At 35.8% G+C, this 72,089-nt stretch overlaps 1 protein-coding gene and 1 pseudogene across 10 annotated transcripts; one reads left to right on the top strand and one right to left on the bottom strand.

Moving 5' to 3' along the window:
- Nucleotides 1–27,914: 27,914 nt before the first annotated feature.
- Nucleotides 27,915–39,873, bottom strand: LOC149264727 (mannan endo-1,4-beta-mannosidase 6-like). Of its 10 annotated transcripts, none has more exons than XR_016259815.1 (5): nucleotides 39,587–39,872; nucleotides 38,742–39,108; nucleotides 38,165–38,342; nucleotides 37,363–38,004; nucleotides 34,560–35,156 (listed from the first exon to the last, which is right to left on the bottom strand). XR_016259815.1 is itself a non-coding variant. In XM_089428819.1 (4 exons), the coding sequence occupies exons 3-4, from the start codon at nucleotides 38,224–38,226 to the stop codon at nucleotides 29,868–29,870; spliced, it is 333 nt and encodes a 110-aa protein (XP_089284945.1). In that variant the 5' UTR covers nucleotides 38,227–38,342; nucleotides 38,742–39,108; nucleotides 39,499–39,873; the 3' UTR covers nucleotides 27,915–29,867. The 10 variants fall into 10 exon arrangements, 1 of the variants encoding a protein (XP_089284945.1); XR_016259821.1 differs by having other exon boundaries at nucleotides 39,624–39,872; XR_016259813.1 differs by lacking the exons at nucleotides 38,742–39,108; nucleotides 39,587–39,872 and having other exon boundaries at nucleotides 37,363–37,459; nucleotides 37,568–37,649; nucleotides 37,883–38,004; nucleotides 38,165–38,529.
- Nucleotides 39,874–40,699: 826 nt separating this feature from the next.
- On the top strand, nucleotides 40,700–46,580 carry LOC149264726 (nucleobase-ascorbate transporter 6-like; annotated as a pseudogene).
- Nucleotides 46,581–72,089: the final 25,509 nt, after the last annotated feature.

Raw genomic sequence — 72,089 nt, 5'->3', positions numbered from 1 at the left:
AATGAAATTTTTACTTATTTAATTTGTGGGAAATAAATTTTAATGGTATGTTATCATCAATTAAATGTTTAGATAGAAATAAGTTATTTCCCATTTTATTGTATTTAAAATTAGAGAAATTTAGTTTTTAGTTAGAGGACCCTAGGATGGAGCCTCACATGTGGTATCAGAGCCAATATTCAAAATCTGGACCCACGACCCACTAGACCCAAATCTCCACTAAAAGAGTTTATAACCCTCATCATTGCTTGTAAGCATTTTTATTATAAAAATTATGTGGAACTAATTTCATTTAAGACTAATTTAATGATTTTTTTTCTCCATTTTACCGGTAATTTAGAACTTCTTTTATCATACCCTGTGTATCCCTTTCAACCATTTATCAATACAAATTCTGTGAAATTCATGATGACAAGGAAGCACCCTGATACGGTCTCCTTCTCCATACTCCATAAGACATATGTAGCATTGTGCAGCTTCCTCGCTTTGAATAATTTCATGTTCTTTATATATCAACACTCTATGGCCATCCAGAATCTCTGAGAGTCGAGATACAGCATGATCAAGCCCAAGGGCCTGTGACTTTAACATCTGCCACTTGCATACTAAATTCTCTACCAATCTAGTGTCCATTTTGGTGCTCCATGATTGAGATTGTCACCTATTGTAGTTGAAAATGGAACTGTATTGGGCAGGTAGATATTCGAGTCTCACAATGGAGAGTACCCCAACAACAACACATGCATAGACAATCTTCACACCAAAGGAACCGATTTTTTTTAAAGTAGAAATAAATATTCCTCTCCCACTGGTCTACTATTTTCACCCCAGCTCTCTGTTGTAGGTTTTGCAAATTCAAAGGCATCTGATAAATTACTTATATCTTCATTACTCATTCTAGGTTGCTTGTAAATGTCACTGTTAGGATAGTCTTTATGAGGCGGGTCTTTGGTCGATTGTGCTTGTGAAGAGATGGTGGGAGCATTGTGTGCTCTTGCTTCTTTCCCACCTCGTTCATTACCCAAAGGGAATACTTTCTTTAGTGTCTGAATGGCACTAGCTTTAACATTATCAAGGGTAGCCCCTGCCCCAGCTCCAATTCTCACAATAGCTGCAGTTGCTGCCAATGGAGAGCCTCTACCCCTTTCCAACCTTTCCAAATAGCTTAAGACACCAGAATCATCATAGTAACCTCTAAGCTTGAATTTCAGACCTCGTGTGTCCTTAAACCATGGGAACATTATCTCTTTCAACCAGCTTTCTAACAACTTACACAATCCTCAGATGTCTCCCATCCCTCTGCACTCTATTGCCATTCATTGATCTAGAGGAGCAGAGAAACAAGCAATTGATGGTATTTCGACTTGACGATGTAAGGACGACCTTGTTAAGGCATAACAAAGCCTTCTCTCATCACGCCAGCTTGACTCTATGTCCATTGCATCTCTCTCCAACATGCCAAGCAAGCGCTCAAGTGAAGTTCCCCTAAATAATCTGTTCTGTAGCTGCCCAACACTCTGAGTTATTCTGAAGCCTGGATTTCCCTGAACATGTTCATTTGTCCCATACTTTCCTTGAATATGTCCTGCTTCTCTAGATGCCAATGTGATGGATGACGAACGCCTTAGAATAGAAACAATCTAACCACTATTGCTCCCTTCATAGGGTTCTTCCTTCATAGGTTTCGGCTCCGGCACATTATGGTCCTTCATAGATTTTGGCTGAGATATAGTCTCCCTCTCAGATTTTGACTGAGATACAATTGAGTTTTTCATCAATTTTGGCCCAACCAATGCTCTGTCGTTACGCACGGATTTTAGATTGAACTGAATGTTGTGTTGTAAAAGACGGACTGCAAGAGGAACAAATAAACAAAAATGAGAAGACCAGCCTTTGCAATATTGTGAAGATCCAAAGCTAGTTTTGAACTTTTAAACTCAACAACAACACTCAATTTGGCCTCTGAACCATGCAAAGAACTGCTTGGAGTACTAGTCGGCAATTTGTAGGCACATACACCTCCCTTCTCCACAATTTCCTCTAGAAAGTCTACCAAAAGTGCTCATTGGGTATAAATGGTATGTCTGAAACCTCAATCGTCCTAATATCAGCCATATTAATGAAACTGGAACATGAACTCAAAACGGAGACAAAATTGAAATCATTAGGTTTGATGCCAGAACTTTGCATGTCACAAAAAAAAATAGGCTTCCTTGACATGCCCTTATTGTGCGTATGATGCAATTATCGCAGTCCATGATACCAGGTCATGCTTGGTCATATCATCAAACACTTGTTGTGCATCCTTCAAACTCCCACACTTGGCATACTTGTGCACAAATCTGTTTTGGAGGAAAACATCGAGCTCACTTCCAGTACTCACCAAGTGGGCATGGACCAGCTTTCCTTCTATTAGCGCTCTCGAATTAGTGCAGAACTGCAAGAAATGAATATGGGTATTACGCTCCACCCAAATACCTTGTGCTAGAATATCCTTCTATCACTTTTGTGTATCAAACGAAATTAAATATGTGCCCATCGTAATGGAGCCATTGTTGCATCCAGCATTCGGATGGTCTAAAAATGAGCGAAAATGGGTTGAATGTAGATTGCAGTAATTAGAAATGCGAGGATGAGTTATACATTCCGGGTGATTAGCAGCGCCCTTCCAATATGGGATATCCTCAGCACCAACTACTCGAGCAAAAGCACCTGATTTTTCATGAAAACACTTTATTGTTGCACCTTTCTTACCAATTAAACTTCCAGACTGTATGCCTGCTAGTAGCAAGCGAGTTATTATTGGTGCACCCCCAGCTTGTTGAGTTCAACCTACTTCATATATACCTTCAATAATTCACTTATGAACTTTAAGGATACCATCCATTGCTGGAGAAATATTTGAATCGGATTCTTCCTTTGCAGACTCCATGACAACACGCTCAGGGGTGCCTGAAAATCCATTGAGAATCTTAATACGAGATCTGGTCTCCTCGCGCATTTTCTTGACAAACTCACCCTTGCGACCTATTATGCCACCAACCTTCTGACTTGGAACAAGCAATCGAAAAACATTCTATCCAGGCCATCCGGGCCACTTTTTATCACCACCTGTTCCAGTTCCCATATCTTCTTCTCTTCCCCTTTTCTGACCAGGATTAGCATTTCTAGGCATTCCAATTATGTCTTTTGTTCCTGCACAGATTCTAGAGGGGTTGCCATTTCCAACTGTTGCATGAATGGTAGTATACAGCAATTTAGACACTCAACTCAACCTTCTAGAAACCTATTCCAATATGGTGAAGGCTTCTGAAATGCACCAATACTCAAGGTACTGAAAATGAATTCTCTGTTAGAAAATTATATATTACGGAGCAATGGAACACATAAAATATTGCAGAAATATAAACACAGAAAATGCACAAAACAAGAGAGACACAGATATACGTGGTTCACCCAGTTTGGGCTACGTCCACCCCGAACAGCCAGTCATTCCTTTCTATTATCCAGCAAAATGAAGAGACACAACCTACAGCAAATCCGTTGTAATATCCTCTGTTTTCTCTCATAGTCTCACCTCTCTGTTTCTCACTCACACAATACACATCTATATCACAGCCTAAAATACAATACCCTCATACAAAGAGAGGGGTTGCCTTCTAGGGAAAAAAACCCTAAACTAAACATAAGTTCTACCGTCAGATCATCCGGTTAATGAACGGCCCAGATTGACTAGAAATTACTATACTTTTACAAGGCAATTTTACAGTTGTTTTTAGCTTCGGGGGCACTGCCCCGAAACCCCCCGCCAGGGGGGGGCTCCCAAAGGTCACAGCTGCCCCCCCCTGGACCCCCCTGCAACGAACATTTTACGGGCGGCGTTTGCCACCCCCATTTCGAACTGGGGTCCTATGTGGCGATACCTTTGAATATAGAAGATAATCAGGCTCCACACCCAACATTTTCAACACCAATTTTTTAAATGAAAACAAGTGAACGTTAAAGAGAATAGGTGCCAAATATGTCAAACCAGTTCTTGAACCCTCAAAAGTTTCCAAACGAGAAAGAAGAATTTCATTAAGCATTCATGGATATCGATTTAATGCATGTGGGTCATGAGATCATGAATTATATAGAATTTTCAAGATACAATGTCAAGTTTGACAAACCCCTAGTCAATAATGAAGCTAAACTATTGAAGCTAAGAAATAAACTTAAAACCACAAGATTGTTTGGTTAATTATAGCATTGATTTAGTCTTCTTAGTCAATCTATTGTTTAGATCGACAAAAGTTTTTTTTGAAGTTAAACCATTATAGATCTAAGAGATATGCAAAAATTTTAAGTGATTCAAGCATGGGAAATGAAATGATTTGCAAATGAAATACTCTTTCTAAACATTAGGTTGGAAGACTTGAAGAACCAATCTAGATTGAGAAATAAAGTCAATTTAAACCCTGTGTTAAAAAAAAAAAAAAAAACAAAAAAAACAAAAACAAAAACAAAAAAACAAAGCTATCGAAATTAAGTCACAAATATTGACCTAAAAGCTTCTCTCAATTCCATTAGTTTCGATGAGTTAAGAAGTTATGAAAATTATATGTTAAATACATTTTGAAATTAAGATTTATGTGTTTTTCAAGTATATAAGTGATATTAATTTTCATTCTCCATTCTATTAATATCACAAAATGGCATTCTTTCATCCCACAATATTTTAGATTTTGTCTATGAAGCTCGTAAGAATTCACATTTATTTTAGCAATGTTATTTTTCTTCTTTAATCTAATTATTGCAAATATATATATATATATGTGTGTGTGTGTGTGGATAATTGCTTAGGAACCTTGCTTCAAGGACACTGCCTCTTCAAGAGGTGAGACCAATTGTTTATATGTCCTATAGGAGATCCCAAGATTCATAAAATGGACATAAATGATTTTAAAACATAATATAAAGGGTGGGAAGGAACAACTAATGGCCATAGAAGGAAGACATGACTAAAAAGGGTATTATTCACATTAGTATTTAACTTAATTATTTGAATATATTAAACCAAGTTATTAATTAGCTTAATATTAAATTATAGCTATGGTACTAAAGAAAACAATTTGTGTTAGAGCGTGACTTACAAGTACATTGCACCAGTACCCTAGCGAGTATCAAGAGAAAATTTGTAAGTTATGTAGAACTCACACATGAGAGGATTTGGTAGATCCTTGGGAATCTTCTCAGTACTAATAATGCTTGTTTACGAGCATAGTAAAAGAAAAACTTATGACTATCGTTATACACATGTATGTGAGTCAGCTAAGAGGGACAAGTCCTAAGATGGATTAATGAGTCTTGCGTATCATACAGATATTTGAACAATTCAAAATGGTGAGGACGCGAAGAAATCAAGGTCAAGGAGGGTCATCACAAGGACCTCCTACAAATAACCCATTACCTTCACCGGAGTTGACTCTCATCTTGCGTTCCCTAGAAACAATTAATGAGACTTTAAAAGGGTGCCAAACAAATGAAGTGGAAGTGGAGAAACCTCCATCAGGGTTAGGAAATATCAAGGGATAAAGAGACTCTGATAGAGGACCTTCAATCAAGGACATTACTAGGGAGCTCCAAAAGATTAAGCTCTTGGAGTTTGCAGGAGGTCGTGCCAGCGAATGTGTAGAAGCCTAGTTAGAAGGAATGAGAAGGTGCTTCGCACTAAGGGATTATAATTCCAATTCAAAAGCTAAAATAGCAATATTCCAACTCAGAGATAGTGCTCTGAATTGGTGGGTATCTTAGAGAGTCAACTACACCTCACTCCTAACACAATTACTTGGGAGTTATTTGAGGAGACATTCAGGAAAAAGTACCTACCAGCATATTATGAAGAACAACAGGTAGGAGCCTTCTATGCCTTGGTACAGGGAAATCGTACAGTAGAAGAATATGAAATTAGATTCATGGAATTGGTCAAGTATGTCTCCTACATAGATACTGACCAGCGCCAAGCGAATCATTTCATTTATGGATTGAACCCTAAGATTAGGGCAATGGTGCGAATGTGGAAACCATCCTCAGTTACAGAAGTTGTGGAATAGGCTCATTATGTTGAAGAACACTTAGACTTAAAGGGTGGAAACAAAACCATTTTTCCATTCCAACCAAGGTTTATGGGGAAGGCCCCTCGTATCTTCCCGAGGGGAGGAATTTTGAGGCCACTGCCATATGGAAACAGAGTTGTACCCAGAGCACTGACAGTGGGGATTTCAATGGTTACTAGTGTAGCTTCAAGGTTGCATGCAAATCAAGGTCATACGCGAGGAGCAACAAGTAGGGGCAGGAGTCCCAAGGGAAGGAACTCTTCCCAAATAACTCCACAACATTCAGTTCAAGGTCTACCACGCATCACTTGTTGGGGATGCAGGGGACCTCATTACCAGCATGACTGTCCTGAGTTACAAACTGGTAACAACTGTAGAGAAGGAAAAACACCAATGGGGGGAGCAAGTTTCCACCATCGAATCTATGCAACAGTAGATAACCAACAAGTTGAACACCAGTCTATCGTGGTAGAAACCTCAGGTATGATAAATAAAGTAAAATTTAAAGTTTTGTTTTATTCAAGTGCTACAGATAGTTTCATTTCACCAGTTGCATTAGAAAAAAGTGGGTTGGCAGCCTATGAGCACGATGACTTTAAGCAAGTTGAGATGGCTTCTTGGATAAAACAAGCAGTAGGACCTAGTGTTGACCAATGTCAAGTAAACCTTGGGGTGTGTATAACTAAGTTGAAGGTGTACGTCACAACTTTGGGGACGTATGATGTAATTATTGGAATAGACTAGCTAGAAGCTCAACGAGATTTGGTCGACTATTTCAAGAAGAAGGTGATTTGTTTAGATGATGAAGGTAGGCCAATTGAGATTTGTGGAATCAAGAGAGGAGTGTCGCTACGATTCATATCCATGGTAAAGGTAAAACATTGTCTCTGACAAGGTTGCAAGCTATATGTGGTCGAGGTTGTAAGTGACCAAAAAGGACCCTCCCTAGATCAACACCAATTTTGTCAGAATTCAAGGATGTTTTTCCTAAGGAATTGCCTGGATTACCTCCTGTAAGGGAGATTGATTTCACAATCGACCTAAAACCTGGTGCAGAACCAATATCTAAGACACCCTATAGGATGACAACTCCATAACTTTGTGAGTTGCAGATGCAGTTAAAAGAGCTCTTAGACTTGGGATTTATCAGACCTAGTATTTCACCTTGGGGTGCACCAGTGATTTTTGTCAAGAAGAAGGATGGTTCCTTAAGTCTATGCATAGATTATAGGGACTTGAATAGAGCCACAATAAAGAATAGGTACCTAATACCTAGAATAGATGACATATTTGACCAAATGAAGGGAGAAACGATTTTCTCAAAGATCGATCTACGATTTGGATACCACCAATTGAGGTCTAAAGAAGGGGACATCTCAAAAACTGCATTTCGAACTCGGTTTGGGCACTATGAGTTCGTAGTTGTTCCATTTGGTTTGACCAATGCACTAGCAGTATTCATGAGCCTCATGAATGGTGTTTTCAGGAAGTATTTGGACCAATTTGTGCAAGTCTTTTTGGAAGACATTCTTGTGTATTCCAAGAATGAAAAGGAGCATGAAAAGCACCTAAGGGTTGTATTGACTTGCTTAAGGGAAAATAAATTGTATGGAAAATTGTCAAAATGTTCCTTCTTTCAGAAGAAATTTCATTACCTTGGGCACATCATTTCAGGAGAAGGGATTTCAGTTGACCCGGAAAAGGCAAAGGCCATAATGGATTGGCCAGTACCGAAAAATGCTCATGAGGTGCATAGTTTTATGGGGCTAGTAGGGTATTATCGCAGGTTTGTGGAAGGGTTTTCGAGGATTGAAAAACCCATCACCACATTATAATGAAAGAGGGTCAGGTATGAATGGGCATATGAATGTGACACTGCATTCACAGAACTAAAGAGGTTACTAACTAGTGCACCAATCCTTCGAGTACCGGACATGGGAAAAGACTTCATTGTCTGCACCGATGCTTCAAAGCAAGGATTGGGAGAAGTATTGATGCAAGAAGGCAGAGTAATAGCTTACGCATCTAGAAAATTGAAGAAACATGAAGAGTTGTGTGCTACCCACGACTTAGAGTTAGCAGCAGTGATGTTAGCTTTGAAACTATGGAGACACTACCTTGTTAGGAGAAGATTTGAGTTAAGAACAGATCATCAAAGCCTAAAGCATCTCTTCTCTCAAAGGGATTTGAATGTTAAACAAAGGTGGTGGAGCGAATTCATGAGTGAGTAAGATTTTGAGATCTCACACATTAAGGAAAAGGAGAATGTGGTGGTCGATGCACTAAGCAGGAGACCACGAACCTTCTCCCTAGTAGCCTTAAAGGTAAATTTGAGGGAATGTGTGTTGGAGAAACTCTTTGAAGATAGTTGGTATCTAAAGGTTATATCAGCACTCCAGAGTGGGAAGCAGATAGAACCAAAGTTTGAGGGATATGTCCTTGAACCAGATGGACTATTGAAATTTCAAGGGAGAATGTACATACCTAAGGAAGGAGGTATAAGAAGGACCATCCTCAAAGAGTCACATAGAGCACTCTATTGTGCACATCCTGGAGTGAAGAAGATGTACGCGGACACGAAGAAACCCTTCTTTTGGGCAAGCATGAAGCATGACATAGTCCAGTTTGTCGCCAAATGTCTTGAATGTCAATGAGCGAAGGATGATCATCGCCATCCAGCAGGACTCCTACAACCACATGACATCCCTATGTCTAAATAGGAGGTAATTTCTATGGATTTTGTTGTGGGTTTGCCACTCACGTCACAAAGGCACAATGCTATATTGGTTATAGTAAATAAATTGACCAAAAGTGCCCATTTCATTCTAGTAAGAGACACTTATGATGTTACTGATGTGGCACGAGTTTTTATAAGTCAAGTTATTCGACTACATGGGTTACCCACAAAGATCATTTCTGATAGAGACTCTCGATTTACATCTAGGTTTCAGAAAAGTTTGCAATCAGCACTAGGGACTCAGTTGAACCTGAACACTACATATCATCCAGAAATAGATGGGCAGACCGAAAGAGTAATCAGGTTATGGAAGGCATGCTTCGAATGTACGTCATGGATAATCACTCAGTGGGAAAGGTACTTACCATTGGTAGAGTTTTCCTATAATAACAGTTACCACAGTTCAATCGGGATGCCTCCTTATCAAGCTCTATATGGAAGGCCATGTAGGACGCCATTGAGTTAGGAAAAGTTGGAGGACCAAGCAATAGTTGGGCCAAAATTAATTCAAGAAATGGAGGAATAGGTAAGACAAATTTGACAAAGGTTAAAGGAAGCACAAGATAGATAGAAGAGTTACGCTGCTTCACATAGGATTGATCACAGTTATGAAGTAGGGGACCAAGTTTTTATTTGAATCTGACCCAACAAAAGCACTATTCGGTTTGGGAAGGGGACGAAGTTGTCACCTCGGTTTGTAGGACCTTTTAGGATCAAGGATAAGATTGGACCAGTTGCCTGTCGTCTTGTACTGCCACCCCATTTGCATAAAACTCATGATGTTTTTCATGTATCTATTTTACGACATTATTTTTTTGATGAATCTCACAAACTGGATTGGAGGGAATTGCGGGTCTTGGACATGGGAACCATAGTGGTTGAACCATTACACATATTGGATCGTAGGGTTCGACAGCTCAGATGTCACATGGTGGACCAGGTTAAGGTCCACTGGGACAAGTATAGCCCAGAATCTGCTACCTGGGAGGATGCAGAGACTATACGTCGTGACTACCCCTCACTTTTCGAGCATCTATGATGCCCATTTTGACTTAGATAGCTACCTATGTTAAGGCTCTATTTTGCAGTTCCATGTTATTTATTTATGAATGCTATGTAATATTGATGCATTTAGTTGGACATGTGAAACTACTTATATAAATCATTAAATGGATTAGGTACTGACGATGGAAATGTTTGATGTATGACCTAATGTATGACTTACTTGGTGATGATTTATCTAGTGCATGACTTATTAGCGTTATTTTTGTTTCATGTATGGCTTAAGTGGATATGATTTATCTAATGAATAACTTAACGAAATTATGATTTATCTAATGTAAGATTTATTTCCAGTATAAACTACAAAATTGACGCGTGGATGCTAGACTTAATAACATGATGTTTAAGATCACTTATCTATATATATTTTGTTGTTATATGTATGCATGAATGAGAACTAACCTGCAGATTGGAAAGAACTATATGATAGCCAAGATCTACTCTTCCATTGGGGAAGGTCGAGACATCTAATGAGGAAAGGTATGATGTACATTGTTCTATTACATTCTGTATCTACTTGATATGCACTCTTATGACATGGGTAAAATGTAAATGGTAGGTGACAAGACTACCTGACTGGATTATTCGATGATAAGTACCCAACCAGTGTTGTAGTGTGGTCCATATTAGGGTGTTGACCCTAGTTGTAAGGAGGGGTGGAGGTATTTCCCACCGTGTAACCTCCAAACCTGGAATCGTGGGAGGGCAGTGATGGACACGCTCCCCCTAGACGTGTGATGATGATTTTCAATTTCCTACTGGGGAAGTTAGGTCGATGTAGTCAACACTTCCGCCATATTGGTTTTATCATTGGTTATATTGGTATAGCCGATGCCATAGTATATAGCAGTAGAGGATGGATAGGGTGGGAACAGAAGTAGCTTAGGAAGGATAGGAGGATATAGATTAGTTGGAGACTCTTGATGGGACATGATGTCATTGTCTGACTTATCAAATTTTACTACTATAACTCTCTCTCTATTTTGTTATGCCTTATTGTCAAACTCCTTCGAACTCCTTGTATCTTTTTCACTCTAACTTCGGGACAAAGTTTTCTGAAGGAGGGGTGTATGTAATGCCCTACTTAATCTTATCATGCAAATTTTATTAGTGTTTAAATTACCTGAAAATATTGACTTATAATTATCAAGAAATATTGGTACATACCTACATTGGTGAAACTGTAAATTTATTACTGATATAAATTTTATTATTGTTATTATTCAATTCCCAAAATGTCCTCTCAAATTTACTTGGGAGAAGATATAGTCCTCTCCAATTAATTACCAAATTATATATCCATATCTTATCCCCAAAATTTCCTCTCAAATTTACTTGGGAGAAGATATGGTCCTCTCCAATTAATTAACAAATTATATATCCATATCTTATCCCCAAAATGTCCTCTCAAATTTACTTAGAAGAAGATATGGTCCTCCCCAATTAATTACCAAATTAAATATCCATATCTTATCCCCAAAATGTCCTCTCAAATTTACTTGGGAGAAGATATGGTCCTCTCCAATTAATTACCAAATTATATATCCATATCTTATCCTCAAAATGTCCTCTCAAATTTACTTGGAAGAAGATATGTTCCTCTCCAATTAATTACCAAATTATATATCCATATCTTATCCCCAAAATGTCCTCTCAAATTTACATAGATAAAAGCGATCTTTGTACCACAGTGAATCATTTTTCCAAATAAATGAATAAGATGCACTAGGATATTGTTGTAACTTTTGAATGAGTGTCCATACCTCATCATCATTCTTCCATTCCTCCCTTGCTTTAGTTATCCAATCAGGTTGGATAATAGAAATGACACAGAGTAATGTTTTCACATCCTCATCCCTTCTTGAGAGTGCATCTGCAACAACATTTTGCTTCACTTTTTTGTAGATGATTTTTTCAAAGTCATAACCCAACATCTTTGTGACCCTCTTTTGCTGCTTTTCTAAAGATAATCTTTGTCCAAGAAGTATTTAAGACTAACATGATATGTTTTTACCTTGAAGTGTATTACAATTAGCTGAGGGCACCATTCCTTTAGTTCATGTAGGATATCCAACATTTCCTTCTCATAAATAGGTTTTTGTAAATACTTTCCCTTGATTGGACGAATTTAAAAATAAAAGGGTCTTCCTTCTTGCATTAAAACAACACCAATCCCATCTGAGGCATCACATTCCACAATAAAGGTTTTTGTGAAGTCTGATGTAGCTAATACCAGAGCTCGAAAAATTGCCCCTTTGAGATGTTCAAAGGTCTTGCTTCCGAAGTCCAAAAAAATGCATCTTTCTTAAATAATGTTGTTATACGTGTTGTTATCTTCCCATAATTCTTAACAAACTTGCACTAATACCCTGTCAACCCGAGAAATCCTCGAAGACACCTTAAGTTTGCGGGGATTTTCCATTCCTTGATGGCTTTAATTTTGCAAGAGTGTTCCTTAACACCCTCATGGGATATAATATGACCCAAATATTCCACTTCTTGTACCCCGAAGAAACATTTGGAGAGTGTTGCATACAATTGTTTATCCTCCAATAGTTTGAGCACCCTGTCAACATGTTGAACATGGTCTTTCCAAGACTTGCTATAGATTAGTATATCATCAAAAAATAGTAACACAAATTTTCTACCAAAGAGTTTGAAAGTGGAATTCGTCAAACCTTGAAATGTGGAAGGTGCATTAGTAATGCCAAAAGGCATCACCAAAAAATAATAATGGCCTTCATGAGTTTTAAATGTTGTTTTCAAAATGTATTCTATCTTCATTTTGATTTTATGATATCCGGAATGAAGATCCATCTCGGTGAAGTAAACTACTCCATGTAGTTCATCCAGGAATTCATCAATGACAGGAATGGGAAAATTATCTTTAATAATGATCTTGTTGAGCTCTCTATGATCTAGACACATACACCATGATTCATCCTTCTTGTGCACCAATACTATTGGAGAAGAAAAATAACTTTAGCTAGGTTGAATTATACCTACCTCTAGCATTTCTACAACCATGTGTTCAATTTCACTCTTCTGAGCATAGGGATATCTATAAGGTCTATAGTTTGGAGGAACACTTATTGGAATCAAGTGAATAGCATGATCATGATCGTGAATAGATGGGAGACCTTTGGGGGTCTCAAATACCTTGGAATGATTGTCAAGGAGTCTTTGGAGATCTGGAGAAATAGATAACTTAGATGTTTGGACATATAGCGACAATAATTGTGCAATTACCCCTCATTGTTCCCTTTTGAAAAAAAATCATGCCATTAGAGCTTGTTATCTTCCAAGTTTTTCCTGTGATACTCATTAATTCAATTTCCTTTCCTTCCAAGAACAATTTCAAGAAAAGTTCTTGAAAATTAAAAATTATCGTCCCCAAAGTTTGTAACCATTGGACTCCTAATACAACATCCGCACCACACATTTGAATGACAAGCATTGGACTATTAAATACATATTCATACATGGTTAGATTGATATTATGGCACTTCCCTAAGCAATTTATATCTCCTCCATTTGCAACCATCACTTGACACTCTGGTGCTAGATATAGAAAGAAATTCAACTCCTTGGCCATCTTACAATGAATAAAATTATGAGTACTACTTGAATCAATCAACGCTATTACCTTTTTCTTCTTGATATATCCTTTTATCTTGAGAGTTTGAGGAGTGGTAATTCTCACCAATGCATTACAAGATATGGTCAGATTCATTTCTTCTTTTTCATCCCTAAGGTTGAATTTTGGTGTATATCTTCTTCTTTCAATGTTTCTTGTTATGTTTCATCCTCCTCTTCACAATATATGTGAAATAATTTCTTCTCAGCACACTCATTACCTTTAGCATATTTGTTATCACAACTGTAACACAACCCTTTTTCTTTTTTTTTCTCCTCCATTTATTGTGGTGTTAACCTTGTAGGTTGTGGGAAGGTAGGAGAAACAATACTTCCATGTTTATAGTTGTGAGTGGTAGACCTCCTTGTTTCCATAAATTTTTCTTTCAACTTTTCTTTCCACCCTGAATGCATTCTCCAATGACTTAGGTTCCCAAAGACGAACCTCTTTTTGGATGTTATCCTTTAAATTCCCTAAGAAGACATCAATCAGATGCCCCTATGGAATATCAGTTACCTTAATATTCAATCTTTGGAAGTCTTCAATGTGCTCCCCAACTGAACTCTTTTGTTTGAGAGTTATCATTCAAGCTAATGGAATAAGAGCAACATCACAAAGCCTATAATGTTGCAGCATCTCTGAAAAATAAGTTGTGAAAGGATATGAGCGAGCTCGGGACCCCCAAGACTCCCCTGCTGAGGTAGTGAAGTTTAAATCTTGTGTTAAGAGGAGAGAGAGGTCTGATAGTAGTCCACTAGATTGGACTTGATCCCAAAAGTTTCTCTTTTCACAATAGGGACATAACAATTTACTAACTTGATCAGAAGAGGGAAACCTCTTATAAACCCTTCTAGGATGATACCAATCGATGAGAAGAAGGCTTGAAACAATGCAAATTTCAGGTTCCATATGGAGAGTAACCCTCTTGACAGGCCAAGAAATTCCACTGTTTAGGAAAAACACCCCGAGCACAAGTACCAAATGGCTTCTCTAGCCTTCGCCCCTAGAACGATTATCTCTTGAAGCGGGATAATATGGTGTTTGTATTTATGCACCCGTCGTTTGAGGGAAATGACTTTGGAGGATCCCCCCACCCCCCTAATAATTAAGAGACAATATAATCATTTTGAAAGAGCCATGGAGGGCTTCTGTTCTCTAAGCACCCTGGTAACAATATATTTGTTTGTCCTTTGTGTTAACAATAAATAGAATATTTCAATGTCCATATTAAATAACATAATTTTATATGAACTAAAAATAAAGTAATAATTTAAAGAGAGAGAAAAAGAAAAGATTTCTTATTTTATTAATAGGTTCTTTCTAATTCAAGATATGAGGAGATTTGTAATTCCTTCAATATTTTATATGGAATTGATATGTAAGGTTCTCAATATATATATATAACGAGTGAAAATAAAAATATTGTTATAGTTTAAACATTTTATTATTGTGTTGCTCAAAACCATTATAAATCTATCTTAACTCTGAATCTACCAAGAGCCAAGATAAATCAAATATCTTGAGGTGAAAATATTTCAGGATTTCACTCAAAAATATGTTTGCAAACTAAGAGATTTGATCCCTCTTGGTGCTTAGTAAATCCAGAGTTAAAATAGATCTATGTTGATTATAATATACCTTGGCTAAGATAAATATAATAAAACTTAAAATATTATAAATTTAGAGAGTTTTCACCTCAAGAGATTTGATATCTCTTAACCCTTGGTAGATTCAGAGTTAATATGGCTCTAGGATGGTAATATATATACACACCATTGGAAAAAACCATGTGTTTTCTAGAGCCGAAAAACCATCAATGATAAATTGACAATTTTACCTCAATTTTATTTTATTTATTTATTTTTTAATGTAATTTGACCAAGCCAAAATATTTACAAGACATGACAGACATTACAACATCTCTTACATACTGGGATGCAGAGAGCCTCTCAATGCAATAAAATACAATCTCTCATCAAAAATATGAAAATCCTCAAAATGTCACATACCAAATTCGAAATGTATACCATTTTTTTTTGTAACCCAGAGGAACCTAGCAGCCCACCTGAAATGTAACTACCATTAAACCTATGGGGGCTATGATATGTCCTCCTCCCCCTAGCTCGGGTCGCAACAGGGGGGATTTGAAACGGGGTCTTTCGAGTTTCAATGATATCACATTTCTCAGATTAACCAATTGAGCTGCCCGGACCGAAATACATACCATTAAACTTGAAACCATTTCTCTTTTATTTTTTTTCAAATCCTTTCATGCATGATGCAAGAGCATCAACCCACCCTAAATCAAATTTGACTTTCCAGACATTCCAAAAGGTAGAGGTGGGAAAGAAAGAAAAAAAATCCTCATATTTGATTAAGTTTGTTAATTGTTTATTCTAATTTATGTGGATTGTGAGTGATTTTAGGGATCAGAGAGATCAAATCTCTTGAGGTGTAAACTCTCTAAATTTATCTCTAAGTGATGGTTGGTTTTGGATGATAATGAATTCAAGTGGAAGCGTGATGATGAGTACAACTGTAATTATGGACAAAAGAGGGAGTTTTCACTCATGTTCCTTATTTATTGTTGAATCCAAGTATTCACATAAATTTGATTGGCCTTGATTTTGTGTTTGTTCTTAGTTTCTTATTAATTGGCTCCATAATTTGGTCGACATGTGGGTCATGTATCATGTTATCTATATATTGGTTGTCTCGGTCCATTTTTATTGGTGTGGGTTGGAACTATGCAAGTGTGTTCCTATATAATGGGTCTAGGAATTCTTGTGGCCCTGTACACCTAGTGGTTGATGGTTCAATGAGACAATATTTTTCTCAGGGGCATGCTCTTAATCAATTTGGAAGAGGAAAGGCACATGAGTGTGCAATTTAGGACCCATGTATAAGGGACTTCTTGAACCATCAACAACAATCAAGTGCAGAAGGGACGAGACCAATGGATTATATTTGGGTAGAAGACATACAATTAAGCACATTTCTTGTTTCTTTGTTCATGTATAAGGTAACTCAGTACATATACTTGGCCTGGCTTCCATTCTAAATTGTGGAGTTTAGCTAGTTTAATTATGAATTTTGTCCCCTTTCTGGTTGTATTGGGTGTCTTGGGGTTTATAGACATTGTGCTCTATGCATGTTACCCCTCTATGTGTGTTACCCCCTATTTTCTCTTATGTTTTGGCAGTCTAGCATGTGCAAGGAGATGCAGACCACTGGACTTATGACTAGCCCGCACTTCATTTGGCAATATGGTTCTCTCCTTGGGGGAGGGACTTTGTGGGTATTGGGGTTTTCTCACCTGTGGTCTGGGAGTTTCCAATTCTCTCAACTTTTGTGGGACTATGGTTCATGGAATTCTAGTGAAATCTTGGGTATTCTACATTTGTTGAGAAGAGTCATGTTTTGGTCGACATGGGAGACTTTGAAGCGAACAAAGTTCCTTCTACAAATTAATTACTCTAAAAGACTTGGAATATCAAGATATCCATGAGAATACAAATATTATATTAAATATATGAATAAGAATGATAATAAGATGAATGATTTACAATGAGAACGAGAGGCTTGCTTATATACCAGGCAAGTGTCTCTTCATGAAGAGTCATGTCTCATTTAGACATGCCTCTTCAACCTAATTACTAATTAACTAATAGTTATTTATGCTTATTATCATTTACATTATTTTACATTATTTATATATATTTTATTCGTTACATTGCCTCCTTCCTCAAAAAGCTTTGTCCTCAAAGCTTGTCGATGAAAAAAGGCTTGATCTCTTTTTCGGCTTCGAACGTCTTTCTGTCTTGGAAAAGTCATCTTCGTCGATACAAGCTTATATGATCTTCTTAGTGACAAACAGAATTGTCGCACTGAGAAGGGATCAGACCATCCCATATTAATCTTCTGTATAGTATTCTGATCACTGGAATTTTGTAACGACTTGTCAGCATAAGACTGGATTGAGGTTACATCACTATTATATGGAACATCAGTTTGTTGTTTCTGGTCTGAATGGTACCGATACGTAGCATGGTTGATTGGTCTACTCTCATGATTCGGATGTCGATATGGAGTTTTTAGATTTTCTTCTGGCGAAGATGTTGTTGAATTGGTTATGGAACATTCACTTGGGATGTCCATTGTCTGAACTGCAACATCTAAGTGTGTCGTTTCTTTAACTGACTTGTCTTCTTGAGTTGTCATATTCACTCGATCGGTATTTGTTGTTTTATCATCAACTTGAATTCCTACATTTGATGCTTCTTTCTCGATAAGTTGTTGTACCTTGTTTTCTAATGACTTCTTATCCTTCTTAAGTTTCTTAATTTGTAACAATAATTTTTCACTATGGTTTTTAAATCGAGAAACTTCTTCATTTTTGTCAACATTGATTTTGTCAATTTCTTTTTGCATATTTTGTAATACCTTTTTACGTTCTTGAGACATTACTTTTGCAATATCTGAGATATCTTCTAGTGTTACTGAATTTGGTTTTAGTGTAAAATCTTGGAGCGTTATTTTCTTCTTCTTGTAAGAAAATGTTAAAAACTTCTTCTTTGTATTTAGAATAAAGGAACCTAGAGTTTCCATCCAAGGTAAACCCAAAACAATGTCACTATCGTTGAAACGTAAGGTTTTCACGGTGAATTGTGATGTGAAAGTATAATCTCCAATATTTAGGTGTAGATTGCTTATATCGTATTGTTTGCCAAAAATATTTTTTTCAACTATATTTGATTCAAAAATCACCAATTGGTTAGCACATTTAGGACTAACATAATTACTTCTTTCAGCAAGACAGATAGAGATTATGATGTCTATTCCTGCAAGTGATCCTTTGATTTTAAATAGTGTGTAAACACATGTATTAAAGGTTTCAGGAAACCTTTCATTACCAGTCTCCATTTTTTCCTTTTCTATATATATATATATATATATATATATATATATATATATATATATATATATATATATATATATATATATATTTCCAAATATTTCCCCCTTTTATATATATATATATATATATTTATATATAACTAACCAGAACTGGTAATAGGCATAAGACCATCCATTTTGGTTCTATATTTTTTCGGAGAAAATGTTTAGCCAATTTCATGCGTCCAACCAGAAAATCCTTTCTTCTTCTAATTTTTTCATCCTCCCATCTGTCCATAGTAGATTCTTGGTTCTCTTCCAATCTATTCCATTTCAATTCCACCAAGTTCTTCCATACCATATGTGAACAATCTATAATCATTTGCAGATCCAGACCCATTAGTTGTTTCCCGATAGCATCTCCCCCAGTAGCTATTTCTCTCTTCCAATACCCCGAGGAAAGAGGTAATAAGGAGGAGCAGAGAGGTAATGAGGAATACCTTTTTATTAAAAAAATACTTATTTATATTGTTGCCCTCTATATATGTATGTATTTCTTTATATTAAGACCCCTTTTCAAAATAACTTTATTATCTTATAATAATAATAATAGTTTCACTTCTTTTCTTCTTTTTTTAATAATAAATTGGTCCCCTTTTTTATATACTTAATTATTCCCTTGATAAATTTTTAATGTTACCCCACTTAATAAATATAAAGGTCACGTCTTTTCATATGAGACGGTCACGATGTTAAAATACCACGGGCTATTACCATGGGTTGTTTTTAAAACCTCCATTAAAATGTTCTCCACGTAAAAAAGTAAAACGTATTCCTTTTGTTTTTTGTTTTCTTTTTTTAACTTTTTAAAATACCATGGGCAATTACCATGGGTTGTTTTTAAAACCATGGGCTTATCCACGTAAAAAGTTTTAAATATACTTGGAAAGATTCCCTTTTATCTTTATTATGCACTTATTTTATTTTATTTTTCTTTTCTTTTTTTGAATTTGATTTTTTTTCTATATTTTTTTAATCTCTTTTTTTTATATGATTTTTTTTAATTAATAATCTTTATTATTATTTTTGTTTTATATATATATATATATATATATATATATATATATATCCAAAGGCCTGGTAGCGAGACGGAGAATCCCCAAATATTTAGCGAAACGCTTGAACTACAACAATAATAAATTTGATGAAGAGTCGATAGCCAAAGACTTGGATCGAAGAACGAGCTCTGTGCACTAATTAAGCAACCTAGAGGACCGAACTGCTCTGATACCAAATGAAGAGAACAAAGTTCCTTCTACAAATTAATTACTCCAAAAGACTTGGAATATCAAGATATCCATGAGAATACAAATATTATATTAAATATATGAATAAGAATGATAATAAGATGAATGATTTACAATGAGAACAAGAGGCTTTCTTATATACCAGGCAAGTGTCTCTTCATGAAGAGTCATGTCTCATTTAGACATGTCTCTTCAACCTAATTACTAATTAACTAATAATTATTTATGCTTATTATCATTTACATTATTTTACATTATTTATATATATTTTATTCGTTACAGACTTTCTCCACATAGTTTGTCAATGACCACTCCAACCCATAGCTTACATGCACCGTAAAGAAATACATTATGCCACATCAGCATGGCAGAGTTCGATAAGGGGTTGGCAAGAGAGGTCAGTCAAGTAGCTACCACCTAGAGGATCTAGCCTAGGGAAAGGAAGTGGCTCCTCATCCAATCCACCCACCTAGCTCCTAGGAGCATGCTCCTAGTTTGGAAAATAATGATTGAAAATATTGAAAACTTAGAATTCTTTTTGAACAACTTACTAAAGACAAACATGACGACGACGACGTGATTATTTCCTTCATGAATGACCTTCAAAGTAACCAATGGCATATGAAGGATAAATTGGCTAGTCTGCAAAGGAGACAATGACATATGCAAGAATATCTGGATCATTTGGAATGTTGTTTGGCCAATATGGAAAAGCATGTAGATTGTGAATTTCAGCCTTTGCCACCCCTGGTGCACTACCAAAGAATCTTGCTCCGGTTACTTCCTTATATTCAGAATGGCTCTTTATTGTATATTGATCTTGATGGTTTTATAGTTTAGTGCTCCTTTCCATTTCTAGATTATCAACTCTTTTGGTAATGTGTAATCATTTTTTATAGCTACCTATTGATCAACCAATCTAATAAAAAATAAAACCCATAATATTTTCCATAAATAAAAAAGCTACACTTACCAAAAAAAAAACAAACAAACAAAAACAAAACACCTCTTATAAAAAAAGCATATATTCTCAATCATTAATCATAATGCGGAATCGAGAATAAATAAACATTTCGAACTTAAAAAACAATTTAGGTGTTACGGAGTGAAAACAAACTATTACAACTTGGCTGGTATGGTTAGGTATTGAAGTGTCCAAAAATTAACAAATTTCACAATAATTTAAAATGGTTATAAATGGTTTAAATTTAAACACTAATCATTTTAAATGGATGAAATGATAAATATAAGTATATAGGTTTTTTAATTCATTTTTATATTAAAGATATTAACATTTACATTAAAAATAAGAATATATTTTTTAAAATATTTAACTTTTATCATAAGTTTGTAGAAATATTGAAAAAAATATTCATTTAATTCAAACTTCAGATAAAACTTATACATTTCTCAAGTTCAAAATTCAAATTTTATTTTTTAAATATTTAACTTTTATCATAAATTTGTAGAAACATTGAAAAAATATTCATTTAATTCAAACTTCACATAAAACTTATTCATTTCCAAGTTCAAAATTCAAATTTTAAGCTAGAGGGTATGGATTAATTTGCATCTTAATTCAAGGTGTATTGATTAGTCCATTGCACTGCATAGTATATGTAGCTAAATGGATGTGAATTAGGCAAATGGATGGTTTCAACAAATATGTTTATAGTTTTATTTAGTTATAGTATTGAATATGTTTATAGTTTTATTTAGTTATAAGATTGAAATTTGACAAGTATAACATAGATTCATTTTTTATTGACTGAGTGTTAAAAGGATCAAATCATTTAGCATAATGCAAATCATTTTTTGAATTTAAAATTTGAGGAAAAGTTTGTACTTCTTCTCAAGATAATGCGAACTATTTTTTAAATGGAAAATTTTAGGGGCTAATATTCTCAATTGGGCTAATCTTCCATGCTTTTTTTAGGAAAAAAAATCTCCAATTTCCATTTTTCTGAAAATTATTTAGCCCAAATTTTATAGTATAAAATTACTTTACCTTAAAAATCCCCTGTATGTTATAGAGACTATATAAAATCATTAGAAATTTGAATATTTTTGCAAAAATATTGTTATAAATTTTATAGTTTTCATATTAGGGACTAGTAAGATTAGAAAAAGTTTCTAAACTTTAAGATAATTTTTCATCCTTAAAATTTTCCTTGAGATAGATATGTATTGATTTTGAGCAACACACTAATAAAACTCTCTCTTTGACATTCAAATATTTTATTTGTGATTCACATTCTCCACATACATTCAAATATTTTATTTGTGATTCACATTCTCCACATTAAAATGTTAAGACATGCCCCTCGTATTGAAAACATATATCCTTTTTAGTTATTAATATTTTCATAATATTACATACCTGTTCTAGTAGCTTGAATTAAATAATTGAAAAAAAAAAGAGGCTATTAATGGAATGATATCTCTATATATAATATTAAAATCTTTTATGAAATATGTATTGAAATATTTGATTTATAACTCACATTAAACTTTTTTCCTTTAATTAATATTTTTTTAAATATTATACACCAACTCCATATTAAGAATGACATAAATTATACATCTTGATATTTAAGAAAAAAAAATCATTTAAAGTAATCTAGTTTTCTCTATATAAAATTATGTCATTTAATCTAGTTTTATTATTAATATCTTTTTGTTTTAAATATTACATGTTAATTGAAAAATAAAATGTATAAGACATCAAGAAATGGAAATACTATTATTTTTGCATCAACTCTATGTTAAGTAGTGAAAGAATAAGTAATATTTTATTTATTTTCAATTATTTTATTTCTTTATATAAATTTGATGTAAAATTAAAATGGAAATTGAAGTATTTTATTTATGGTGACAATTGATTTTTGTTGTTATTATGATTATATGGTGTGTTTATTTTAGAAGAGGATTTCCAAAATTTTAATTTTATTATCAATAAAAAATATTTAATTTGCATAGAATATTCTTGAATATTCATAGTAATATACACAGATTTATCACCAACATAGTTATGCTCTTTTGTAATTAATTAAAAAAAATTCATGACAACAAATATCATATGAAGTGAGTTATAGTTTCTTGGGCATGTGGTATTGATAAGTCATGCTATTGTAACTATATATATATATATATATATATATATATAATTTTTCTAATAGTAATAATAATTATTATTATTTTTATTATTATTATTATTATTTAATAATTATTATTATTATTATTATTTAAAATAAAATTATAATTTAATTAGTTTTATGATTTTTTTAATTTTAGTAATGTGAGATGTTTGTGTAGTAATTGTCTTAATGTTTATCTATGTTAATTTAAAAGGTTGTATCAATATTTTTTTTAAATATAATATCATGGGCAACATCTTCATCATACTACACTGTAAAACTTCTCAAGCAATAATAATTTATCTATTAACTAGAAATTGCCCCCAAAGGTGTAAAGGTACACCCAAGGAATAGCAGATTTGGAAGTGAATTATTTTGAAAAACTCAAAAAAAAAAAAAGACACAACAACAACAACAAAAAACTCTTATTCCTAATAAAATAAATATTATATAAATGGTTGGACAGAGGAAGATGAAATTGAGCCTCTACTATTGGTTGAATCTACCCAGCCAAACCCATCACAAAACACCTTCAGTGTAAAAATAGAGAAAATAAGAAAAAATAACATATAAAGAAAAAGTCTTTAATCAAATAATAAAGAAGAATATTTTTGAGATGCTAATAAGAAACCTAATTTATAAAGTGAATATTTAAAATGGGTAGAAAAATTGAAAATAAAAATTATATTAATTCAATAAGCTAAATTTTTAGTATTTTAAATATTTTGATTGATTTAAAATTTTGAAAAAATATAATTTTAAATGGTAATTGATTTAAAAGTTTGAAAATTTATAATTCTAAATGGTTGAAATTGTATAATTTAATTGTTATAAGATTTTGTAGAAAACTAAAGTTAATTGTATAATTGAATTGTTATAAGATTTTGTAGAAAACTAAATCAATTTTAGTATCAAAATGCAATTTAAATGAAAAAACCTTATAACTAAAAAAACACAACCTTCAAATATTTTAAAAATAAAACATTGCTTCGTCAAAATAGCCTTTTTCTATAGAAACTTAAAGCTTTGGAGATTCGTGCAATGTTTTTGATTTCGATAAAAAGACAATAAACTCTGAAGAGATGCCAGCGCAGAGACCTAAGTCTACAGAAAATGGAAGCGCGAGCATAAAAAGTGGTTAATCTTATGACAATGGAAGTAGTGAGACTGAGTCGATCCACAATGCAAATTGTGAAGGAGAAGGTCTTGCATTCTGAAGGACAAGGTACAAAGTAGGAGTCTGAAAATTGAGCCTTCAAGAATATAGGTATCAGAGCTCAGGGTGAAGCTTTGTGCAAAAGATGACAGAGAAAACAAATACCAGAGAACCTTTCAACCTAGTTTTTTTTTGTTGCTTTAAATCGCCATCATTCAAGAAAATCACAATTTCCAGGCAACCCTGCCTGGACATTAGAGCACCCAAAAATTTGTCATTGATGAGAGGGAGTTAGTCTCAATTTCCCTATGGAACATGTCATCTAGGAGGTTAAAGTTGAAGAAGAAAATAAAAAGAATCTTTGAGTTTCTAATGATACAAAGAATCTTTGAGTTCCTAAGGATACATGAATTCCATCAGGGTTTTTCTCACCCCCATCTGAAAGAAGTCCATGAAACAACCTCGTGATGCATTGCCCACAAAAAATAAAAATGTCCAAGAAACAATCCAGTGATGCATTGCCTAGAAAATTCAGCCCTCAATGATGCTTTGTCTAGAAAAATTCAAAAAAGTCCAAGAAACAACCCAGCGATGCATTGCCCAGAAAAATTCACCCCTCTTGTGGGATTGATGCTGAAAGTATGAATACTATGGATGCCCTTGAAGATCGAAAAAATAGATTAAGACTTCGCGTTTGCCCTGCATTTGGGAATGATAAACTCATTGCAGAGAAAGAATACAAGAAGCAGAGAATACAAGAAGAGAAGCAGGAGTTGAAGACAATTTTCCTCCTTGAATTAGAAGACGAAACGAAGATTTCCATGGAAAATATTATGACTTTCTTGCCAAGCGCCCATTGGAGGAATTAAATGAAAGGATCCTCAGGCTTTACGTAAAGTGGGCAAAGAAAAATTGTATCAGAATGGGTATTTAATGTTTTTCATATTCATGATGTTTTATCATTGAATCATTTTATATACATTTTATTGTTGACATAAACTGCAAAAGGAAATTTATAAATTGTACATAGTCAAAAGCCAAGCCAAAATGGTATGCAAACATATTCAATGAACTCAAATCTGAACACCTGAAAATAAATGCAGGGGAAGCAATGAATTCAATAACTGTGTAGCATATATTAATGCAATAACAGACTTTATGTTTTGTTTGGCGTAATACACATCAGTAGTGCACAGAACAATACAATATATAATGTGATCATTCAGTTTGATCAGTAATTCCTTTGATATGTATTTCAATATTTAGCTAACAAAATTGTTCGATATTTGACTGCATCAGATCCTGAAGCTTTGGTTGGAACTCATTAATGGTCTCCAGATTTGGCTTCCAAGATCTACATGTCCTCAATCTTAGTTGTGCAAGCGCCATTGAAAGCTCTGGAACGCCCTCTAAATTTAGCTTCGGCACCGCAGACTCCTCCTCCTGCACCTCCTCACTAATTTGTTTCTCCTCTTCCATGAATAAATCATCATTTTCCCTTTCTGACAGGATGGGATGCATGAGGAAGTCTCCGAATAGCGGCAAGATTCTGGTGCTTGAGCTCCATTTGCTTGCAGTTTTCATGGTGGAATCAACCTTGAATGCCAGGAAGGTCATGTCTGTTTTAGAGAGTACCGAATATAGCTTGGTCATGGGTAGAAGAAAATAAAAATGCCCCAAATCCAGATCTGGAGATCATTGGCGTGGCATACAAAGTTCTCAGGATTGTCCAACGTAAGCTTGTTGCCTTTATTATCCTCTGAAACCCCTGAACGCTTCCATCTGAAGGTATAGAGTTCGAAGCGCACAAAACAGAATTGCCCATGGCTTCCCCTATTCCCTGCCTTTCTGCAGTTCTATGAACGGTCTGCACCTGTGTGCATGGGGTACAGGGCATTTATGAAGTACGCCTCCCTCCATTTGATATATAGGATAAAAGAATGTAAATGTAACAGCTGGCTATAGCGCAATTCTCGCCTGAATCATTTTAAGTCCGACAAAAAACTGACATAATAAGAAATAGAAAATCATTTGTTTATGTGAAGTTGAGACCCACACGCATTCACTCACTTCTTGTAATCTCATCCATATATGTAAAAAAGTGAATGCATAATAGCTGCAAGCCCAACACTGCATCAGTAAGCTTCATCTACTCAATAAAAGTATGGCTAGCAATTGTCTTCTAGCGGTTTCTGGATCTGTTAAAAGAGCAACTGCCAATCTTTTGGAACGTCGAGAAAGAAGACATAATTATGCTAATCACTGGTAACCCTACTCAGTGAAATCTTGTCCAAAAAAGTATAATTAATTTGAAATTTTCTAATTTTTGTGTTTTGAGGAGAATGAAATTAAGGCTTTATTATGGGTGAATCTGTCAAGCCAAACCCATACTATTGGTTGAATCTGTGGAGCCAAACTCATCATAAGAACACCTTCCGTGTAAATATAACTAGCAATTGCACCACATGTTGCAATAAGAACACCTTAAAGCATGTTGCGGAAACTTGGATAGTATTACTTTGGTGATCTAAGGGGACTTACCACTACACATAGTGGCATGGAGGGGAGTTCTTCTCAAACCATCTCTCCATGCACTGATTGCCTTCTCATAGAACATCCCATTGCTAAACCTCACCATACACAGGCCACCGGGCCTAAGACTCGTTCATATGACTGGTCTTGCGACAACACGATCTCAAACCCATCTCCCATATGATCTTTGTCCTCTGGAAACATTAGTTGCAATACCAGGCTCCCTCCTCCTGCTCCACCCATTCTTGAAGACCATAGCACACTCTCATACACAACCTCCATGAAACTCTCCCTGTATCCTCCATCTCTTTTACGGATTCCAAATTCAGAGAATAACAGAGGAATTTTCAGTGTCTACTCACAGTCTTCGATGTGAACCCGTGTCCAGTTTTTCACAAACGAGAAATGACAGTCTCGAGCACTGTTCTCGGAAATCTTGTGCAGAAAGATACCTTGGTGTTAATCTTGTTAAGGGCAGGCTCATAACCTTAACATTAACTATATGAAACCTTGTAAAAAGCTTGAGTATTGCACCAAGATAAACAATCGAAGATGTTTCATTTCAGTGAATATGGGTATGTCACTCTGTGTTATATAACATCATTGAACTATGATGGAAAAGAATGAATGTGCATAATCTCAAAAGAGTAAATATACCCTGAATCTTTTCATCTTTATATGAAAATGTTTTCACAGTTTGAACTCATGTTGCCGATCAAATGTTTTTAGAAGAAATTATGTTTGTGTGGGAAACCAAAGAGAAAATATATCTTAACCTTGAACTTTTTAAATGAAAAGAAGTTTGGGAATGAAAGTTTACACAATCTGAACTGATGTTGTGGATAATATGCTCCTAGAAGAAACTGTATTGTGTGTGGAAAATTTCTGAGGATTGTCCACCCACCATCAGGAACAAACAACGCTATTTTCATTGGTAGTGCATCCCTCAAAACATCAAACATTTCCCACACCCAACACAGTTTCTTCCAAAAAGATTCGATTGACAACATGAAAAGAAGTTTTATCCATTGATTCAAAATAAGTTACACTGCAATTTGTTTTATCCCTTGATTCAGGGTTGAGATAGATGAAGCCAACAAACTAGCACTTAGCAAGAAACCAATCTTGCTTTGGTAGGAGAGTTCAAAGATGCACAGATAGCTTGCAAATGGGGAAAGGATGCTACAGTCAATACAATGCAACACAAGTTAGAAGAAGTTTGATCTCACAATAGGAGAAGACAAAACATATATTAGAACAAAGATATAAAAGAAGACCGGAAGTAGATAGTTTGGATGTATTTATTTTTTGCTTCCACATGTTTCAACTGTCATTTATTGATTTAAGCTTATTGATTGGCAATGTAAATTTTCCCATGTGTCTTCACCTACAACAGGTGACATTTTCAACACTGCCAGGGATGAAAATACTTGTAACTCAGCTTGGGATGGATCTAGGCTGGTATTTATTGGAAGAACACAAATAGACTCAAGACAAATACAAAATTACAACCTTACATGAATAGCTACAAGAACCCTAGAGACAAAATTTAAATAACAGGAAACCTTAAGCAACAACTTAAATCCTAGATGCCTAAACTCTTGAAAATCAATTAGAACTCCAAGAATCAATCGAGTCACCAAATACAAGATAAAAATCAATACTGCTGGTTGAAGATTTGCAAAAGTAGATTATCTTTTCCATCAACATTCAAATTCCCGAAAGCAATAATTTGTAGGACTCAAAGCATTTTATACTGTTTTTTTGTCTTGTTTTTATTTTTTGTGTGTGAGAGAGACTAGAGGAATAAAAAACTAAGCCAGTCTTGTACTGACATGACATGGTGTTGATTACGACTACTACCACTATAATATCTAGTTGAGGGTTACACTAGTGAAACACCCATAGGGCACCCATTCACTAACTGTTTTACCCACTGTGGGCATTATATTGTTTATGTCATAGACAAAGAACTAGATGCATTTATATGTGCTTTAATATCCACTTTCTTCTTTTACACAAAACAACTCTTTTACTCATCAGTGCCCAACCGTTGATGGGGTGACTAATCCATTTAGTTTGGGAGAACCCACAACTTTAAGAAGACACTAGCTTCCATACCAGGCTCCCTTCTGCTGCTCCACCCATTCATGAAGACCTTAGCACACTCTCATACACAACCTCCATGAAACTCTCCCTCTATCCTCCATCTCTTTTAGGGATTCAAAATTCAGAGAATAACAGAGGCATTTTCAGTGTCTTCTCAGTCTTCGATGTGAACCCGCGTCCATTTTTTCACAAACGAGAAATGACAGTCTCGGTGACTAATCCATTTAGTTTGGGAGAACCCACAACTTTAAGATCAGGGTTCATAATTGGTTGTCCAGATTTCATTCAGGAATAGCATTTTCAGGAAAGATGCAGATAAAGATTTTCTTGCAATTGGTGTCAGAGCTGATAGACTATTACTCCTTGTCTATGTAGGTACGGGTAACCTGTCAGCTCAAGCATTAGCTCCATAATATATAATTCTTGATGTATTCTTTGTTGATGAACTATAAGATGCATTTTCCAAAAATGAAAGAAAGGCACGCTTAAAATTAACATGCCTAATAGCAATCTGCCATGTGTACCATGACCTTTAAGTGTTCAGCCATACTGTGTCAATTCTGGTATCGAACAACAAAGTTTTTCATTTGGCTTACAAGTCACAACCCACTGGACTTAGTGCTCTTACTGAAACCCATATCCAAAACATGATGACAATATTTCAACAGGGTACTCTACAACCCCCATTAATGAAGAAGAATAAATACCAGGATAAATTCTACAAATTAAATTGGAATCTTGACCATGCACCCATGGGGTACATCTCTCTCTTTTATGATTACTTGGCAGATCTCCGGACTAGGCCCTTACCTGAGAAAAGAAGCCCAATTCCAGTGAAATCCTCAGAGACCTTATTTAATAGACTTCTTGAGCACTATGTCGCATATTCAAATGGGCTTAAAATTTCTATGAGCAATAACTGCATTAAAAGGGTCACTCCCCATTCTCAGAAACACCGAAGGCCAACCAAATGGAGAATCTGTTTTCACTGGCTTCTTCAAGTCTTTTATTATCTCAGGTTATGTGAACCCAGTCACACATTGAAAATAATGCACAACAAGCTGAATCCTACTGTAATCTGTACCATCTCTCCATGCACTGATTGCCTTCTCATAGAACATCCTATTGCTAAACCTCACAATACACAGACCACCAGGCCTAAGATTCATTCATATGACTGGTCCTGCGAAAACACGATCTCAAACCCATCTCCCATATGATCTCTGTCCTCTGGAGACACTAGCTGCTATACCAGGCTCCCTCCTGTTGCTCCACCCATTCTTGAAGACCTTTGCACTCTCATACGCAATCTCCATGAAACTCTCCATGTATCCTCCATCTCTTTTAGGGATTTCAAATTCAGAGAATAACATAGGCATTTTCAATGTCTTCTCACAGTCTTCGATGTGAACCCACGTCCAGTTTTTCACAAACGAGAAATTACAGTCTCGATCACTGTTCTCGGAAATCCTGTGCAGAAAGATACCTTGGTGTTGATCCTGTTAAGGGCAGGCTCATAACCTTATCATTCACTATATGAAACCCTGTAAAAATCTTGAGCATTGCACCAAGATAAACAATCGAAGATATTTCATTTCAGTGAAAGATGGGTATGTCACGCTGTGTAATATCATCATTGAACTATTATGGAAAAGAATGAATGTGCATAATCTCAAAAGAGTAATTATACCCTTTATATGAAAATGTTTTCACAGTTTGAACTCATGTTTCCGATCAAATGTTTTTAGAAGAAATTATGTTTGTGTGGGAAACCAAAGAGAAAATATATCTTAACCTTGAATCTTTTAAATGAAAAGAAGTTTGGGAATGAAGGTTTCCACAGTCTGAACTGATGTTGTGGATAAAATGCTTCTAGAAGAAACTGTGTTGTGTGTGGAAAATTTCTGAGGACGGTCCACCCACCATCAGGAACAAACAACGCTATTTTCATAGGTAGAGCATCCCTCAAAACATCAAACATTTCCCACACCCAACACAGTTTCTTCCAAAAAGATTTGATTGACAACATGAAAAGAAGTTTTATCCATTGACTCAAAAGAAGTTACACTGCAATTTGTTTCATCCCTTGATTGGAGTTGAGATAGATGAATCCAAAAAACTAGCACTTAGCAAGAAACCAATCTTGCTTTGGTAGGAGGGTTCAAAGATGCACAGATAGCTTACAAATGGGGAAAGGATGCTACAGTCAATACAATGAAACACAAGTTAGAAGAAGTTTGTTCTCACAATAGGAGAAGACAGAACATATATTAGAACAAAGGATGTAAGATCCTTGCTGTTGGCATTAGGGCACAAGAGATAGTCTAATCTTGCATTTTGTGTAAACTAATGCTAAGCACAAAGATATAAAAGAAGACCGGTAGTAGATAGTGTGGATGTATTTATTTTTTGCTACCACATGTTTCAACTGTCATTTATTGATTTAAGCTTATTGATTGGCAATGTAAATTTTCCCATGTGTCTTCACCTACAATGGGTGACATTTTCCACACTACCAGGGATGAAAATACTTGTAACTCAGTTTGGGATGGATCTAGGCTAGTATTTATTGGAAGAACACAAATAGACTCGAGACAAATACAAATTTACATCCTTACATGAATAGCTACAACAAACCTAGAGACAAAATTTAAATAACACGAAACTATTAGCAACAACTTAAATCCTAGATGCCTAAACTCTTGAAAATCAATTAGAACTCCAAGAATCAATTGAGTCACCAAAAACAATATAAAAATCAATACTGCTGGTTGAAGATTTGCAAAAGTAGATTATCTTTTCCATCAACATTCAAATCCCTGAAACAATAATTTGTAGGACTCAAAGCATTTTATATTGTTTTTCTTGTCTTGTTTTTGTTTTTTGTGTGTGAGAGAGACTAGAGGAATTAAAAACTAAGCCAGTCTTGTACTGACATGACATGGTGTTGATTACGACTACTACAGCTATAATATCTAGTTGAGGGTTACACTAGTGAAACACCCATAGGAAACCCATTCACTAATTGCTTTACCCATTGTAGGCATTATATTGTTTATGTCATAGACAAAGAACTAGATGCATTTATATGTGTTTTAATATCCACTTTATTCTTTTACACAAAACAACTCATTTACTCATCAGTGCCCAACCGTTGATGGGGTGACTAATCCATTTAGTTTGGGAGAATCCACAACTTCAAGGAGACACTAGCTGCCATACCAGGCTCCCTCCTGCTGTCCACCCATTCATGAATACCTTAGCACGCTCTCATACACAAACTCCATGAAACTCTCCCTCTATCCTCCATCTCTTTTAGGGATTCAAAATTCAGAGAATAACAGAGGCATTTTCAATGCCTTCTCAGTCTTCAATGTGAACCTGCGTCCAGTTTTTCACAAACGAGAAATGACAGTCTCGGTGACTAATCCATTTAGTTTGGGAGAACCCGCAACTTTAAGATCAGGATTCATAATTGGTTGTCCAGATTTCATTCAGGAATAGCATCTTCAGGAAAGATGCAGATAAAGATTTTATTGAAATTGGTGTCAGAGCTGATAGACTATTACTCCTTGACACTTGTCTATGTAGGTACGGGTAAGTTGTCAGCTCAAGCATTAGCTCCATAATATATAATTCTTGATGTATTCTTTGTTGATGAACTATAAGATGCATTTTCCAAAAATGAAAGAAAGGCACGCTTAAAATTAGCATGCCTAATATCAATCTGCCATGCGTACCATGACCTTTAAGTGTTCATCCATACTGTGTCAATTCTGGTATCGAACAATAGAATTTTTCATTTGGCTTACAAGTCACAACCCACTGGACTTAGTTCTCTTACTGAAACCCATATGCAAAACATGATGACAATATTTCAACAGGGTACTCTACAACCCCCATTAATGAAGAAGAATAAATACCAGGATAAATTCTACAAATTAAATTGGAATCTTGACCATGCGCCCATGTGGTACATCTCTCTCTTTTATGATTACTTGGCAGATCTACGGACTAGGCCCTTACCTGAGAAAAGAAGCCCAATTCCAGTGAAATCCTTGGAGACTTTATTTAATAGACTTCCTGAGCACAATGCTGCATATTCGAATGGCCTTAAAATTTCTATGAGCAATAACTGCATTAAAAGGGTCACTTCCCATTCTCAGAAATGCCAAAGGCCAACCAAATGGAGAATCTGTTTTCACTGGCTTCTTCAAGTCTTTTATTATCTCAGGTTGTGTGAAGCCAGTCACATGTTTCAACTATCATTTATTTATTTAAGCTTATTGATTGGCAATGTAAATTTTCCCATGTCTCTTCACCTACAACAGGTGACATTTTCAACACTGCCAGGGATGAAAATACTTGTAACTCAGCTTGGGATGGATCTAGGTTGGTATTTATTGGAAGAACACAAATAGACTCAAGACAGATACAAAATTACAGCCTTACATGAATAGCTACAAGAACCTTAGAGACAAAATTTAAATAACAGGAAACCTTAAGCAACAACTTAAATCCTAGATGGCTAAACTCTTGAAAATCAATTAGAACTCCAAGAATCAATCGAGTCACCAAATACAAGATAAAAATCAATACTGCTGGTTGAAGATTTGCAAAAGTAGATTATCTTTTCCATCAACATTCAAATTCCTGAAACAATAATTTGTAGGACTCAAAGCATTTTATACTATTTTTTTGGGTCTTGTTTTTGTTTTTTGTGTGTGAGAGAGACTAGAGGAATCAAAAAATAAGCCAGTCTTGTACTGACATGACATGGTGTTGATTACAACTACTACCGCTATAATATCTAGTTGAGGGTTACACTAGTGAAACACCCATAGGGCACCCATTCACTAACTGTTTTACCCACTGTGGGCATTATATTGCTTATGTCATAGACAAAGAACTAGATGCATTTATATGTGCTTTAATATCCACTTTCTTCTTTTACACAACAACTCTTTTTCTCATCAGTGCCCAACCATTGATGGGGGTGACTAATCCATTTATTTTGGGAGAACCCACAACTTTAAGAAGACACTAGCTGCCATACCAGGCTCCCTTCAGCTGCTCCACCCATTCATGAAGACCTTAGCACACTCTCATACACAACCTCCATGAAACTCTCCCTCTATCCTCCATCTCTTTTAGGGATTCAAAATTCAGAGAATAACAGAGGCATTTTTAGTGTCTTGTCAGTCTTTGGTGTGAACCCGCATCCATTTTTTCACAAACGAGAAATGACAGTCTCGGTGACTAATCCATTTAGTTTGGGAGAACCCACAACTTTAAGATCACTGCTCATAATTGGTTGTCCAGATTTCATTCAAGAATATCATTTTCAAGAAAGATGCAGATAAATATTTTCTTGCAATTGGTGTCAAAGCTGATAGACTATTACTCCTTGTCTATGTAGGTACGGGTAATCTGTCAGCTCAAGCATTAGCTCCATAATATATAATTATTGATGTATTCTTTGTTGATGAACTATAAGATGCATTTTCCAAAAATGAAAGAAAGGCACACTAAAAATTTACATGCCTAATAGCAATCTGCCATGTGTACGATGACCTTTAAGTGTTCAGCCATACTGTTAATTCTGGTATCGAACAATAGAGTTTTTCATTTGGCTTACAAGTCACATCCCACTGGACTTAGTGCTCTTACTGAAACCCATATGCAAAACATGATGACAATATTTCAACAGGGTACTCTACAACCCACATTAATGAAGAAGAATAAATACCAGGATAAATTCTACAAATTAAATTGGAATGTTGACCATGCACCCATGGGGTACATCTCTCTCTTTTATGATTACTTGGCAGATCTCCAGACTAGGACCTTACCTGAGCAAAGAAGCCCAATTCCAATGAAATCCTAAGCACTATGCTGCATATTCAAATGGGCTTAAAATTTCTATAAACAATAACTGCATTAAAAGGGTCACTCCCCATTCTCAGAAACCCCGAAGGCCAACCAAATGGAGAATTTGTTTTCACTGGTTTCTTCAAGTCTTTTATTATCTCAGGTTGTGTGAAGCTAGTCACACATTGAAAATACTGCAGAACAAGTTGAATCCAACTGTAATCTGTACCATCTCTCCATGCACTGATTGCCTTCTCATAGAACATCCTATTGTTAAACCTCACAATACACAGACCATCAGGCCTAAGACTCATTCATATGACTGGTCCTACAAAAACCCGATCTCAAACCCATCTCCCATATGATCTCTGTCCTCTGGAGACACTAGCTTCCATACCAGGCTCCCTCCTGCTGCTCCACCCATTCTTGAAGACCTTAACACACTCTCATACACAACCTCCATGAAACTCTCCTTGTATCCTCCATCTCTTTTAGGGATTCCAAATTCAGAGAATAATAGAGGCATTTTCAGTGTCTTCTCACAGTCTTCGATGTGAACCAGCGTCCAGTTTTTCACAAACGAGAAATGACAGTCTCGATCATTGTTCTCAGAAATCCTGTGCAGAAAGATACCTTGGTGTTAATTTTGTTAAGGGCAGGCTAATAACCTTATCATTCACTATATGAAACCCTGTAAAAAGATTGAGTATTGCACCAAGATAAACAATCAAAGATGTTTCATTTCAGTGAAAGATGGGTATGTCACGTTGTGTAATATCATCATTGAGCTATGATGGAAAAGAATGAATGTGCATAATCTCAAAAGAGTAAATATACCCTAAATCTTTTCATCTTTATATGAAAATGTTTTCACAGTTTGAACTCATGTTGCTGATCAAATGTTTTTAGAGGAAATTATGTTTGTGTGGGAAACCAAAGAGCAAATATATCTTAACCTTGAATCTTTTAAATGAAAAGAAGTTTGGGAATGAAGATTTCCATAGTTTGAACTGATGTTGTGGATAAAATGCTTCTAAAAGAAATTGTGCTATGTGTGGAAATTTTCTGAGGATGGTGGGTGGAAGAGCAAATATATCTTAACCTTGAATCCTTTAAATGAAAAGAAGTTTGGGAATGAAGATTTCCATAGTTTGAACTGATGTTGTGGATAAAATGCTTCTAAAAGAAATTGTGTTGTGTGTGGAAAATTTCTGAGGATGGTCCACCCACCATCAGGAACAAACAACATTATTTTCATAGGTAGGGCATCCCTCAAAACATCAAACATTTCCCACACCCAACACAGTTTCTTCCAAAAAGATTTGATTGACAACATGAAAAGAAGTTCTATCCATTGATTCAAAAGAAGTTACACTGCAATTTGTTTTATCCCTTGATTGGGGTTGAGATAGATGAAGCCAACAAACTAGCACTTAGCAAGAAACCAATCTTGCTTTGGTAGGAGAGTTCAAAGATGCACAAATAGCTTGCAAATGGGGAAAGGATGCTACAATCAATACAATGCAACACAAGTTAGAAGAAGTTTGTTCTCACGATAGGAGAAGACATAACATATATTAAAACAAAGGATGTAAGATGCTTGCTTCTGTTATTAGGGCACAAGAAATAGTCTAATCTTGCATTTTGTGTAAACTAATGCTAAGCACAAAGATATAAAAGAAGACCGGTAGTAGTTAGTGTGGACATATTTAGTTTTTGTTGCCACATGTTTCAACTGTCATTTATTGATTTAAGCTTATTGATTGGCAATGGAAGTGGAGAAACAAGTATCTGTTTCAAAACAAACAAAAAGATTTTCAGCTAGTTTTCTACAAGATCATCTCTCTCTATAACTCTTTTTCGCCCCAGATCATACAATATAAAAACAAAATCAGGAAACAAAAAATTTCTCAATTGAAATTCCCTAGGGCTTTTTTCGATGGGGCAACGCAAAACGGGATATGTGCCTGTGGTATTTTCATTTCTATGAATGAACATCAAAATTTCTCCATTCACTGGAATGGTGGAGAAGGCACAAATAACAAAGCTGAAGCAATGGCACTTTCAGGTCTCCTATATCTCAGTGCTTTCCTAAACATCCCGGCTCTTCATATCTATGGAGATTCTAAAATCATAATTGATCATGTCACTGGCAAACTTTCCATAAAAAATCAAATGCTAACAGGATGGATGAACAGAATCGATTTTTTCTGGAAAGGAAAAAAGGATTATTCTATTCAACATGTGGACAAATCACAAAATGTACAAGCAGACAGTTTGTCAAAGAAAGGGCTACTAATACAACCGGGTAAATGGAAAATGGACATTCTTCTGGGTAATATTACTTACCAGATAGAGGATTTTTCCCTCCCTAGAACATAATCTGTATCAGTTTCTTTCTCTCCTTGCTTTTTGTTTCTCATTTTTGTTTCTGGCCACTGGGTCTCTCACAATGTCCTTTGCAAAGCAAGTTTTTCATCTTTTGCAGGTGATGTTCCTATATCAAGATTTATCTCACTCTTGCCTAACTTTTTGGTTTGTATACTGATTTCATACATATATCCTATGTTTTGTCACATATCTCTGTTTTCCCTCCTTGTACTGTTTATAGGAGGTAATGTTTTTATGGTGACTTTTTATAGACTTGTTAATTCTATGTTTTTTGTTTCTGGTATATCTCTGCCAGACTATATGTAAATTTGCAACTCATCTGATATTAACACAAAAGCATGCTTTTTTCGTACTAAAAAAATTCCACGTGTCTTCACCTTCACCTAGAACAGGTGACATTTTCAACACTGCCAGGGATGAAAATACTTGTACCTCAGCTTGGGATGGATCTAAGCTCGTTTTTATTGGAAGAACACAAATAGACTCGAGAACTGCATGTCATTTCTTCCCACCATACTCATGATGGCTCCTGTTCATTCTCCATCCACATGATCAAAACAAACTCAAACAGAATACTTGTAGATTTCCAAAACAACTCTCAGATTTGTGATAATTTGATCAAGAGAAATGAGGGTACCTGTGAATATCTATGTAGTCAGCAAAAGAACCAGTGAAACCATCAGATAAAAATTGGCTCACCAATTGACAAATGGAATTGACTGTGACAAACCCCAGCACCAATCCCACGCACAGAAATAGACCAGAATCAGAATAAACCGAAGAAATTAAAAGTAACAATAAATCCAAATGTATTAAATTTCTTCCAACACAATATCGTTCATCCAATTCTTCTAAGCTGAAAATGAAATGAAACCCCATTCGCTGCCATGAGAGCTCAGCATTCATCCATGGATATGGGGAAATCGAAAACCCCATGGTTTTTCAGAAACACCTTTGATTCATCCTCTGGAAATCACATATTTTGCTGCCAGTCGTTTTCCGTGTTCCCAAAGGCAAAAGAACCAGTGGAACCACCCGATAAAAACTGGCTCACGAATTTACAAATGGAATTGACTGCAACAAACCCCAATGCCAATCCCACACACAAAAATAGACAAAAATCAGAATAAACCGAATAAATTAAATAAAATTAACAGTAAATCCAAATGTATTAAATTTCTTCCAACACAGTATCGTTCATCCAATTCTTCTCAAGTTGAAAATGAAATGAAACCTTGTTCGCTGCCATGAAAGCTCAGCATTCGTCCATGGATACGAGGAAATCAAAGACTCCATGGTTTTTTCAAAAACACCTTTGATTCATCCCCTGGAAATCACATACTCTGCTGCCGGTCGTTCTTCCCAGTGTTCGCCATCATTTGGCCGGATGAATATCGTCTTCCCGCAGAGTCCTACAACAACAATAAGAAACACACAAAAAATTACAGGCCTAAGTGATGAGTATGGACTAAAGATGGGTATTGTTTCAGTTACTAAGTGATGAGTATGGACTAAAGATGGGTATTGTTTCAGTTATAAAGAGAGAGTTTTGATCCAATGGTGGCAAATATTTTTAGGGAGCCACTGTCGTAGCGGTAGTCCCTGCCAGGGTTGAGAACCTGGGCCCGCTTGTTTTGCGTTGTTTCGGTTGAACTTTACATAAATATTTAAATATAACAGAACGATCGCCGTTATCAGTCTCACAACACTTTATAGGATCTCTAAAACAATGCAATAACTTGGATGACCAAAATTCAAAAATAAAAACAAAAAAATTAAAATTGTTTGAAATCCCAAAAGTTAAATCTAACCTTCTTGGAATCTTGTATAACAGCGGCCCCTCAGAAAATCTAACGTTATGGGAATCAGACGGATTATGACATGTAACCTGAGTGAAAGAATATTACGGTTTTCACCCGAAAATGAAGTTGAAGAAGCGCATCTACTCTCTTTTGCCACAGTCCGCCTTGATATCCTTTAGTATCCAGCAACAAGGTTTTGATCTGCTCGGCTGTAACATCGCCCCATATGGATTGCTCATGACTTGTGTAAAACAACAGAGTTAGAGCGCACGACGAAGTACATCCAGAACCCTGATTGTGGATAGAAGTAACCCGGGCTTCTACAACAGAACATGTGGATGTTCAGCGCCTTCCCTTCTCTTGTCCTCACGTCCACCTGAATTTCTAACACAGAGGATATCAGAAGCGATTCTCTTCCTCAGCGATTACATTCATACCTAAAAGAGATTACAAGCAATCCAAAAACGAGACATGATCACACAAAACCATTGAAACTTGTGTACAGAAGGAGATTTAATGGAACATGTGACATTTCACTGTGATAAACAAAAGAGGATCCATAAAATTTTGGGGAAGACAATCATAGGCAGCTGTATGCCACTTAATACAAAAAGGCTTTATGCTAGATGTGGTGTCTAATTGCTCTCATTTTTGTATTTATCTGATGTATTTTGGTATTTTCTGTTCAACTTGCAGATCCCAAGTGCACTGCCTCGAGGACTGTACATGTCACATGATGCCATTACAAGCCTTATGTGCCACTTACAGATAATTATTTTTTGTTTTCACTTGACGGAATCAGCGCGATGGTAGTGTTTGCTTGGCTGTCTTTAATTCTGGACTAAGCAACAAACCTCGTTAAGAAATTCGGGGTAGTTTGAGTACAAGGACCTCAAGTTGAAGAAGATAGACACGAGCTCGATATAGAGATTATTAATACGCAGTGGAAACTCCTCCATTTAATCAGCGGCATCTACAACGTTGAAACCCTATCCATTTTTTGAACGAAAACCTCAGGGTCACTTACCATTAATAAGCCACATCTCAACCAACATTCAAATATAAAACTCTCGCTGATGACAAATTTATCCGAAAAAATGGTGAAATTACAGAAAAATAAAGGCAAATATAATGTATTTTACTTATATGCTGAAACAGCACCCTCGGTATCACCTATTACAAAACGCTTTCCAAGCAAAATATCTGGTATTTGCACCCGCATTACAGGCCCAATATATCTCTCAATCAGTTGAACTATATGAGAACCAACCACTAAAATGTAAATATCGTGCACAATAAAGTCTAAACTATGTACACAACCTGTCCACCATTAAAGCCATGACAAAGTGAAAAAACCTGTCCACCATTAAAGCCATGACAGAGTAAAAAATTAGCGTCAGTCCGAATTTTGATCCACAATTTCCTAGATCGTGACATTGTAAGAAATTACAGTCAATCCAAATTGTCATGAACCAAATTCCCTAGAGCATGTAACAAGCTAACAACTCATGCAGTGAAAAGTTCCATAAAGAGAGTAATAATAGACAAAATTAAAGTGTTTTGTAGATTCATAATTTGGATTATATTTTATTGAGTATAGATCAGGATTTCTCAATGCCGAATATTAAATTTAGATTATTATTTTTACATTCCATTAGGCGTATTATAGCTTACAACACCAAAGATTAAATTTATATTATTACGTCGTAAGGCATTTCTCTCTGAAATCAACTCCCCCAACTACCTTTCTGATAGATTGTTAGACGATTAAATGTTTTTCGACCATTAGATGTTACTAACCGTCAAGTACACTAAATCTTGATTTGCAGTATTATAACCATAGTCTCATTTACAATTCTTTCGGTTCGGTGGCTCCGCTGGATGCAACAAATCGATTCGATGGCTCCGCTGGGTGCATACAAAGTGGTTGCCGTGGGTGGCTCTGCTGGATGCAACAAATCGATTCGATGGCTCCGCTGGGTGCATACAAAGTGGTGGCCGTGGGCCGACCCCGTGATCAGAAAGGCGATATAGTGGAAATATATGATTCCACTTACAGGTCATGGCGTATTGCAGGAACCATGCCCGAGGATTTGTGGGTAGTGCGGCCACATATGGGAATGACTTTGCTTTTTTGTGATGGTACTTTCTATTGTTTGATCATCAGTGGCATCAGTGGCTGGTGGGTCATAATGGGTTTCAATCGGAAATGGGACTTCCATTTCTGCACCCTTGCCAGAGCTGGCCAAGAAAAAACACATGTTCCCTTACCTGCTCACCTGTGGGTCGCAGGTTCTAGTTACAGGTGGGAAGGTCAAAGACGGAGAGGGGCTTTTGCACGAGGTTATTTTATGGGATTTTCAAAAGGTGAAGGCAGACTCCTCTGTTTCTTCATCCTCATGCTGGAAAGAGGTAGCCAGAATGCCTCTGTTTCTTCATCCTCATGCTGGAAAGAGGTCGCCAGAATGCCTCTGTTTCTTCATCCTCATGCTGGAAAGAGGTCGCCAGAATGCCTCTATTTCTTCATCCTCATGCTGGAAAGAGGTTGCCAGAATGCCTCCATCCTTGTGTGAGGATGTTGACAGGAAATTGTATAATATTCACAACAAGTATCTGCTTCAAATGCTACAACAAAAAAAACAGTTAATCCAAATATTTTTGAAGATAAAAGGCCTCCAACTCAATCCTCATTGCCCAAAATGCCTTGTGTTTCAACTACTGGACTAGGCCCAAATGGGAAAACAATCAGTGGATTCTTGTACAATTATAGTAGAGATGAGGTTAGTATAGTTTGTGTGTGCCATGGCACATTCTTGTCACCTGCAAAGTTTGTGCAGCATTCAGGTCGTACAAACCTTTCACATCCTGAAAGGCACATTGTTGTCAATCCATCCCCATCTTCAAATGAAGATGCATCAACCCTGCAATGAAAAGTTATCCAAATAAAATCTTGGATGTATACCTAAAAAAAACGTTTCCCTGAAGGATTATCTCTATGTCACTTGCCCCAGAAAAGGTTTTTGAAATTGAGTGACTAGACATCCAATTTGGAAGCACTCCTCTTCTGCTCACAGAGCAGAATTTTGCTTCTAGACCTGGCAATCCCAAGATTAGGATTCCAATCTCTCTATGGTTTGACCCCTCCTGTGTGACATGATTTCCATTTCCATTCTCTCTGTGCTCTGCCCTATTTGTATAGCATGCAATTCAATTCAATTACCTTTATGGACGAGCTTCATTTCCAATTTATTTGTGGTTTGCTCCACTGGTATGGTATGAGTTTCAATTCCAATTTTCTATGGTTCGCTTCACCTGTATGGCATGCATTTCAATTTGAGTCTCTTTGTGGTTCGTCTCAATGTATGACACAACTTTCAATTCAAATCTCTTTCTGGGTTGTCGCAGTTGGTCTGCTCCACCTCTACGACTTGATTTTTAATTCCAATCACTCTATGGTTTGGTCCATCTGCATGGCACAAGTTTCAATTCAAGTCTCTTTTTAGGCTTCCCCTCCTGTATGGGATACGTTTAAATTCCAATTTCTCTTTTGTTTGCCCCATTCTTATAGCATAATTTTCAATTTGAGTTTCTCTGTGGTCAACTTCACCTTTATGGCATGAGTTTCGATTCCAATCCCACTATAGTTTACTGTTTTCTCCACCTCTATGGCATTAGTTTTAATTTGGGTCTCTTTATGATCTGCCCGACCCGTATGGTATGAGTTTCCATTCCAATCTCACTATGGGTTGTCCTACTTGTATGGCACATGTTTATCAAAATTATCTCTTTACTGCGTACCCATTCTACTCTTATTTTAGTAGATGGGCTCCCTGAAATCTATGCAACCTCTTGCAAACACTCAGTTTTATGATAGAAGTATTCATATATATGATAACAAAAGTAGAAGTCGATCAAATTTAAGTAGATCCAATCTTGGTTCAAGAAGTCGAAACACTGCAAATCATCCTGGGATTCAGTGGTCTGTGGGCTGTTGTTTTAAGGTTGGTTTGATCTCTATGCATTTTCTCAAGTAATTTCATTCAAATTTTCTACATGTACTAAGGATTTACAGTCTGTAGATCCTGATTTTGTTGTCTTGATGGCATGGTGCGTGTCAGGTATCTGAGTCCTCTTTCAGCAGTTCCGCTAGTAACTCTTGTTGCTCTTGGGCTCTATGAACTTGGGTTCCCGGGGGTAAGTGGACACTGAGCACCATTTCTGTTATGTTCACTTGGCTTAAACAAATTCTATTTCAGAAGCTGATCTCTATTGCACTCACTTGGTATTAAACAAATTTTCTATTTGCTTGAATAGAATTCATATGCTTCAAGTTTCAATGAATGCCATAATTGCATTTGAGTTATATGGGTATAGAATTCCTAAGCTTGAGTGCCCTAGTCCAACATTTTTGTTAGTTAATATGGAAAGCTGCAGGGTACTCAAAATTACAGTGTGATTACAACTGGTTTGGAACAGAAGGACCTGCTCAAGTATGCTAGCTAACTTGACTAGCACCCATATTGCTTGGATAATTATGGGCTTGATGACGATTTCTATTAAACAAGGTCCATCTGTTGGACTTTCATTTATCTTGAAGCAATAGATATTTTGATTTGATATCTGCAGACTCTTCTTTTGAATGGAGGCAGTGTGTGCTTTTCTGCATCGTAGGTGATTTCTAGACAGATAGTTTGGTTGGAACTTAACACCTGCTTTTACACAGATACTCAGGATGAAATATATTGCATAAACTAGATGAAACAGAAAATGTTTTTGGGAAATGTATTATGAATAAAAAATGTTTCAGAAATGTTTGACTTAGATTAGTCCTGATTTACTCCTAATTATATCGTCTAATATATATTTAAGGTTTAAACTTTTAACACAATAGCATATTATGTACGATCTTTATTAATATTAATCACATTAGTAATAAGCAGTGTTCGGAGTTGGACTGTTTCACAAATGGATCATGGTAAGTTCTGAAAAGAATTATTTCCAGTTTGTTTTGAAACTCCTCTTGTGAAAATTTAAGCTATAATGACTAAATGACATAGCTATTGAATCTTTTTGAATCCAGTGGATTCGATTTTACTTGCGCTGATACACTTTCTAGCTTGAGTAGCTAGCATAGATGAAGTCCTTTCATTTGGTTGAAATGTATTTCAGAAATATTTGCATGCAGTAAAAGTATTAGTGACTAGCACAAGAATGACCTGACTCAAGTGTTGTCAATTTAATGAACTTTAACTCACTAAAATTGACCTAATATGTCTTCAACCAAATCATGTTAGTTTATTCAGCTATTAGTTAATAGCCCAACTCTTAGTTTTTATTTTAACTTTCAACAAGTTAAACTTGCATTTACAATAATAATTTTTGGGTCCTATCGAAACCAGTTTTTCAATTTTCAATAGATTGATAGGTTTTTCACGTCAAACTTGGAATTTCTTCTGTTCACCAAACACCCATACATTTGGATATCCATATTACCTGCCTTAAAATTTATGTTTGGATGTATATTTTGTAATATCTATTCTATTTGAATTTCCGTTTTGTTTGAAAATATATCCTCTTTTTTTTTTTTTTAAATTCAAATGAAGTGTTGTACTCCGATGTTATTTACAGGTGGGGAAATGCGTTGAAATAGGGCTTCCACAACTTATTGCACTAGTATTCTTTTCACAGGTAAGGAATTAACCAATTACCATTATGTGTAAACTTCTAGAGTGTATCTCTCTAGATATATATCATATATCCTGTTCCTAGTCTTTCTATGCTTTTTTAAATCTATTGTATTAAATGATTTGTAATTGGAAAGATTGTGGCACTAATTTGTTGCAGAATGAAACTAACTGATTAAACTCTTTTGTCCTTCCTTTCAGTATGGTTGACATATCAAGACTCGTAAGAAGCCTTTATTTGAGCGTTTTGCCATCATAATTGCAGTTGCTATTGTGTGGGCATATGCCCATATTCTCACTGTAGGTGGAGCATACAAGCATACCCCTCAAAGGACCCAAGCCCATTGCTGAACAGACCGTTCTAGACTAGTTAGTGGTGCCAAATGGTATGCATTCTTACAAGAAGCATGCATACTAATTGTCATGTCACTTCATACAGTACGTTCTCATGCAAAGCCTCAGCATGGTCTTTATTATTCTGCAGGATAAGTGTTCCATATCCATTTCAATGGGGAGGACCTGTTTTTGATGGAGGACAGTCTTTTGCAATGATGGCTGCAACATTTGTGTCTCTTGTTGAGGTCTGCCTGCTTGCCATATATCAGATATACTTTCTTCTCTTTTATTTTCTTTATCCCGTTGACATTTCTGATAGTTATCTATGGGTTTCTATTTAAAAACAAAATTGGGTATTGACTACTATTTTTTTTTTCTTTCATAAATTTGCAGTCTACTGGTGCATTCTATGTTGTTTCAAGGTTTGCAAGTGCCACACCTCCCCCTCAATCTATCATCAGCCATGGTATAGGCTGGTAGGTAAGGAAATGGATTCGTTGCTTTCACCCTTATGGCTTCAGGTAATTGGAAGATTGTATCATTGTCGTTGATGGAATGTAATGGTCCTCTCTACAGGGAATTGGAATTTTATTGGATGGGATGTTTGGAACTGGAAATGGGTCCACAGTATCAGTGTAAGAACCAGGCAACTTGACCCATTTCTGGCAACTTTAGCTACAACTTGACCCATTTCTGGCAATACTAGCTCTGAAATTTGTCTTATCTTGGGAATTTGCAGTGAGAATGCTGGTCTTTTGGGGTTGACATGAGTTGGGAGTCGCAGGGTGCTCCAGATATCAGCAGGATTTATGATATTCTTCTCTGTTCTTGGTGATAATCAACTCAAGTTGGGATATTGTTCTCATTTTGGGGTTTATTCCCTAGTCTAGGATTTTGCATTGCTAATTTCATGTTAATGTGTTCCAGGCAAATTTGGAGCAATCTTTGCTTCTATTCCAGCACCCATTGTCGCTGCCATGTACTGTCTCCTCTTTGGTTATGTTGGTATGTATACGGTGTACACAAATCCTATGTGCTGAGCTGCAAAGTCAGTCAACTAGTAGTATCTTAGTTGTTGCCATAATGTATAATGGATGTATGCATAAAACCTTAAGGTTAACTCATATTGGCAGACACTTAGTTTGTACAATGCAATTTCAACATATTAGGGTAAAACAACAATTCATTGGGTACCTATATTGGCAGACAGTTTGTACGATGCAGCTTTAAAATTGTAGGGTAGAACAACAATTCTTTGGGTTTTGCCTCATGTCTGAAATTTTTTGTATTCTTGATGAGCAGCTGGTGGGGGTCTCAGTTTCCTTCAATTTTGCAATCTAAATAGTTTCAGGACGAAGTTCATCTTGGGCTTCTCTCTGTTTTTGGGATTATCAGTACCACAGTACTTCAATGAATTTACAGTTTCTTCTGGTCATGGTCCAGTCCACACTCATGGACGATGGGTAGGGTTCTTACAACTTCTTTCAGGGACTAAATTGAAATTTTTTGGCTAGCAGTTCGTTGTGGCAACATTCCCTTCATTCTTCAAATTTCAATGTTTTTAACTTTAAACATTTTTGAATGGATTTTTTAACAGTTCAATGACATTATCAATGTGATTTTCTCGTCACCACCTTTAGTTGCTGGCAGCGTAGCATTGTTTTTGGATAACACTCTACATATGGGGGAGAGTTCAACAAGGAAAGACAGAGGCCATCATTGGTGGGATAAGTTCCGTTCATTCAAAACCGATCCTAGAAGTGAAGAGTTTTATGCTCTCCCTTTCAACCTGACCAAGTTTTTCCCATTTGTCTGAGGTTGAAACTCTATTTTAAAGGTGGGGTCTCTGTTTTATCAATAGCCTTGGTGCATTTGGAGAATAATTAGAGTGTCTTCAATTCAGAAAGAGACAACTTCAGAGTGTGAAATCTAAGATGTCTATATTTTATATCTATCACTTTGATAGGGAACTGCTTTCACGAATTATCTTAAATGGATGCCTCTGTGCCCTGGTCAATCATTTTCAGAGCACTTCAAGATCACCGCTCTTGGCAAGCAGCAAAAGGAGAATAATGAAAAGGAAAAGTACATTTCAGACTCTCATAGTGGTCAATATGCTATCTTGACTCCAATTCAAAAGAGGCATGTTGTGCATAGAGTAGTTTATTTTTGTAAGTACTTTTGAAGATGCAACAGAATGTTTTTGTTGTTGGTGCTTCAAATTGAGCCAATGAGCATTTATCTGGAACTCGAGAGTCATATCGAACCATTTTATAGTAATGATATCTTAAGCCCCCTTGCAGAGGCATTAGTAGGAACTAGCAGTACAATTGATTTCTGATATTCTCCACGCATAATGCGAGAATTATTAGTTATTCATAGCACATGTTTAAAATATTTTTTTTTTTGGTAAACGTTGTTTGCCTTTGAAATAAAGGCTTCAGCTCCTGTTGATAGGGCATTTTAGGCTTACCATTAACTTTAGCTTCATGATTTTCTTCCAAAATGAGTGCATGGAAATTATTGCAGCAAAAATGAAATGACATTGGAAAAGTAACGAAAAATATAGTACCGCTTTTCAGATGGCATTCCATGCAATATATCACAGATTTCTTTTGGGCATTGTCATCTATTCTTTTGTACTTTTTATTATGTTCTACATATGGGGGATTTTTTTCTTATGCATTTTATGCATCATGATCAGATATGCTTACTATTGTTAGCTTCATCCTAGGTATATACTTTTCAGTTTTTCATGACAGAATCATTTGTAGTTCTCCTGGGGGTAGGTAGCATTCACACATGTTGCCACCAATATAATAGGGACCGCTAGAGTTGCAAGATCATCCCTGTGTTGTAAACTTTATCTGATAACAAACAACAAAGGGAAATTCTGAACATCCATTGCATCTACCTTGTTTTTTAAGAAAGTTCTGAGCATTCTTGGATTGAATGTTTGCTTTGGAGATTGTACATGTTGGTGGAAGAGAGTAAAAGGAAGGTCATCTTCTCTCTGTATTGTTATCGCTAGGCCATCACATGTAGAATATTTCTACACCTTTCTAACCAAGTATAAGTTATGTAGTAGTATTAGAACCTGAAAATGTTAGATCCTTGTGTACCTTCAATTGATGCAATGATGCTTCAGCCATATTGGTCGATTCCAAAAAAAAGGGTTCAATAGTTAGTATATCATCTGAATAGATACCCTCCACGTGTGGGTGCCTTGAACCAATAACATGGAGATGTGTGCAAGGGAACCTATTCAAATGGAGATACATCAATAGGTGGAGCACTCCAATGAAACAAATTCCATAATAAGTTGACTGGTTTACTTCTTAAGGAAGATGCTTGTTCTTTTAAATATAGGCTGGAAAAGGTCAGTCCCTTGGTTTACTTGTTTGCTCAATTGCCTTCTTAAGGAAGATGCTTGTTCTTTTAAATATAGGTTGGAAAAGGTCAGTCCCTTGGTTTACTTGTTTTCTCAATTGTTGGGGTAATGTACCATTTGGAGGAATATGCAAGTATTTGGAAAGGCCTACGAAGGTTGGAGTACCCACTTTGGGGCCCCACACATATTTGAAAGTGTTTCTTGCAGAAGTATTTACCCTTGAAGTGCCTTTGGAAGATGGATGTTAAGCATTGAAGCCGAAGTTACCAGGATTCGGATACGGATACGGATACGGATTCGGATGCGGATGCGGATCCGCTTGATTTTTGAAAAGCTAGGATTTGGATACGGCAAGGAAACGACAAGTATGATTAATATAAATATATTTTTATAATAAAATTTTGATATTAATGTCCAAATTTATTGTGATCACTATCCATCAACAACAATAGAGTTTATATTATTATTATTATTATCCAATTTTAAAGTCACGGCCAAGCCAGACACCAAATTGGTGTATGAGATCCCTTTGTTTGTGGGACAATGGACCCACCTCCGTGTAGCGATTTGACTGCTAAGTCTACGAAGGCATACATACTCTACCCCTCTAGTTTTGAACCTCTGAACCCATAGGAGGAAACGCATACTCTTAACCATCAGGCCCACTCAAGCTGAATTGTGTAGATGAATTTCATGAAAAAATATACAATACTTCATAATTAAAGTAACATTAATTATAAAAATTAAATTATAAACTATAATATATTACAAAACCATTTAAATGATAAATAATAATAATTTAATACACATATTACTTTATATGAATTAAATAATAAACTTACAATATATAAAAGTTTAATATAAAATATAATCTACAAATTTTAAAACTTGTGCATAACAAATTTGATATATTTTAAATAATTTTAATTTATAATGTATATGAACAATAAAATAACAAATTTTTTATATTTTGAATAATTAATTTATAATATATATACACAAGAAAATTACTTTATAAAATTATAACATTTCTAAACTAATATAAATAAAGTATAACATATTGAAAAAGTTTTAATTAAATTAATGTGAATAAAATATAGCATAGCTATAAAAGTATAATTAAATTAATATAAATAAAATATAACAGAGTTATAATTTAATTATAATATTATAACATATCTAAAATATAAACACCATGTAATTATACGTGTTCTCTTATAACATTTCTAAATTAATGTCAATAACATATAACATATTTATAATGTTATAATTAAATTAATACTTGTTCTTTTATAACATTTCTAAATTAATGTAACAGATTTATAAAATTATAATTAAATTAATGTAAATAAAATATAACATATTTATAATTAAATTAATATTATAACATATCCAAAATATAATGAGTTCAAATGTGCGAAACTGCATATGTCCCGCAGATAAATAGAAAACCAAGTAGCGGCGTCATACTACCAAGTCTGTAGATACCAAAACCACTGATATTAATACCAATCGCATCATTTTGGTTGTCTTATTCGCTGCACGTGCACGTATTGTCTGAGCTTCCAACGAGCAGCTATCAGGGTTAGAGTGCAATACAAGGTCAGGGCATTACCAAGATATCTTCACTAGTTAAAAACTGTTACCAAGATATTTTCACTCGTTAAAAACTGATTTCTCCCGCATCCAAGTGAATCCGGATTCGAATCCGTTTCTGATCCAGGGATCCGCGAATCCACTTCCCAGGGTGGACGGATCCGGTAACATAGATTGAAGCCCTTTGTTTCCAATGTTTATGGAGGTATTCCTCTCTTTGGGGGCTATTTGGTGTAGAGTATTGTACATGTGGCATAAAAAAAACTCAAATTTTATATACAAATCTGTGGAATAAGTTCTCCCTCTGGCAACTGTTTTTTAAACCCATTACAGCCCTAGAGTCAGTCCTCCAACAGCAATGCATCTTTCCACTTCAAAAATACTATTATTTTTTATTGCAACTACACATATAACATAAAACTTAAAAGGTAATTGGAACAAACCTAATAGTATATAATATATATTGTCAAACAAAACATACCATAAACCTCAAACTTCGGTATATAGGAACAAAGCAACCCTACCAATAATTAATCTTCTACATGACTTGGACATATATAAATTTTTTATCCATTATTATTTGCTTAATTTTGAAAACCAAAGTAATTTTTTTTATCAAAATTCTACGAGGCTTATTTGTTAATCAGGTAGCTGATCTATTTCATTATGTACTCTGCAATGCTTGATGACAAACTATGAAAGGTTCGTAACTTTGCTATCACGAATGTGTTTTTTTTTCCTTTTTCTTGATTTTGTCAATGATTAGGAATTACGAGGGTGTTGATTATAGTTTTAGTTGTAGCCTTTCAACTTTTTGGGCTTATTTTCTTATATCAAACATTTGTGCAGGGTTTCAACGAAATAACATTTCATTGAGTATGTATTTACAAATAAGTGATTTTGGGATCAAATCCCATAAAGTAATTTTATATTTGCTCTTCAAATTCTTTCAAGTTTTTGAAAGTAAAACCAATGAATTATCAATATAATTTTACCATAATAAAAAACAATTAGAAAGACTTTAACCAACTCAAATTGCTCATCTCTATCTCTTCTAGAAAACTTCCCATATAAAAATATTGGGAGTATCCAAAAAGAAAACTTTTAATTAAGTAGGAATTTATACAAAAATTATTATTTTAATCAAATTAAAACTTTTCCAATTCAACAATTCCAATTTAATATTCGTATCGGCCCCTCTTTGTACCTTTTGGGACAATTGCTAGTATATACACCATCCATGTACTGGATTGATAGGTTGATTTTAAAGTGTGCAGGGCAATTGTAACAAAATGACATGAGAGTCTTTCAAAAAACCACATAGTAAATAAATATACATAATAACCACATAGTAAATAAATATACATAATAGATGAATATATCTTTTAATTTAATGATTATATTTTCCAACAACGGCACTCAAAACCACATAGTAAATAAATATACATAATAGAGGAATATATGTTTTTCTTATGACTATTATGTATTTTGAGTATTGATTGGTCTATATTACTCAATTTTAATGGACTACCCTTCCTAGAAGTCACCATATACAAGTGTATAAAGACTTCTTAAGAAAAGGAACACATCATTATTGTTCCAAAATTCTCTGTAGAGCCAACTTTTCATTTCCGTCATCAATTGAGAGTACCTATTTCTTGAGTCTCTGGTGTCTTCTATAGACATAGTCTTCACCTCTATCATTTTATTGGATTCCCTAAGTTCTCTTAAATCTTCCATTATTAGGGAACTGCAACCATAGATTTTTATTATTTGAAGTGTTTTCAAATTGAAATAACTCTTTGGAAATACCTTCAATGCTGAGCATTCTACTATGATGAACATTTCAAGTACTGGCATTGCTCCTTACTTTACAATTGGCAACTCTTCTAATTCATGTAACCCAACAATTGAAAATATCTTCAATAAAGAAAATGCCTCCTTGTCACCGAATTCCTGAGGAAACCTCTTTAATCTAGAGCATTCAATTATTTCTAATCGCTACAGATTGTTGAGCTTATGCAGATGTGAAAGTTCTTCCAACATATTACACTTGTATAATATAAGACTAGTCATATTCTGAAAAGCACAAAAACTATTTTCCATTCTAACCAAGTCAGGACACTCCATGTATAGTTTTCTCATATACAGTTTTCTCAGCTTTGACATATTATCCATGTCACTTGGCAGAGAACTCACCTTTGTGAGTTCTAGCACGAGGGTGTTCATCTCAATCATATTCCCTAATGTGCCTCACTAATAACGCCCCCATTGTTTGTTAAATGGAGCCTGGTGAGTTGCTTTAAGTTGGCCAGACGCTAATGCTGGCCACTTTTTTCCATTTCTTGGGCTCACCTTTTTCCCATAGATTGGTGCATCCATACATTGTCAAACCCTGCAAAGAGGTGAGCCTTGAGATGCTGCAAGGTAGATACTGCAAATGACCACATTTATCCATGGCTAGATGCCTTAAAGATTTCAAATTATGAAGGGAAGACGGTAATTCCGTGATTCTAGAGCGGCTTAGATCAAGGATCTCCAGGTTTCCAAGATTTGTAAGAGATGCAGGTAGAAAGTTGATGGGCATACCTGATAAAAAGAGGCATCTTAGCTATTTCAAACACCCCACACTCTCCGGTAATGACTGCACTGACGTCCCACTCAAATCCAGAACCTTAAGAGAGACCATTCTCCCAATAACCCTTTTTGGAATTTTTGTTAGACATTTGTTACCATCTATTAACAATGAACATAGTTTCGGAACTCTCGTTGACTCAGGGACCGAACACAGTTCGTTATTACTGAACAAAATCTGACTGCATCTGGAACATTCATTTTCATTCAACGTGCTCAAATCCTGACCCACATGGCAAAAGAAAGTTTCTTCGGCCTCGGCAACACGGATTCCCAAATCGCGCAGGAAGTTGTGTATCCTGAAGAAGACTGCACCCGTCAATGCTTCTCACAACGGGTTCAATCAAACAATGATCTGCCAAAAGGTTGAGATAAACCCCTCCCACTGCGAATGGGTTGTAGCTAAGTTGATGGCGATATTTTCGTGCCAGCAGCCCTTCTCCCACCCACAATGGAATCACATGGTTGGCATGAATAATTTGGTCTTCTGTGAATGTTGCGGCCATGTATAGAAAGCATAATTGCAAATGAATATCACATTTAACTCATGGAATATAGATGCAAGTGTCCAATCTATGCTTTATCGTCCACTTTTGCATGCAATTTTCTTTATTGATTCTTATTTGCAATGACAATTTACATTTATGCCTTACGGCGTTTCTTTTGCAACATCTGGTGCAAATGCTAGTTATCTTTACTTGGGGCGAGGATGGATCATGTAGTGTGCCAACTGTGACCTCATATGCATATGCATGTATTACACTTGTAACCCTCCTTTTCATATTAACTATTCGAATTCCGCCGGTGCCTTATCAGTGATAACCTTTAGCTTGCGAGAACTTCAACAGAGGATCTTGAAAACTGTGGGATTGATTCTAGAAATTAATGAGGTATCTGTTCGATGAAACCTGATTGTACCTATCAATTCTGGTGCCTGCAATTCCGATAGAAGAAATGATCATCTCATGTTATTTTGAATTAGCATGTAAAATTCAAGAAATGGGTGGTATGTCATGGGAGTCCTTTTTTGTGATTCTTATTCTTGGAAATCTCTAACAATGCATTCATTTGCTCAGATATAATTGAAGATCTGTATAGTCCCCGCACTGCATCCATTGATTTCATCACTCAGCTGGTTCGGAAACGTGGAAAAGAAAACCTCCAGACATTCCTCGGTTTTATTGTTGAAGTTTTTAGGAGGCAAAAAAATTGTTTTTTTCATTGCATTTTCAAAATCTTAGAAATCAAGCCTGCCAACTAACAAACGAAGTAGATTAGAGTTTATATAGCTACTGGAAGTGTGCAAACTTGGAAAAGAAAACCTCCAGAAATTCCTCTTTTATTGTTGAAATTTAATTAAATATTTTAATTTATTGTACCTTTTGGAAGTATTTGCTGCAATATTCTTGATTCTTGTTAGGTTTTTCCTTTCTGATGCAATTGTATTGATGTGTCTTTATTTGCGGTTAGAATCTGATGAAATTTAATTAATTGGTTTCCAAATTCTCTGGCAGAACTTAGGAAGATCATATTTTTATAAGTCAGAAAGATCAAATTTTTCTGTATGTCCCACTGGTGAAATTCTCACTTTTGCTCTTTGTTTTATTCCCTGGTTGAGCAGATTGTCAAGCATATTCAGGAAGCCCCCTTTCTGCACTATGTATTTGACAGAAAATCTTCTTCAACAAGTTTGAAGAAACAAAGGGATTATGCGCCGCATATGTTTGGAAAGGTCGACAGTTGGGCTAGGATCAGAAATTTTGTGAGAGATATATCTCATGATGCGGTTACTTTACGTTGTGGGCCCACAAATTTACCATTTGTCTAACTCTTTGGCCCACTACCCTACAACTTGTCTGGAATGCGATAGCTCAAACTTCAAGATGGACAACACAACATAAGGTGTTGTTTGATGGTTATGGGCTACATTTTATGTAGCATTTGATGAGGATAAGAAGGTGCCTAATGTTTCTGTGTTTTGATTTCAGTGTTTCCAAGTCCAATACGTACCAGCTGTTAAAGCCAGAACTTGATATAGTTCTTTTGAGATCATATTCCCTCTCATGTGTTTCAATGACAATGATGAGAAGCTTTGGCGTGAAGATCCTCATGAATACGTTAGGAAAGGTTATGGTAAGTGGCCATCTTTTATATTTTTTAGAAATGCTAATATTACTCCACTGCTATGTAGAAGAAATGATCATCTCATGGCATTTTGATTTAGCATGTAAAATTCAAGAAATGGGTGGTATGTCATGGGAGTCCTTTTTTGTGATTCTTATTCTTGGAAATCTCTAACCATGCATTCACTTGCTCAGATATAATTGAAGATCTGTATAGTCCCCACACTGCATCCATTGATTTCATCACTGAGATGGTTCGGCAACGTAGAAAAGAAAACCTCCAGAAATTCCTCACTTTTATTGTTGAAGTTTTTAGGAGGTATAAAAATTGTTATTTTCATTGCACTTTCAAAATCTTAGAAATCAAGCCTGCCAACTAACAAATGAAGTAGATTAGAGTTTATATAGCTACTACAAGTGTGCAAACGCGGAAAAGAAAACCTCCAGAAATTCCTCTTTTATTGTTGAAGTTTTCATGAGGCAAAAATTTGTTATTTTCTTTGCATTTAAAAATGTAGAAATCAAGCCTGCCAACTAAGAAATGAAAGTAGACTAGAGTTTTTTATGGCTACTGGAAGTGTGTACTAGCAAATCCTTTTTTTTTTCAGGTATGATGAGGTAGCTCTAGGCTACAAACTCTATAGGCAGAAAGATGGTGCGCTTTTGGCAGTTGGGGCTTTATGTGATAAACTGAAGCAGACAGAACCATATAAATCTCAACTTGAGAGTGAAGGTTTGTATCTTCTAGTTGACCCTATTTAAGTGTCTTGCAATTAATGCATATTGGAATCTCTTGGCTGGTCTTTAATTTTGCAAACTGAAACTTGATTTTTTTTCAAAATTTGAGAACTTGAAACATTTCAAATCTCTTTTGACTGTGTCGAACTTAGAAATTATGTTTGTTTTTTTGGTAAGCTTTCTAATTCATTATCAGAAGTTCATAGAGGTACACAATACATAGAATACAATTCATTTCATTAACAATAAGGTTGTAGATTAACGAATATAAAGCTGCTGTAAGTGTTTTTTCATAATTCTGTTTTGTTTACCTTGTCTTCTGTGGTGCAGGCGCAGATGAAAGGAGTCTCCATTTCTGCCACTCCTCCATTGTTGCCACTCTTGCCATTGTAGACTTCGGCTGACAACGAAAACATTTACTGGCTCTGAAGAGAATAGAAACGAATGCAGTTTACCTCAACTCACCGATTAAATCCATAGAAACGACCGCAATTTACCTCAACTCACCGAGAACATGTGGCATCAAAGAGTTGTGACAGAATTCAGGGCAACAAGAACAGGTGGCATCCAAGAAAATGGTAGTGGCAGCGTACAGGAAGCGAAAGTGCCATACAAGAAGTGTAGGAAGCGAAAATTACTTTGGATACTTTGGATATCACAAAATAGACCAAGAAGAAATGCAATCCGAACTTTGGATAAAAACGCTTTGCACATCTAAAGTAGCCTCGGGAAACATGAAGTTTCCAATAAGAGGCCGATTTGAAAACTTTGATTAAAATTTTGGTGCAGCAAAATTGCCAACAAAAACTTTGGTTAAATATTTGTATGCAAGCAAAATGTTTGGTCAAAGAAGCGTTTAATGGTCGGTCAACGCCGTATCGAACACTATAGTCCTTGCTATGCCAGAGGCAGGGACTAATAAGAAACACACAAAAAAATTACAGGCCTAAGTGATGAGTATGGACTAAAGATGGGTATTGTTTCAGTTACTAAGTGATGAGTATGGACTAAAAATGGGTATTGTTTTAGTTATAAAGAGAGAGTTTTGATCCAATGGTGGATAATATTTTAATAGTAAGAAAAAAACACTTTACAACATAATTAAATAATTTATTATTCTATTTAAATAATTTATTATTCTCTTTAATTTTCACAATTATATAATATACATCTTTGTGATATTGTAAGTTTTAATTATATATAAATAAATACAAAACTTCAAAATATTTCAGAGGAACTTGGGTTTGAATTGTAGAGACTTAAAAACCCCTACGTTACAGATAAAAATGAAACCAAATTCGAACAGGCGAGCGCCGTGATATTTGGGCAAGGAGCCGGCAGGTACAAGCAGGATTTGGAATTTCAAATCGATGACACTGTGACAGAATTTTTTCAAATTAGGTGGTGGTCAAAATTTCCCGTCAAATTCGCCATAACCGTACTCCGTTTTAGCTGGGACAAGTTTGTACAAATTTAATTGGCCTCATTTATGGAGGCTGAGAAATTGTCTAGTTAAAAGTGGTTGGAAGCTGTTTAAAATAATTTCAAAAATTTTTGTAGATGTAGTGTTTGAATATGGTGAAAATAAATTCAACACCATAAAAACATCTAAAATTTTTATTAGATTTACAAAAATCTCTTTTAAAATATAACCAAAATTTCGATAACTTTCATTTAAAAACATAAATTTTAGATTCCCGCAATTTAATTGATGTCGTATTTCAGGGACGAGCGACAAATGGTCCACTGAATGCAGCAAGGTTTCACATGGCCAAACTGGCAGCGCAACCATGATGGTTATGATTTGTAATTGTTATGGACAAATTCGTCTTGAAAACTGAAATGCCCCTTCCCTCCCGCTGACTGTACCTTCAGCATTGTTACCGTTGTGATTGAACAAATCAGGATCACCGCCCAGCCGTATTTTCTTACAGGGCAGCCGAACATTCAGTTCCCTAATTCCCGCACTGGTCTTCTAAAAAAGAATTTCATCACGAATCAAAGACGATTTTAGGAAAATAATTAGGTTTTTTTCAATATTTAGGTTTATTTTCTAATTTAACTGGTTAATAATCTTATATGGATTTATTGAAATCAGAAATTTGAAGGTGAATTTTTTGCAATTGAAATGTCCAGAGGTAATCAAAAATTTGATAGAGCAATTTTTTACCATTGAAATATCTAGAGATTTTTGAGAATGCTGAATTTAATATTAAAAAATTAATTTAAATAACACAAATCAAAATTTACCCACAATTTTTTCACCAACCAAACACTCTTAAAATATTCGAAAATCATAGATTTCGCCAAATTTCTTAGCTACCTTTACAACCCTTCGGAATCTTCCAAATTGCAAACATCATCACCGCTTTTAAGTCGCAGTTTTCTTGGGAAACATCCCCGCACATGGCATTGACATAGCGTGGGCCAGGGCATCTCCTAATCAGCCTCACTAGGCTTCTGTTTTTGTACTTACGGAATTTGGATGGGTACATTATTTGCAATGGGGTTGAGTCGTCCAAATGTAAAATAAGGTTAAAAGTCGCTAAAAGAGTTAATATTTTTTCCTTTAATCTACCAAATCATTAAATTTGATTGTGGTTTAGTTTTGGCGGGCAAACTATTTGTGGTAAAAATCTCTCTAAATTATCAACATTAATTTTAAATATTTAAAAGGAGTCACTTTGTTTAAAGGGATAAATGGATATATAGAAAGTAAGAACTAAATCATCAACATTTTTTATTCCGATATTTAAAAGAATTCGCAAACTATTTTTTGTTTCATGTTGTCATTTTGTTTAAATGGATATATAGAAAAATAAATTAAATCATCAACATTTTTTGTTTAAATATTTAAAAGGAGTCACAAACTATTGTGTGTTTCATGTAGTCGCTTTGTTTAAATGGATATATAGAAAAATGAGAACTAAGGATTGGTTACAAAGTTATTGTCTATTAGAGGAGATAGATTTATGTAGATATTATATTGATGATTGGATTAATTATATGGATTTTATTTTATTGAGTAATTTTTTATCACATTTATTTATGATTGAGGTTGAAATAGAATCAATATGAATTAAATGATCAACATTCTTTGTTTAAATATTTAAAATGAGTCACAAACTATTGTATGTTTCATGTAGTCACTTTGTTTAAATGGATATATAGAAAAGTGACAATTAAGGGTTGGTTCCAAAATTACTGTTTATCAAAGGAGATGGATTTACTTAGATATTATATTGATGAATGGATTAATTATAGGGATTTTACTTTATTGAGCAATGTTTTATCACATTCATTTATGATTCAGGTTGAAACAGAATCAATATGATGTGAGAGCATTTCTACAAGTCAACAAGACTTGAGAGTCTCTTGTCATATTTACTAAATGAAGTGGGTTCCCTCAATATAATTTAAGTCAAATTTATGCAAATAAAAGATAGAGATTTCATTTTCTTGTTGAAATAGAGATTTATTTAGGAAATGATGAATTATTTCCTCATCGGCATGTAATATATTATTTGAGAAGATTTGTTAAGGAGTTAGATGATTTCTAGGATATGAGAGATTTTAGGGATGAGTCAATAGAGATATCAAGAGCTAATTTAGGATTTGAAACCAATTTTGGTATCATACTTTTTTGTACAAAAACATTGTAAGCTTACAGGCATAGGTTGTGAGAGTGAGAAAAACCCATAAACTGAATATAATCAAGTCTGATTATGCAATATGTGTGAATGAAAACTAGTTAAATATTCTCCCTTTTATGTATTTGATCCCCGTGTTTGTAGTTCATATGTTAATATTTTGCGGATGGTAAATTGGTGAAGTTGTGATGATAGGTTGTGTGAGAAGACAATGTAAACTCACAAGTAGGAAAATTTGAGCGATTAACTTGATAAGATGTCCATCGTGGATGAAAACGGAGTCACAAAACAATCCCTATCAATAGGGAATGAAGTATTGAATGAGTGTTTCATAATCAATATCAAGCTTAGTGAGTGTAATTTCTATTGATAGAGGCAATTCAAAGTTTGGCCTAAGCAAAGTTGAAACCATTGTAAGTGAAGATGAAATAAAAACCCAAAGCTATTGAAGTTCCATCAATAAACGGTGTCATAGGACTATTCTTCTAAATTTCCCATCTACTTCCACCACCTAACTACAAAGTATTAAAGAGTTGTAAAAACAATTTCAGGTAATAGGTAATGTCATTAATTGGTGCGTCTGATAGACAAACAATTCCATGGTAAATGTCGCTGAGACTGCTGAACCGTCAAGCACTTTATTGTTGAGACTGTTGTGTTGATTTGCTAGCTAATGTAGATGATAGAGGGATATTTTTCCATATTTTGCAATCCTTTCCATCAACCTATCGAAAATCAACTTGATGTATCGAGTCACAAACCTTTAAAATTTCTAACATTTTAATAATGAGATATGTTACCTTCTATTGACAAGGAATTTGTCCATAATATATTGTCAAGGTTTTAATTAAGGTTCTTATATGATCATTATTGGATTAGGCTTGTGTTGTCAAGGTGTATCTTTATACGAGAAATGTGGGTGACCTGAAGTCCCAATCTGATGTTGACGCAATGAGGTTACTAAGGAAACATATTGATGCAAGAGGCTATCTATTGAGCCAAGAAGGCTAGTGTCATTGGATTGGAACTTGGTCATCACACTCGATCATGTAGGCCATTCCATCCAATGTTTCATCTACAAAATTTTGGGATAGCGCGGGATGTCCGTATTGTTGGAAGCATGTTTGTGGCTCTCATGATGAGCTAAAGAAAGCACTTAAGAGCATTGTAGAAAGGGAATTGATCCACAATCGCGATTTAAAGGGGAATATGGGGTCTAGCAAGGGGTGTTGGATCAAATTAACTTAGACACCACACTTGTGTTGTAGGTTTTAATTGATCTGTAAACTGTCATGGATATTCCACCGGACAGTTCGTCACAACAGATCTGATAATAATATATTAAAATACTGGAATTTAACATTATTACAGTTTTATTAAAATTCTAGATTTGTAGATTTAATTGTAATTAGTACATAAATGTGAATGGAAATTATGCATAAAAGTATAGAAAGATAAAATAAGATCACACACGCACATAAGACATGAGACATGCTCTCTGGGAAACCCTTTCGGGAGAAAACCCAGCTAGAAGGTGAGGCTACTTCGCTCTCTTTCTCTATCTGGAAATATGGCTGCAGGTACAAAGAAGCAATGTATGTGGCCCGCGGGCTGCTATAGTACACAAATCCATTTTTTGTGCTCCACCTCCTACCTCTCTTGGCTATCTTTGCTTAGTTATGGAACAAAATGCTCTCAAAAGAATAGAATGCCTCTTCCTCCTAGTGGACTGGTTATAACATAGCTCGATAGCCTACTAGTGGTTAATTTTGACTACATCAACTCTTAACTAGAGTTATAATATAGACTCTTCTAGATTATTTTACATCATAATAATGTGGCTAGCCCATTTTCGATGAATAATGGGGGCTAACCCGGCATCCTTCCCATAGGTTTAAACCCCATACAGAAATTACCTGCATACAAATTGTAAAAACACAGAAAATAAACAATGCGAGAGCATAACACATAAAACACATATACACAGAGATTTTCCCCTGGATCCCAAAACCGGGACTACCAGCTTGATTTTTCATTATGTTCCTTTCAATGTTATAATACATATTTATACATGTTGAAGCATCCAATACCATGGACCAAAAACCATTGCGTCCAAAAACATGTGCGAAAATCATGCAAAAAACCATAGGTGGGTCCTAACATAAGTTCCAAAACCAAAATTTTTTGGGGCGCTGCCTCGGACCCCATGAAGTGGGGTTACTTGCACCCCTCAAACCCCCTGTGACCCCCCCACTACGCAATCGGCGCAACGAAGGGGGGTCTCCGCCCCCCCTCTAACCCCCTAGTTAACTACGTGGGCTTGTCATGGAAAGAATATAACACAACCCAACATTCTCCCACTTGTTGTTTTCTTTCCACAGGGGGCCATAAGAGAGCTTAGTCATTTATCCAGCCCTGCAACACCCATTGTTTCTCTACACCAAGAGAACTTCTCAGAGCTCACATATTTTTTCAATGCATCTGCAGTATTCTTCAAAGTGTCCACCTTTACTAGCAACACCTTTTTGTCTTATATCATATCCCTCACAAAGTGATACTGAACATCAATGTGCTTTGTCTTTGAATGATATGCAGGGTTCTTTGCCAAGAAAGTTGCACTTTGGCTGTCACAGTGTATCCTTATAGCTCCATGTACTAACCCCATACTTGAACACAATCTCTGCAACCAAACTGCTTCCTTGCTTGCATGAGTGGCTTCCATTTATTCTGCCTCTGTAGTTGATAGTGCCACTACAGATTGTTTCTTACTCATCCAACTGACTGCACCTCCAAATAGGTTAAACACATACCCATTTGTAGATCTTCTCTGATCCAGATCTCCAGCCCAGTCTGCATCAACAAAGCCACGAATATCCAACACTCTGTCCAATCCTGGTCTTCCTTGGTAGCACAAACCATAATCACTAGTTCCACGCAAATACCTGAAAACCCGCTTCACTGTTGTCCAGTGCTCCTTCCTTGGTTTTGACATAAACCTTCTCAATACTCCCACTGCATGTGCAATGTCTGGTCTAGTACAAACCATCGCATACATCAAGCTATTGACTGCACTTGCATATGGAACACGGGACATGTCCTCTTCCTCTTCTTGTGTCTTGGGACACTGTTCAGCAGATAACTTTACACCTATATGAATAAGAACCTTCACTGGTTTACTATCCTGCATATTAAACCTCTGCAATATTGTCTCGACATACTTCCTCTGGTTTAACCAGAGCTTCCTCTTTTTCTGATCTCTTTTAATTTCCATACCCAAAATATAATTTGCAGCAACAAGATCTTTCATGTCGAATTTGGAGGACAAATGGGTCTTCAAATCCTGGATAATTTCTTTGTCATTTCCAACTAGCAACATATCATCCACATACAAGACCAGATAAATAACATGGTCACCAATTAATTTAAAATACACACAATGATCTACTTTGTTTCTGGTGAAGCCAAGTCCCTGTATAAATGTATCAATTTTTTGATACCACATCCTTGGTGACTGTTTTAACCCATACAGAGACTTCTTTAACTTGCATACCAGTTTTTTCTTACCCTTCACCACAAAGCCTTCAGGTTGCTTCATGTAGATCTCCTCTTCCAGATCCCTGTGAAGAAACGTTGTCTTCACATCCATCTGTTCTACCTCAAAATCAAAAGTAGCAGCAACAAATAAAAGTAATCTAATAGAAGTTACCTTGGCAACAGGAGAAAAATATCACCAAAATCAATTCCCGGCACTTGGGAATAACCTTTTGCTACCAACCAAGCTTTGTATTTCTCCACCTTTCCTTCTGCATTTGTCTTCTTCTTGAACACCCATTTGCTACCAATGGGTTTCCTTCCAGCCAGCAACTCCACCAGATCCCAAGCCTCATTTTTGTGCAAAGATGCCATTTCATCAACCATGGCCTCTTTCCAGAGTTTTCCATCCTCTGAATCTACTGCTTCCTTCACAATTCTTGGATCATCATCAGTAATAGATAAAGCAAAATTTGAACAGAAAGCAGATGGACTATACCTTTCTGGCAGCCTTCTTTCTCGAACTGATCTTCTCACACACGGAGTTTGTGGCTCTTCATCTTCTGATTCCTCCTCTGTTGTAGAGTCTGGTTCTTCCTCCTTTAGCTCAAACTCTATCTTCTTAGGTTTCTTTGGTTGAACTTCATGTTTAATAACATCTTTCACCTCTCTGAACACCACATCTCGGCTGTACACAACCTTCCTTGTTACTGGGTTCCAAAGCTTATAACCCTTTAAACCATCCTTATACCCAATAAAGATGCACTTTTCAGATTTACTATCCAACTTGGTTTGTTTCTCCTTTGGAACATGTACATATGCATCACATCCAAATACCCTCAGATGTGAAAGAGAGGGTTTCTTACCAGTCCATAACTCTTGTGGAGTTTTATCCTCCAACACTGATGAAGGTGATCTGTTGACCAGGTAACATGCTGTCTCCACTGCCTCTACCCAAAATTCTTGTCCTAACCTGGCACCACTGAGCATGCTTCTTGCCCTTTCCATCAACATCTTGTTCATTATTTCTGCAACTCCATTTTGCTGAGGTGTATATGGAGTAGTATTTTGTTGTGCTATACCACACTTCTTACAAAATTCTTCAAATTCCTTACTGCAAAACTCTCCATCGTTATCTGTCATCAGCACCTTTATCTTCTTCTCTGTCTGGTTTTCCACCAGAGCCTTGAATTCTTTAAACCTGTCAAAGACTTCAGATTTCTTCTTAAGGAAATATATCCATGTATTCCTTGAGAAGTCATCTATAAATGATACATAGTACACAGACTTACCCAGTGATGGAACCTTCATAGGTCCAAACACATCACTATGCACAAGCTCTAATATATGTTTCGCCCTCTTACCACCAGAGGGGAAACTCACCCGATTCTGCTTCCCATATACACAATTTTCACAGAAATCAAAATCCAGAGAGCTATTACTCATACCTTCTACTATACCTTTACCATGAAGTATTCAAAGGCCCTTCTCTCTAATATGTCTAAGCCTTTGATGCCACAACATGGTCTTCTCTCTAGAGATCACTAGATTTTCTGCTCCACTTTCAGGAACCACAGAACTGTTGCACCCATCAACAACCGTGCTACCTTGCAGCTTGTACAGAGTTCCAATCCGAACTCCCCGCATCAATACCATAGCTCCTCGAACCATCTTGTAGGTATCCTTCTCGAACATTGTTTTTACACCTGCATCATCCAACTTGCTTATAGAAATCAGATTTCTGGCCAATGCAAGAATGTGCAGAACACTCGGAAGTGTTCTAACACTTCCACCTTGCAACTTCAACTTTACTTTTCTGTGACCAACGATTCTAGCCTTCCTATCATCCCCTAAGAAGACATCACCACCATCATATTTCTCATACTCGCAGAACCACTCTCTATGGGGAGTGAAGTGAAAGGATGCACCTGAGTCAATCAACCATGCCTCATGATCTACATGTGTACTTGAAGAAGCCAAGTACACATCCCCACCTTCATCTGAGGTGGTTTTCGCCTCTGCAGAAGGAGCATCATCAAATCCATTTCTTTTATCAGGAGCTTTAGATTTACAGTCCCTTTTGTAGTGCCCTTCCTTTTCGCATTTCCAGCACATCACCTTTATAGGTTTTCCTGGAGATTTAGATCTCCCTCTAGATTTAGATCTCCCACTTGATGACTTATTTTTGTTTCTGTTCTGGGACCGTCTTCATACAGACAAGGCATCACCATTCTGGCTCTCCATATTTTTCTGTCTCATCTCCTCCGTCAGCAAGGATGAGACTATTTCATCAAACTGCACGACAGTTGCATTGCTACCTATTGCAATAACCAGACTATCCCATGAATCTAGTAGAGAACACAACAAACTGATGCACTTATCTTCATCTGAAATTTTAATATCAACATACGCTAACTGACTTACCACATTATTAAATGCGTTTAGATGCTGTGTCACCGAGTCTCCATCTTTCATCCTAAGGTTATACAGCTTTTTCTGCAGGAACAGTTTATTCACCAGAGACTTAGATTGGTACAAAGTCCCTAACTTCTCCCACAAAGCCTTCGCCGTAGCTACCCCTGATACATTCAACAATACCGAATCTGAGACACACAATCGTATTGTGCTCTTTGCCTTCCGATCCAACTTCTTCCACTCTTCATCGGACACTCCCATTGGTTTAGTCCCCGGATCTACCGCGATCCACTGATCTTTATCCACTAACAGATCCTCCATCTTGAGTTTCCACAACTCAAAACTCTGACCATTAAATTTCTCAATCTCTATATTTCCACTGCTCACCATCTTCTTTCACCACCAGAATCGATCTTGCAGATCTCCCACTGAACAGGGTCTACCACGGGCCTGAGTGAAACCCCTCAGAAACAAAGGCATCCCCTTGAAGCCAAAATAGCTCTGATACCAAATGTAGGTTTTAACCCCGTACAGAAATTACCTGCATACAAATTCTAAAAACACAGAAAATAAACAATGTGAGAGCATAACACATAAAACACATATACACAGAGATTTTCCCCTGGATCCCAAAATCGGGACCACCAGCTTGATTTTTCATTATTTTCCTTTCAATGTTATAATACATATTTATACATGTCGAAGCATCCAATACCATGGACCGAAAACCATCGCGTCCAAAAACATATGCGAAAATCATGCACAAAACCATAGGTGGGTCCTAACATAGGTTCCAAAACCAAAATTTTCTGGGGTGCTGCCCCAGACCCCATAAAGTGGGGTTACCTACACCCCTCAAACCCCATGTGTCCCCCCCACTACGTAATCGGCACAACGAAGGGGGGGCTCCATCCCCCCTCTAACCTGCCGGTTAACTACGTGGGCTAGTCGTGGAAAGAATATAACACAACCCAACACTTCCAAACTATAGGTGTGAAAATAGGAAGGTCAACTTTTGAGTGGCATAAATTTTGCATACAGACTCTGATTGACGTGCTTCTTGCGTTGTTGGAAATATCTTTGTGTGTAGAATAACATGAAATGATGTTGCGCTAAATCCTAAAGATATAAAGTTTTACCCCAAAAAAATATCGTTTCATGCCTCAAAACGCTCCCGAAAGGTTTCAAACCCCATTTTGCAAAATAGGGCTCTGCAAGTAAAAACGGTCCCATGAGTTGATTCCTCCACTTTTTCCACTCCAAATGCATCGAGATGGATGAAAAACAATATAATGATCCAATCTAGATCATTAACCCTATGCAGAAATTACCTGCAAACAGATTCTTAAAATAGAAAAAATATATAGTGGCATGAACATAAGAAACATGTACACGGAGATTCTCTCCTGGAGGTTCAAGTAAGGAGATGGAACACAAAAGATCTGGTATAAAGAAGAATACAATTCTAGCTAAGGAGAAGATTTAGGAGAAATTTCCCTAAGCTTGGAGGCATCTTGAGAAGACTGGTGGCAGAAATAGTCTTAAAAGAGTGTGGAGCAAGGAGCTAAGAAATTTCTTAGGAGAAACAAATATAATGAGATTTGAAAGGTAAAGAATGGTATTTATGATTTGTAGTTGACAACGGGACAAAGTATTTGACTACACGTAGCAGCAGAGAGAGAGAAAGAGGAAATTGTGGAAACACTTGTATCGGAGATTGCATAACAGAGAGGAAAACAAATTCCATCTTAGGTTGGTAAAAGTTGTTGATATTGCTATACAGTTGCAAATGTGGGTAGAGTTGTCTAGAGAAAGGAGCAAGTAAAGCTATTGAAAGTGTAAAGAGTGCAGAAACCTAGAAAATCAGAGGAAGCTTAGAATGTTCCAAAGGAGAGAACTAGTGTTACCAAAACTCCAAGTTTGGAGGAGAGAAGCTTGGTGAGGTACTTGTAGCAAGGTGAAGTAGACTTGCGATTGTAGAGGGTTAGTGCATCTTATAAGTGGACGAGAAAAGTTCACAAAGAAAGAGTTAAAGATGACTACTAATGGTCATGAAAAGGGTTCAAATGTAAGCCACAAAATAATGGAGGAAAATTCCAAATCAAATGGCATAAAGAAGAAAATGATGAGTGAAGAGGAATTTGGCTGAGATGAAGGAACAACTTAGTATAATAATGATGATGCTAAAGGAAAGTACAAAATTCCATACATATGGATGGATAATGAAAAAGAAGGTTACAAGTCCTGCTAAGAAACGTTCTGCAAGAAAGTTGAGGAAGAAGTTGAGGCGCGTGATAAATTCTTGGTTGAAGGAAGAGGAACTCAAAGTAGTTGAGAATGAGGAAGAGGAAGTTCACTATTCTGAACTAGAGCAAGGATCATTCCTTGGGGAAGATGAAGATGAGGGTGATGAAGGGAGACTTCGTGAGAGTCTTATGGATGACTTGGAAGGTTCAGATCAGCATGAAGATCTAATAACAGAGATAGAAAAGGAGGCTAGAGAGCCTTATGTTTTTGGAACAGATAATTTGCAAATGAATGCAAGGTTTGTAGGTTTTCAAGATGATGGAGATTCACCAGATGTTGTCATAAGGGAGAGGAAAGTGAAGGAATTTCTTTTCAAAGAATTAAAGAAAGACAAATGAGGAATATTTCATATAAACTGAAGAGACTTCATTGGCTCACAAAGTCAATCAAAGAGGGACTTGTATATAGTCAAATGATGTAGTTTGACAAAACAACTATAAGTAAGATGAAGGAAATGAAAGACATCATTCAAACGTGATGTTGACATATTTTAATGAAGAAATAAAATTGTTGGAAAAACTATTGAAGAAAGACGATTTTTTTCAAACTAATTGTGTATATGCAAGTACAAAGGAAGTTGAGACAAGGAAAGAAGAGACAAAAATGTCTCAAGAAAATGAAAATTTTATTTCATTCAAAATAAGAGGATGATGACAAAACCAAGAAGATTACCACATGTGGCATGAAGGATGAAAACTTTGTAATTACAAATTATGATGAAGAATTGAAATTGTTAGAAGAATGGTTGGTCAACCCAAAGATTGAAAAAGATTGCATAGTTGTTGCAAACCTATTGTATTCAAGAATGTCTTACATGAAGGAAGTTCTCAAGGAATCTAGAGAAGAAAAGGAGCTTTTAGTTTTACAAAAAAAGTATATGTTTGAGCAAATTGTTACAAAAACTGAAGATCATGGACAACTAAAAAATGTATAGTTGTCTAAGGAAGACAATGATAAAGACGGGAAGAAATTGCAAGCTGCAAAATAACCTGGAAATGTAGAACAAGGTATTACCTCAAAAGAAAATAATGCAAAATATAACCAGCAAGCTCAAGGATGATTCAGATCTCTCAGATACATGAATTAACCAAGATCTTTTACTTCTATGATATTAAAAAAATTGCATGTGAAAGAGTATGAAAAACCACATGTGCATACTTTAAATAAGAGGAAACATAACAGAAACCATCAAATCAAAGAACACACACAAGTTGATAACAGAGTTCACCTAGTGTGGGTTACGTCTCTGGGCCCGGTGTCAAGAATGGGGATGTCACTTCATTAATTGTTGCAAGATGATGATGAGTACATGATGTGTTCTTGTCAATACAAGGAAGAACTTGCTCAAATAGAGTGGCATGTATCTCCACGAGACACTCTTCTATAATAACTCTCACTCATAAAATATCTCCTTTAGCATGACAAAATATCAAACTCTCACATGGCATACAAGGATCCTCCAAAAAAATGGAAAAAAAGGATCTCAACATCAAATCATTATCTCAACAAAAATAAAAAGAAGACATGGAATCAGTGCATCTTATACCTCCACTTTCGGGGATGGCCTAAAAATGCACACCTATGCTGAATAAACAAATTGTACAGTTGAATTCCTAGCTAAAAATCGTGAAATCTAACTGTAAACTTGACCGCTTTCTAACTCGGTCAAATCTCAGCTACCCATGAATCTCAAAGATTCTTCATAGAGAATATTCTTTAGAATATTCCCTAACGTATGCTCTGACAATATTCTTGAGATTCATGACTTCATTGGCCTACTTGCACCCTCATCTCTCATGTATTCTCCATGGTTCCCTTTGAACCATTTGAATGGCATTTTATAACAAAGTGTGAGGATGAATGAGACAAAGTGTGTGGTTGGTACAATGGTTGGCATAGTCATATTAAGTTATTTGTTGTTGGGAAGGTTTTAGGATCAAAACCCATGGACTCTTAATTTTTCTTTAATATGGTCTTAAAGCCCAATTTTGGTTTTAATATAGTTTTCAAACCATATAATATATGGAAATTGTATGTCCATATTGTAACGACTCCCAAAACCATGAGAATAAGACAAAAATGGAGGTTGCACCATGCCAAGGCCACTTGGGCCTAATTTGAGATGCCATGTGGCACCATGTGATTAGACCATGTGGCAAGCTCTCATTGGTCCACATCATATACCATCTACTTGCCATGTGTCAACTTGTGGTGTTGCCACATCACTTGTGTGTGGGTCCACTTGGTTTACTGACTGGGATGCCAAATTAGCTCTGTGGGTCCCACTACGCCTGTTGAATTTTTTGCCATGTGTCATATGTATGACCTTCCATGTGGTAGAAGGTTGACTTTGACTTTGACTTTTTTGCTATTTGGTACAAATTTCAAGCTGTAATAACTTTCTCATACAGACTTGGATTGAGGCATTGTTTGCATCGTTGGAAATATATCGTTGAGATCTACGACTTGGTCTTAGTTTCATAAACTTTTGAACACTTTGATATTTGAGGTTTCCTAGAGCCACCTAGATCAAAGGAGATGTTAATACACATGAATAAACAATAGACTATATACTTATAGTAGAAAGTGAGAGTTAGTCTTTTAGAAAGAAACTAGAAGAGTATGGAGGAGGAAAATCCTTTGTAGCTCTCACACATTTGGGTATTTTGGAGATAGTGTCCTACATGCATGGGAAAATATATGTTCTGATGAGTGAAATGTATCCTCAAGGAGTTGAAGAAATCAAAGAGTGTGCTTTTATAAAAATATGGAGCATGGAAAGTGATGAAGAGAAGACAATAAAAATCATACAAATTATGTTTGTAGTGGCAAAAAAATAAGTTTATAGCAATGCCATGTACCAACATAAGATTAAATTCGACATTGAAATTAATGAAATGTGGAATTTGATGATGAAAGTACCTAAGAAACGACATACTAAAGTGAAAAGAACAATCAACAATAGAGATCGTTGGCCATGAGGTAGTACAATAGCTGAGCCAATGGAGCACTGCAGTATAAAGTTTGGAATCCTGAAGAATTGAGATCGACAACAAAAAAAAATGTAGTCATGTCTGGGGGCAACAACAAAGCACAATTTGGGATCTAGGAGGAGAAGAAATTGCAATAGATGCACCTGCAATTGAAAATTTTCAAACAACAAAGATGAAAGGTACAACTATCAGAAATAGTTAGATGACTCATGAACATGAATCCATGAATTAGTTTTACCTTGGGAATCTAATTCAAGAAAATTTCTACAAGTCAACAAGGCCTAGGAGGTCTTGTCACATTTACTAATAAGAGTGGGTTCCCTTAATTTAAATTAAGTCAAATTTATGATATTAAAATATAGGGATTTTATTTTCTTGTTGAAATAGATATGTATTTAGGAAATGATAAATTATTTCCTCATCGACATGTAATATATTATTTGAGGATATTTGTTGAGGAGTTAGATGATTTCTAGGATCTGATATTTTACGAATGAGTCAATAGAAATTTGAGGAGCTAATTTGGTATCTGAAACCAATTTTGGTATCATACGTATTTGTATAAAATATTTGTAAGCATACAAACATAGGTGGCCAGGGCAAGAAAATCCCATAGACTGAGTATAACCATGCCATAATGTAAAATATGTGTGAATGAAGTTAAATATTCTCCCTTATGTGTGTTTGATCTCATGTTTATAGTTCATATGTTGATATTCCACAAATGGTAAATTGATGAGGTCATGATGATAGACTATGTGAGAATAGAATAAAAGCCCCATAGGTAGGTAGATTCAAGTGATTAACTTGATAATGTTTCCATCATAGATGAAAATGGAGTTGTAGAACAATCCCTATCAATAGGGAATGAATCGTTGTAGGAGTGATTCATAATCGATATCGAGCTTAGTGAGCATAAGATTTGTTTATATCGATAATTCAGAGTTTGACTTGAGTGGAACCAAAACCATTGTAAGTGAAAACAAAACAAATTCCTGAAGTTGTTGAAGTTCCATCAATAGATGGTGTCATAGTACCATCCATCTACATTTCTCATTTACTGCCACCAGCTGGCCAGGAAGTATAAAGAGTTGTGAACATGGTAATGGGTAGTGGGAGGCCCCATTAATTGATGAGTCTTATAGATGGAAAATTCCACAATAATTTCTATCGAGACCACTGAGTGCTCCATCACCGAGACTTCCAAGCACTCCATCTCCAAGCATGTCAAACACTCTATAGTTGAGATTGTTGTGCCAATTTTTTAGCTAATAGAGATGACAGACGAATAATTTTCCCTCCATTGTAGTCCTCTCTATTGACCTATCAGTCATAAGGTTGCAAGCCTTTAAAATTTCTGACATTCTGATATCGAGATTTGTTATCTTCTAGTGATAAGAAATTTGTCCATTACATGGTATCAAGGTTTTGATTAGGGTTCTTATTTAGCCATTATCAGATGGGGCTTGAGTTGTTAGGGTGTATCAGTATACAATAAGTTCCAGTGATATGAAGTCCTAATCCGGATTTAAACAGGAACGCAACAAATTACATATATAACCATAAATACAAAGATGTAGCAGAAATAATGCTTCCTTTCATTAATGTAAAATACTGAAATATGTTTACAAACATAAATGGAAATAAACCAGCTAGGGTGATGGTAGCTTATCTCTGAGAAGAGATGTGATGGTTACATGCCTCTGAACTGTGTTACAATGAGGCTCGAAGGCCTATTTATTGTTGAGAAACAATGGAAAACCCTAAACATCCAAAAACCTTACCCTAGGAGATGAAGCGCCAAACTATGGGCCCCATTTTGGGTAAATTGGTACATCAACTTCCTGGGGTCATAACTTTGGCATACGATCTTCGTTTGACGGGTACAGTACCTCTTTAAAAATATCTATCCAGGACTACAACATTTGAATGAGCAACATTGGTCCATGGTGGTGGGCT

This window comes from Pinus tabuliformis, chromosome 6, assembly GCF_031772625.1.
Source record: "Pinus tabuliformis cultivar Carrire ecotype Pingquan chromosome 6, CPIR1, whole genome shotgun sequence".
In the NCBI taxonomy this organism is placed as follows: domain Eukaryota; kingdom Viridiplantae; phylum Streptophyta; class Pinopsida; order Pinales; family Pinaceae; genus Pinus; species Pinus tabuliformis.
This window is presented reverse-complemented; position numbering and strand designations above follow the sequence as displayed.

Coding starts and splice junctions, on each gene's coding strand:
- LOC149264727 (XM_089428819.1), bottom strand. CDS start 38,226: ATGGAGTCTTTGATTTCCTCGTATCCATGGACGAATGCTGAGCTTTCA. Junction 30,139..38,164: donor CTTTCATGGCAGCGAACAAG/GTTTCATTTCAT, acceptor CTTTCTGCACAG/GATTTCCGAGAACAGTGATC.